Here is a 58,851-nt window from a genome sequence, read left to right as displayed (position 1 = left end):
TTCCTACAGGGCCTGGGATAAAGGGATTGACAAGATTAGTCTGAGACAGGATAGGAAGCCATGCTACCTGGAGATGGGGGAGCTGGGGAGATGCGGGTCTTCCCAGAAGCACTCTGGGCTCCTTTCCCACTCTTGCTGAGGTCTGTGGGAGCTCAGATGCAGGCTGTTCTAGAGAGAACACATGTAGCCCGAGGGTTTTTTTTTTTTTGAGATGGAGTCTCGCTCTGTCCCCCAGGCTGGAGTGCAGTGGCCTGATCTCGGCTCACTGCAAGCTCCACCTCCTGGGTTCACGCCATTCTCCTGCCTCAGCCTCCAGAGTACCTGGGACTACAGGCGCCCGCCATCACACTTGGCTAATTTTTGTATTTTTAGTAGAGACAGGGTTTCATCATGTTAGCCAGGATGGTCTCGATCTCCTGACCTCGTGATCCGCCCACCTTGACAGGCCCATCTTGGAGTCAAGAAATATTGATTTCTTCCTTCAGGCTGGATACTCTCACGTGACAGGAATTCCAGGGACAGTGCAGGCACAAGCTAAAGCGTCTATGTATTGACTTGGGTTTACATGGCTGCTGGAGGCAACTGGCACCGTCCACCTCCTCAGGAGTGGCTGCCACTCCGTATTTGTTATGACTACGGTTTTCCAGCTATTGTCTGCTGTTGACCTCCCAGTGTGACAGCTAACCAATGCAACAAACTAAGTAGGCTAATTAATGGCAGCGAGAGAAGTCTCCCTGCCCCACCTGTGTTATACAACTGCACTGGATGGTGGTGATCTGGTCTTTTCAAAAGCAGCTAGAAATAAAGACCCGTGTGTTCACTTGCCTCCTACCTACAGCAGTGGAACCCAGTGAGGGACAGTACTTTTCTCCCTCACTCCATGAATGACCCTACAATGAATTATTTTTCCCCTAAAGCAAGGGAGAAAGAGTATAGATTTTAAAAGGGTATGTGACCCTTATTTTTCTATCTTAGGAAAACAATAGCCAAACCACCTAGTCACTTGTGTACATATTTACATTTATTTACAAAAGTTTCTGTATCATCAGTAAAAACAATTTACTGACAAAAAAGCAAGCACCTAGTCATATAATAAGTTGATGACAGTCGAAACTAATGCTTGTTCTTTGTTAGTGGATATTTCTTCTTAAAAAAGCAGCTGCTTCAAGTTACATTTCCAACAGTTGTTCAAAAATTGTAGTACTCAAATGAGAAATTAGATGGCTTTTTAGTTTTTAAAATAATTTAGTTATTATGCTGTTGTCTTCATCTTCTGTTACCAATCAATTGGAACTACAAAAAGAAAATCATATTATTAACTTGTAAAATGCAGTAAATCTGGGCTGCAGACCAGGTGTCTTAATTACCCTCCTATTCTAATGTGAATAGCCCTTTTTTTTTTTTTTGAGACAGAGTCTCGCTCTGTCGCCCAGGCTGGAGTGCAGTGGCGCAATCTCGGCTCACTGCAAGCTCCGCCTCCTGGGTTCACGCCATTCTCCTGCCTCAGCCTCTCCGAGTAGCTGGGACTACAGGCGCCCGCCACCACGCCTGGCTAATTTTTTTGTATTTTTAGTAGAGACGGGGTTTCACCATGGTCTCGATCTCCTGACCTGGTGATCCGCCCACCTCGGCCTCCCAAAGTGCTGGGATTACAAGCGTGAGCCACGGCGCCCGGCCTGTGAATAGCCCTTTTGTAATAAACTCATCAAAGCCAAGGGAGCTAGGGAGCAGGGATGAAGGAAGAACTGCCTTGAGGGCTCTTGGGACGGTAGTCTGAGTAACACCTGAAGAACAGCCTTCAGGATGCTGCACTCAATAGCAGTCCCAAGACTCCTCCTGCCGACTCTCTGAGTATAACTCAAAGACTGAACAACAGAGCTGAGACTGTTAGACCCATATGTAAACTGTCACCCATTTGTAACAGCTACTTCCTTCTTCGCTACATGAAACTCCTGGGGATGGTTTTCTTCCTACCTCAAACTTATCTTCCTGTTTAGTCACCTCTGTGGCAATGACAGAACAATCTCTGGCTGTCTTGGAGTGAAACAGCCAAAAAACAAAACCGCATCCTTGAGCAAGCCCTGAAACCGAGTCCATTTCCTGGCCTCCTCCCCCATGATCTACGTATTTCCACTGAGCTCAAAATCAGACCAGGCCAGAGCTCCCCAAACATTTATATCTCATCGGTAACAAGAATTCATGAGAAATTAGTGCTGTGGTCACAGGGGTGAGGTAAAGGACAGCAAACTAGAAGTTTCCCTCCTTGGGAGCCTCACAGAACATGAAATGGGTGCTGTGACTTTTTCAGGGGGATAAAGTGGGAAATATTTGTAAACCAGGTTGGCATGCACAGGATTCTTGTTGGGGCAGCTTTTTGCTGGTCTCTGCTCCCCTGCCCTCTCCCAGCAGTCTGCTCACCCACTACAAGGAATCAAGCCTGCTTCTCCAGCTGGGCTCCTGCCTGAGATGCTACGTGTAAATCTTTCTTCTCGGAGAAATAGGACTCCCTGCTTCCTTTTTAATTTGGCTAACTTTGTGATCTGTTTTCTAGAAACTTACACAAAAAATACCAGGGCACTCGGAAATTGCCTACGTTGAACTGCCTGGGTGAGAAGTGTGGCGTGGCCATTTCCCGTCGGATGTCTGCTATCTACTCATCTGTCCTCTGTTGTTCCTAATTGAGTTTAGTTCTTCCTGGTCCTGCTCTCACACAGCTGAGGAAATATCGCATTTGTTCCTGGTTATGCTTGCCCCTTTCTCATCTCCTCCCCCGATCTCCTCCATCTCCACCATATACAGAACCTTTTAACATTTTAATTTAACTTAATTTTTTTGATGCCCAGGCAGGTCTCTTAACTCCTGGGCTCAAGAAATCCTTCCGCTAACTCCAAAGCTCAAGCGATCCTCCCACCTCAGCCTCCCAAGTAGCTGAGACTACAGGTGTGTGCTACCATACCCAGCTTCATAACCCTTTAGTAACTGAGCTTAGGGAATTCCCCCTGCTGCCACAATGGGTTCTTAAAATTTAAAAATAATTATTAAATAGGCAGTAAACACACATGATGCAGGATTTGAATAGTAAATAAAAATATACCAAGAAAAGTAAGCTCCTCTCTCAATCTCAGCCCCAAATACTCAGGTCTCTCCCTAGAATGTCACCTTAGAGAGGCGTTACCTTTCTAGACTCATCATTCCAAAGCAGTGCTTTTCAAAATGTTTCTGCTCAAGAACCTGTAATGGCTGCCTATTTCCACATCACTCCATTCCAAGGACCTCCTTGCAAATATTCAGTGTCTTTTGCGTCTACTTTAACTCGATGCCAGGCAGATCAATCTTACTATCAAATAAATCACAACAGATTTAATTCCCTCTCATGTATTTGCCCCTGCTGTTTATCCCACCTGAAATACCTTTTCTACTCCACTCTTGTTCTGAAAATGTAGGTCACATCCTACCCCCTCCAAAGCTTTTCTGATTATTCTGGCCTCTCCAATTCCCCTGCATTGGTTGCTCAGCCCTTACCATCGTATCACACATTCTGCCTATCACCTGTGCTTCCTGCCTAAGCCCTTCTAAGAGTTTCTTATGCTCACGTGCATCCATTCTCTCTCCCTGGTGTGGCCACAAGCTTCTTATGGGAGAAGCCCTATTATATGCTTTCTCTGAATCCCACGCAATGTCTAGCCTCGCTGGGTACTCTGACCCCACCCTATCAGCTAGCACGGTGCCTGGTATCGCATAATCTCCATAATGTTTGTTGTGATGAAAGGAACAGATGAAGGGATGAGTTCTGGAATGCCCATCCCCTTTCCCCTGGCCCTGGATGATGCCCCCCTACCCCCATCATTGGTAGTGGTGGCTATGCCTCCCCCATCCACTCAGAGTTCCCCTCCACTGTAACACCACCTAGATCTCAGCAGAGACCTAACTTGGCTCTCGCACTCACCTGGGGCTCACGCATATTGCTCAGATCTGAAATGCCCTCCTCTGACCACAAGCCTGGAGGTCCCTACCTCTCCCACCTCACCTCATCTCCAGCTACTTGGCTCCTCTCTGCCCAGCCTCCCAGCCCATCAACGCCTCATGGCCTTGGGTCCTCCCAGCTTGGGCCTGTGGCCGGCTGAGCTGTTCCTCGGACTCTCTTGCCCCCAGGCCTCCTGCCACAGCTTGTTTCTCCTGCACTGTTCCACCTGGCAGCTGAGGAGAAAGGACACCTTGTGGCCCATCCATCGATCCCACCTCACCTAGGCCCTTGCTGCTGCTTAGCCACCCTCGCTTCATCCCTGCACTGACCACAGCAACTGACTCAACAAAACCAAAGGTCTTAACCCCTCGCCTACCTCCTTGTCTTTGCAGCTTTAACATGTAGCCTCCTCCCTCGAGTCTCTAACCCAGGGCTACCCTGGCTCTGATCCTGGACTTTGCTTCCCCAGTCCTGCCTCCTCTGCCTCTTCCCATCACCCTAGGGCATCTGGCTTTTCTTTCTTAGTGACCTCAGGTGCTCATGGCATCAATTACTGTCCAGATGAAGAGGTGCCCCAATCTGTAACTCTAGCCTGAAGCCCACATCTCCAATTCTGTGCATGGACATAACTACCCAGGTAATATACCAGTACCCCAAAATCAACCCGTGAAAGCAAAAATTCATAATTTTCCTTCCCAACCAAGATTCCTGTGTGACTCCTCTGTAACACTTGGTCCTGTCGCTTTTATTTTTCTTGAAAAATAATAGTAACAATAATCATAATGGCTAACACTTATTTAACACTATTATGAGCCAGCCACTATTGTAAGCATTTTACTTATATTAATATATTTTGACACAGTTATTTCTATGTGATTATCTACGCTATCATTGTCATTTCTATATTATCATTATGCCCATTTTCCACAGAAGACTACCAAAGCACAGAGAGTTTAAGTGACTTGTCCAAGGCCTGTGAGAAATGGAGCTGGCATTTGAATGAGGGAGTTTGGCATCAGAGCCTACACTGCCAGATGAAAGTTTTGCTAACAGGATCTCTGCTGTTTCTCTCAAACCTAGCTCTGTATATTCAGTTCTGCCACCATTACCCTGACTCAGGCCCTCTTCTCTGCTTGGCTGGATTATTTCATTATTCCACTAACCAGTGTCCTCGTCTCATCTCCTATTAATTCGTCCCATGCTTTGCCAGCAGAGTGATCTTACTAAAGCATAGTTCTGCTAGAAAACTCTGCAGTTTTCCCTAAAGAATGACCCAAAGCCTCTCTCAAAGTCTCAGCCTGGCCCAACCTGCCAGCCCAGCCCCATCTTTCTCTAATGCCTCAACACTCTCTGCTCCAAAGAGGACGGCTTGCTACTTCTTGTCCTGCCCTTCACACCCTGGGCCTTAACTCTTCCCCTCATCCCTCAACACCCAGCTCATGCCTCTGCCTCCTGACCACCAGTGGGATCTGCCAGGAGGGGGCCTCTTGGAGCATCCTATGGCAGTTTATTAAACCAACACTGCTGCTAATTGTGTTTGTGTTCTATCTTTTATATGTGACTACAGGCCCAGCTCTGACCCTGGCTCCTGAAGTGAAGCCTATCCCTGATCCAACTTTTCCTGGGATGGGAGGTGGAGGGAGTGTATTGCAGTGGTTAACAGTGTAACTCTTGGAGTCCGAAGACCTAGATTTAAATCCCAGCCCACCACTTACTAGCAATGTGACCTTGACATCTCACTTGACTTCTACAAATCGCATATGCACTTTCTCTAAGCAAGGTATGATACTGCTCCTGCAAGGCTCATTGAGAGGGTTCCAGGAAACGATATGCACAGAGTGGCTAGTGCAGTGCATGGCACACAGTTGGTACTTAATACACTATGGTTAGTATATCTGCTGATGTTACTACTTATTACTGTACAAGGCAACCAACAGATGCGTACAATCTGCCTTCCCAAGTAATGGGCATCTACAGCAGGGCTGCTGTTGTTCTGGCACAGAGTGCACAGCCTGCAGCATACTTACTTGGTTCTGTCTGGTTTTCTGTCACATTTCAGAATACCTAAAAATGAAGAAATTGTCTTCTCATTTAAAGAACTGAAAAGAAAAGCTGAAATGTGGAGTTACTGACTGCCTATTAGAAGCCTAAATATGGAAAACTAAGCCAGAGCCCCATCACCCTGGGATTTCCTGCTATCCTATATGCTTTAAATCAAATTGGCTACAGAGCTGGTCCAAAGAGTTGTTCAAAAATTTGTCAGAACATGATAGATAACCAAATGCAAAAACTGTTGACAAAATGGCTAATTTTACCTTGTGCATAAGGCTGAAGATGCAGGGAAGGCTAGAATGGTTTGGACCAGTGCTGTCCAATAGAAATATAATGCAAGCCACATAAGCAATTTAAAATTTTTGGTATCCACATTACAAAGTAAAAAAAATGTAAATTTTAATATTTTATTTAACACAATGTGTCACAAATATAAAATTATTTCAACATGTACTCAATATAAACATTTTTTAATGAGATATTTTACATTCTTTCACACATGGTCTTAGAAACTTATTATTTTACACTCACAGCACATGATAATTTGGACTCCCACATTTCAAGTGCTCCATGGCCACATGTAGCTCATGGCTACTATTTCAGACATTAAGACAGTGCTCCCACACATGCATGCATCGCTTTCCTGCCCACAGTAGGCATCTGCCCGACCCTAGAACTATGCTAGTGGTTCAGAAGCCTAGTCAATAGGGTTGACTAGAGCTTATAAAGTTGTCTGTCAACTACAACTAGGCAGCTGGAGCTGTTTCCATTCAACTCTTTCCTCTTCTGAAGGTTCCATGCCAAACATCTCACTATTTCCCAATTAATGACTTTAAGGTTGCTTAAAGGTTGAGGTGCTTGCTGAGTTTTTTTGTTTGTTTTCTGAGACAGGGTCTCACTCTATCACCCAGGCTGGAGTGCAGTGGCACAATCTCAGCTCACTGCAACCTCTGCCCCCCTCCCGCCTCAGCCTCCTGAGTAGCTGGGACTACAGGCATGCACCACCATGCATGGCTAATTTTTGTATTTTTTTGTAGAGATAGTGTTTCACCATATTGTCCAGGCTGGTCTCAAACTCCTGGGCTCAAGTGATGAACACACCTTGACCTCTCAATGTGCTGGGATTACAGGCATGAGCCACCATGCCTGGCCTCCAAATTGTTTTTTTTTTTTAAGAACAAATTTTTTCAGATTATCTGGGGCTAACAGTACTGACCATGGGAGTAATTTTCTGTATATTGAATGACCTTTTTTTTTTTTTTTAAGTTAAATCAACCAATTGTTTTGAAGTTCTATGGAAATTCAGTGCCACCTCTCTTTAGTTCAGGTATCCTGGGTTAGTTCTTTAATTGAGATCTACAACAACACTGAGTGGAAAATGATTTTAGTTTCTGAGAACCAACCTGTTCAGGAGATGATTAACTATTATACTGCTATTTGGGGATTAAAATAGATTTTTAAAAAATTTTGAGCTCCCAAAATATTTTATGCATTGGGCAATAGCTGAAAACTTTCTTCAGCTGATTGTTATAATATGGTTTAGTGGAGAGTCAACTGGTTGATAATCTATTACTTAGGGATGGATTTTCATGGTATTTACAACTTATAATATGAAAATGTTATCGCCAGGAAATTATATTTAGCACTGATATCGCAAAATAGTCTAGTTCTGCACTGACCAAGAAAACTTTCTGCAATGATAGGATTATTCCTTATCTGGGCTATCCAGTATGGTAGCCACTAGCCAGATGTAGGTATTGAGCACTTGAAAGGTGGTTAGTGTAACTGAGGAATGAATCTTAAATTTAATGGTATTTCATTTTAAATTATATATTTAAATAATCATATGTGGCTAATTGGCTACTATACTAAACAGTACAGGTCTAAGGAAACTGAAATCTAGTTTATAAACTTGATTCAGGACACAATGGATCCTAGATACTATCACTTGTAGAAAGTTTACTCTTTGGCATTCCCTGTCTGGCATATTTCCTTTTGGTGAAGGCTGATATGGAAACTGCTGTGGCATCAAGAATATCTACTCTTCAGATTTACAGCCTGCTCCCTGTCCTTTGGGATTTGAGAGGGATTACTCACTACCAGGAATGAACAGGCTGGGAACAAATTCTCCAAGTCATCAGTTCTCCAAGCTGTATGACTGCCCAAGATTGCTAGGGGACTCAGAAGGCTCAGGAAGTAATACAAGCACGATTACTTGTATTACGTAAGTCACTTAACCAAAACTCCTTTCCTACCTGGGAGCCCCATTCATGGTATATGACATGAAAATTACAAAGGTGGCAGCCTAAAGAGGTCTTTAGCAAACTCCGACTTGGAGACCAGAAGTTTAACTATATTTTGAAGCAGATCACACGTAAAAGGAGGCTACGCAACAGGTCCAGGCTGTGTTCCCAGGCCTATAAAGCTCTCTGTGGCCCAAGGATTCATTCTACCTTGAGATAATAATGCAGGATCTTTGGAGGAACCTAGCGTGCTCAGCAGTCCCACACAAGTAAAGCAAAAAAGTTTTTGTTTCTTTTCAAATGTCTAAAATTTCAAACTTTATTTTCATCCTTAAACTATTTTCTGACCTTTGGAAAACCAATGCAAGTTTGAAAACTATTTTGTTTTAAAAAGCATACATACCATTCACATACAGCATAACACATGTTATAATTACTGCTAATGGTGCGGGTATAAGTGCATATCTGTGTCTTGAATGACCTATAAAAAAAAAGAAAAGAAATTCAACTAGTTGAACTGATCAGAATGGATCCTCATTATTTGCAGATTCCACCTTGCGATTTGCTTATTTACTGAAATTTATTTGTAATCCACAAATCAATACCCATAGCAGTCATTCTCAGACGTAGAACAGTGATGAAAACTTTGAGTCACCCAATAAGCAGATTCCCAGCAGAGATGGAAAAAGGTAAAGCTCTGCCTTCTTGTTTCAGTTCTTACACTGTTAACAAGTGTCCTATTTGCAGTCTATTTAGTGCCATGATTTTGCATTTTTATGCTTTTTTGTTGGTGATTTCACTATTTTAAATGGTCCCAAAGTATAGTGTTGAAGTGCTGACAAGAGTTCCTAAGTGCAAGAAGGCTGCGATGTGCCTTGCAGAGAAAATAGGTGTATTAGATAAGCTTCACTTAGGCATGAGTTACAGTGCTGTTGACTATAAGTTCAATGTCAATAAATCCACACTATATATTAAGGTTTATTTAAACAGAAATACACATAAAACAAGGTTATAAACGATCATTAACAAAAATGTTATGACTAGAGGCTCACAGGAACCTACCCCTGTATCTCCCCCAGGAACATTACTTCAGTACTTGCTATTTCACTGTTAACTTGACTCTGTAGAACTACTATCAATAGCAAGATTCGACTATTTCTAAACAAACTTATATGCACAAGCTTGATACATTCCAGACCCTGTGTTATTGAATAAAAGAAGCAAATGTTCCACTAGAAGGTTTGTTTCTGACCATCTCATACTGCCAGTGGAAGCAGAACTTGGCATTGTGTTTGGTAGGGCAATTCTGGCAGTTGTATATAATAAGCCTTAAAAATATTTATCATGAAGCATCTAGACATTGCACTAAGTCATGTGCCTATAGTCTCACTAAGTCATTACAATGTTGGCCAAGTGCCTTAACCTCTCAGTGCCTCCATTTTCTCATAGGGTAACTATACTTGAGACTAATAAATATACTTATCTCATAGGGTAGTTGCATTTAAGAACAGCTGTTATATACTGTCATTAACCTATTGAGTAGATGTTATTGGTATCTCCATTAATATCTTGTGACTCTGCAATTCCATTTCTAAGATGTCATCCTGGGGAAACTATCAATGATGTGCCCTTCTTCTCCCCGCAAAAAGGCACAAAGGTATTTACTGCAGCCTTACTTAATATACCATAAGGCAAAAACAACCTAAGTTGTTTTCACAGCAGCTCCTTGCTTTCACAAAAAACTGTGGTATGTTCATGAGGTAAACTCTATCCAGCTATTGAAAATCCAAAATCAGAGTACACAATGCACTGCTAAAGGATTGGGGAGGGGTCACTAAGAACAAACGTGACATGGATATGGGAAAGGAGGGAAAGGAAGGGAGAGGAGGAAGAGAGAAAGAAACTGAATGAATAAATGAGAATAAGGATATGATCATACTTTCCTTTTATGAGTAACACAGGTGTGTTGGAACAAATAGGCAGTCACCTATTGGTCAGATTTGAGAAGACCCTGGCCAGAAACTGCTAGGTGCCCCTGAACATCATTTTCCCTTCTTTAGTAGCAAAATTCAGATTTTCTTTGGCAATAATACTCCCCAAGTAGTGTTTGTATACTTCCTTCAGGTGGTATATGATGCCTGGTTGCTTTTCTTTTCATGATGTCAGTGCCATTGAAGATCATTGTCTAGAGCCATAATTTCATCAAGGGTTTGCAAAGTGGTTTAGTCTATCATTCCTTCTTTACTAACTACAATCTTCACATAAAGATAAACTGCCCCTCATCAACAATGTGGTTACTCTGAGGTTCAATTTATATAGGAAAAGCAGCATTTCATTCTTCTCTTTCTTTATCATTTTTCAAAATAATGAGTTAGCTCCCAAGCATTCTCTAGAGATGACCAATGAGTTTTCAAATTTGTTTTTAATACATTACAAACTCATGAACTGAGCAAAATTGATGTGTTTCAATCTACTGAAGTTGTTATTCTTATTGATGTTCCAATTGTCTTATTTTTGGCCAGAGGGAACCTCTTCAGAGTGGCTCCTGAGTCCTGTTGGTACCATCATGGTAAGTCTTTTTGATAGCTTTCTTGTTATGTGGTAAAATAAGATATTCAAGGCTTATTTTAATGCATTCCATGCCCAAGGTATAGAATCAGCCAACTGTCCCAAAGGCCCTGGTTCATTTTCATGGGAAATGATAATTAGGTACCATAATCTGGGTGAAGGTGGCCAATCATCCCGGTTTTCCTGAAACTGAAGAGTTTCCTGGGATGTGAAATTTGGGTGCTGAAACTGGGAAGTCTGGGCATGCCAGGTAACACTGGTCACCCAAATCTGGGTCCAAGAAGCATGCAAATTGCTACAGGACTGGCTTTTGTTTCTAGAACATTTCAATGGACATAACCAGGAAATACGCAATTTTCTAAGAGACAAAATACATTAATGGGTCATGCTGGCATTATGTTGAACCCTGTTAAGCTGCCAAGATTCAATGGTTTTTGACTACAGAAACAGCAATTTCATATGGTTCAAATTAATACCTTTAAATAAATCCAGGGCTACAGTGTTTACTTAAGCTAATCAATTTACAGCTGAATCTCCTTTCTTTCATGCCAAACATCCCAATATTCACTAATAACAATATAAATATTCATTTGCATTTTCCTGCAATACATACTCAACAGTAACCAAATACCAGCATTACTGCTAACTATATAATTACTTAAAACATTACAATTTTTTTCTTTGTAGTCCTTTTTATCCTTAGAATGCAGTCCCTTGAAATACGCACCCAAATTACTATGTTTTTAACACACTTGGAATGGTTCCTCTATTTGGGGTTATTCCACAAACTTGATTCATGGCTTAGTACATTAGCTTCACTTGGCTTTAAATATTTTTGAGTTTCAGGTTCACAACAAAACTGAGCAGAAGTTACAGAAAGTTTGCATATACATCCTGCCCCTACACATGCATAGCCTCCCCATTATCAATATCCCTCACCAGAGTGGTACATTTTTTAGAATTAATGAAACCACTCTGATACATCATTATCATTAAAAAATCCATACTTTACATTAGCATTCAGTTGTACATTCTGTGGGTTTGGACAAATGTATAATAACATCGTTACAGTATCATACAGAGTATTTTCACTTCCCCCAAACTCCTCTGTGTTCCACCTTTTCATATCCCCTGCCAACCACTAATCTTTTTACAGTCTCCACAGTTTTGCCTTTTCCAGAATGTCATATAGGTAAAATTTACATAGCATGTAGCCTGTTCAGATTGGATTCTTTGACTTAGTAATATGCATTTAAGTTTCCTCCATGTCTTTTCATGGCTTGATAGTTCTTTTCAGTGCTGAATAATATTCTATTGTCTGTATGTACCACAGTTTATTTGTCCATTCACTTACTGAAGGACATCTTGGTTGCTTCCAAGTTTTGACAATTATTAATAAAGATGCTATAACCATCCATGTGAAGGTTTTTATGTCAACATAAGTTTTTAATGCCTTTGGGTAAATAGCAAGAAGCATGACAATTGTGTTGAATGGTAAGAGTATGTACAGTTTTGTAAGAAACTGCCAAACTGTCTTCCAAAGTGGCTGTACCATTTTGCATTCCCACCTGCAATGAATGAGAGTTGCTCCACATCCTCACTGGCATTTGGTGCTGTCAGTGTTCTAGATTTTGGCCAGTGTGATAGGCGTGAAGTGGTATTTCACTGTTGTCTTAGTTTCCATTTCCCTGTTGCCTGTTGACATAGGACATGCCCAGCTAATTTTTGTATTTTTACAAAATAGAAAATAGTAGAAATGGGGTTTCCCCATGTTGGCCAGGCTGGTCTTGAACTCCTGACCTCAGGTGATCCTCCTGCCTCGGCCTCCCAAAGTGCTGGGATTACAGACGTGAGCCACTGCACCCGGCCCAGGAGTATCTTTTTATATCCCTATTTGCCATCTGTATATCTTCTTTGGAGAGGTGTGTGATGAGGTCTTTGACTCATTTTTTAATTGGGTTGTTTGTGTTTTTCTTGTTGAGTTTTAAGAGTTTTTTGTATATTTTGTATAATAGTCTTTTATCAGATGTGTCTTTTGCAAATATTTTCTCCCAGTCTGTGGCTTGGCTTCTCATTCTCTTGAAATTGTCTTTCATAGAGCAATGTTTTTAATTTTAATGAAGAACAGCTTACCAATTCTTTCTTTCATGAATCATGTCTTCGGTGTCGTATCTAAAAAGTCATCATATCCAAAGTTATCTAGGTTTTCTCTTATGTTTTGGGAGTCTTATGGTTTTGCATTTCACATTTAGATCTATGGTCCATTTTGAGTAAAATTTTGTGAAGGGCATAAGGTCTGTGTTTAGATTCATTTTTTTTTGCATGTGGATGTCCAGTTGTTACAGCACTATTTGTTGAAAAGATCATCTTTGCTCCATTGTATTGCCTTTGCTCCTTTGCCAAAGATCAGTTGACCATATTTATGTTGGTTTATTTCTGGGCTCTCTATTCTGATTCACTGATCTATTTGTCTTTTATTTTTCCACCAATACCACACTATGTTGACTACTGTAGCTTTATAGTAAGTCTTGAAGTTGAGTAGTATCAGTCCTCCAATTTTGTTCTCCTTCAATATTTTGCTGGCTATTCTGGTCATTTGCCTGCCCATTTAACCTTAAAATCAGTTTGTTGATATCCACAAATGACTTCTGATATTTTGCTTGGGATTGCACTGAATTTATAGAGCAAATTGGAAATAACTGACATCTTCACAATAAGGAGTCTTCCTATCTATGAACATAGAATATCTCTCCATTTATGTAGTTCTTCTTTGATTTTGTTCATCAGTTTTGTTGATTTTCTCATATAAATCTGGTACATATTTTGTTATTGTACCTAAGTATTGCATTTTTGGGGTGCTAAGGTAAATGCTGTTGTGTTTTAAACTTCAGATTCCACTTGTTCATTGCTGTTATAGAAAAGTGATTGACTTTTGTATATTAACTTTGTATCCTACAACTGTGCTATAGTTTTTTATTAGTTCCAGGAGGTTTTTGGTCAATTTGTTTGGATTGTATACATAGATATTCATGTCATCTGAGAACTAAAACAATTTTCTTTCTTTCTTCTCATCTGTATAACTTTTATTTCCTTTTCTTGTCTTATGGCATTAGTTAGTGCTTATAGTACAATATTGAAAAGGAGTGGTGAGAAGAACATTCTTTCCTTGTTCCTAGTCTTAGTGGGAAAGCTTCAAGTTTCTCACCATTACAGATGATGTTAGCTGCAGGGTTTTTTGTAGGCATTTGTTAAGAAGTTGAAAAAGTTTCCCCTCTATTCCTAGTTTATTGAGAGTTTTTATCATAAATTGATATTGGATTTTGTCAAATGCTTTTTCTGTACCTATTGGTATGATCATGTGATTTTTCTTTCATAGTCTGTCAATGTGATGGATTACATTAATTGATTTTCATATGTTGAACCTGCCTTGCACACCTGAGATAAATACCATTTAGTCATGATGTATAATTCTTTCTATATGCTGTTGGATCCAATTTGCTAACACTTTGTTTAAGGTTTCTACATGTATGTTCATGAGAAATATTTGTCTTAATTTTCTTTTCTTGTATTGTTCTTTGGTTTTAGCACAAGAATAATGCTGGCCTCATAAAATGAGTTGGAAAGTATGCCCTCTGCTCCTATCTTCTAAAAGAGATTGTAAAGAATTAGTATTTCTTCCTTAAATATCTGGTAGAATTCACCAATGAACCCATCTGAACCTGGTGCTTTCTGTTTTGGAAGATTATTAATTATTGATTTGATTTATTTAAACTGCCAGGCTGAAGTGATCCTCCCACCTCAGTCTCCCAAGTAGCTAGGACTACAGACACATGCCACAACACCTCAGTAACCTTTTAATTTTTAGTAGAGATAGGGTCTCCCTATGTTGCCCAGGCTGGTCTTGAACTCTCAGCCTCAAGCAATCCTCTTGTCTTGGCCTCACAAAGTGTTGGGACTACAGGCATAAGCCACTGCACGCAGCCTTCTTTCTCAATTTTTCAAAGCAGAGTGCACATTCTTAATCACTATTCCTCCCAGTGGAAAGTTATAAAAGTCACAAGAGACCAACTTAAATCAGTCCCAAAATTCTCCTACTTCTGTTTCTGCCTGTTACATTTCATCTGGTTCAAACTTTGTTCAAATATTCTTAACATTCTTCATCTCAGTCTACATAATATTATTTCCTATGTTGCATTTCTTTCCTTCTTCTCCTTTTTCCTACTTGCACATATTTTTGTGTTTCTATGATGAATTTTTCCAATTTCTCCCATTTTTCTTAGGAGTAAGATCAAAGGATCTTCTTTTGAGGCTCTACCTTCAGAGTCCTTCAGTGACTTACTCCCTGCAGGTAACATAATGTCCACCCCAGCTATGAAAGAAAGATCATCTAGTTGAACTCAGAACAATGTTTGTTCTACATAACTTCAGGTCGGAGCTGAACAATGTTTCTTTTATGTTCTTGGTCCATAAATGTGGACAACAGTTGGAAACTGGTACTCTAAAGAATATCCTCTTGCCCACCCCTTCAAAAAATGTGCACTTTCCCTAGGCTCCCATTCAGAGTTCTGTGTCAATGTGGAGGGTGTTACAATCACCCTACTTCTTCCCAGCAGTTATCTAAAAGAGAATGGTGAAGTCCACTGGGTTTCTTTACCTGGAAATAACCTTTGACTCTCAAAGGTACTCAGATTTTATTCTCCTCTTTCACAGCCAAATATATAACTGGCCTATTGGACTACCCCTCTTCTTACTTAAAGCCCAGGAATCTGGTTCCTACCCTCATCTATTCACAAGGTCTGTCAACAATGACCTCCTAAGTGCCAAATCCACAACCTCTTCTACATTGTCCTCCTTAAACCATTGGCTGTATATAATGTTATACCAAATGTCCTCTCTTGAAACTCTTCCTGTATCCTGAATAACAACTAGCAGTTTTATAGTGACTGACTAACCATCAATACTCTTTCCCACATGCTATTTTATTTAATTTCCTCAGCCCTTGTAAAGTAAGTATTATTATCCCCCACATTCACACTGCCAGTAAGCAATGAAATCAGGTCTAGGACCCAGATTTTCTCGCTCCGAATCCCATGTTCTCTTCTATCCAGAATTTTCTCCTGCCCTCAACATCTCAATGTTCTAATCTGCATAAGTCTATCTATATTCACGGGCTGCCATAAACCAGCTTTCTGACCTTGAGGTCTCTGAACATCTGTAGCACAGGCATAAAACCTCCATGCTATGTACTCTGACCGCAAATAAGGAGATAAGGAGGAGCAAACTGTAGGAGCATGACACAAAGCCAAGAAATAATTGCTCACTAGCTTTCTTTCCATCTCCCAATGCCTTGGAGCTGCAATTTTCAAATGGTTTACCAATGGAAGTAAATTCCAAATTCCAGATTATAATTCTCCATCTCTGAGTCATCTTCTTACTTTCACTTCCCAATACAGTGGGGAAGACACAGTGCTTTGAGTTCAGATGGAGTTGGATGTCAAATCCTGGCTTTGCTCTTAATAAATGTGTATATTTGGTCAAGTTATTTAACCTCACTGTGCCTCAGATTCCTCCTTTATAAATACCCACACCACTGGGTTGTTGTGTGGATTAAATGTGACACATTTATGTAAATCATTTACAGGAGTTTGTTGTGGAGCAGGCCTTCAGTAAGTATTAGTTCCTTCCCCCAATACAATATGAGGTGGACAAGAACTCTGTCCTCAATCTTAACTGTCTCTAAAATTCTCCTTTAAATTGTGTTTAACTAGTTAGTAACCCCATCACCCCATTTCTGGGCTGCAGTGATGGTATGACAGTAGATGTCATGACTAAAATGACCACACACCACAAAAAGGTCCTACTAGACAAAATGTTACAAGAAACATGAGATAATGAGGCAAAAAATTAAGTTACATTTGACCAATATCAACTATGTATATCTATATGGTATGGGTTTCTCTAGCTCATTCCTATGAATAAATCAAAGAAAACTAAAATTTGATTTATTTTGAAACGTATAGAAAGTCAGGATGGTATTATACAAAAACACTCTGGAATTCAAAGACCTAAATTTTAATTCTATCTCCAATACTTAAGTGACCTTGGGCAAGTCACCCCACCTGGTTGACCCTGTCTCCTCATTCTTTTTTTTTTTTTTTTTAGACGGAGTCTCACTCTGTCACCCAGGCTGGAGTGCAGTGGCACGGTCTCGGCTCACTGCCAGCTCCGCCTCCCGGGTTCACGCCATTCTCCTGCCTCAGCCTCCTGAGTAGCTGGGACTACAGGTGCCCGCCAACACGCCCAACTAATTTTTTGTATTTTTAGTAGAGATGGGGTTTCACCGTGTTAGCCAGGATGGTCTCAATCTCCTGACCTTGTGATCCGCCCGCCTCAGCCTCCCAAAGTGTTGGGATTACAGGCGTGAGCTACCGCACCCAGCTACCTGTCTCCTCATTCTTAAAAGGTAAGTAACAACTGTCTGGCCAATCTAAAATAATAGTGGTGAGGAGCAAATGAGGCATTTATTTGAAGGGTTTGCTAAAGGAGAGCAGGCTAGTCAATGTGAGTTAGTTTGCTTCACTGATAAAGCATTGGAAAGTTTAGATGAGAAATCAAAACCTGAAAAAGTAAGATCTAGTATTTAACTGTTACACTTGCATGGATTTGTATCTATTATGATGCATGTGGTTCCACACAAAAGCATTCAAAAATCATCTCAGAAAAAAAAAAAAAAGATCTTAGACTGTTACTGTTCAAAAGAACCATTAAGATCATTAAGTTCAGCTCCTGGTTTGCATTTTAAAAGGAGAAGGTCCTCCAATATTTGGTTAACAGAAACCAGGGCCAGAAGCCCAGATGTATGTCTCAGATGTCAACACTACTCCAGGATTTAAACCTAAGACCTATCAAGCAACATTCCTCAAACTTTCAAAATCTATTGTATATATGTGAACTATCAATTTGGAAGAAAATGTAAAAGAAGGATAAATCACCATTATTTAATAATTAAAAGAATTTTTTCAAATTAATAGTACTTACTTCAAATCAATAAGAGGAATATTATTCCTCTTATGATCTTTTACCAGACTGTCTACAGGGAAAGTAATCTTACTTTCAGTAAAAGTCTTCAAATTCTAATGGCAAACATAAAGTTAAAACTGGTGCAAGGGCAAAACCTTTAAAAATCCCCTAAAATATTCCATGTAATTCTATAGAGGGATCTTACTCAGCAATTATTTCCTTCAAGTATTTTGTCTCTTGGAACACTTAAAACTTTTCAAGATTTCAACTTGCTTGCTCTGTCTATATGTGGTCATCTTCTTCCTCCTTGTCAGTTAGATGCAGCACACATATACCAAAAGGCAAAAGCACACTGGTTTTATTTTTTGTTGTTCCCGTTATAAAGCAACTATCTGCTTTTACAACAAATTGCATTTCCATATCGTATGCCTTGGGTATTATGTAACACTCAAAAGGTGGAATTAATGAAGGAATGTTTGCTCCAAGCTTAACTATTATAACTTTGCAGCTTGTTTTAAAAACTTCTTGCAATTGTGTGACTTGTACAAACAGTGCTCCTTTGAGTGACACCTCTGTGGGTTTGATCTTTTCTCTGTCTTCAAAAATCAAATCTATCAGTTATAAATTGGGACTCATTTGCACTTTTTCTTTTTTTCTCCATGTTTCATGACTTTAATAGAATATTCTAACTATTATGTACAAATTGAAAACACTGTATTCAGTTATAAATGTGTTCTAAGGTTAGGCTGAGCACTCCCTACAGGCCTGGTCAGTGCGGACACGGCCATCCCCGGCTGCCAGAGAGTGCTGTCACCCACTTGGAAACCCCACTCGCCAGCCACCAACCCGTCACACCAACCAGGACCTTCAGACAGGATGAATGGTGGGGCCCAGCAATGGGACTACTGAGAAAGCAGGACTTGACGCTCATATGCTCAAATGAAACACAGGACTTCCCAGCCCAGCCCCTCACTGGAGAAGACCGCTGGATCCCGACTCCGGCAGCAGCGCGGTGCCTGTGTCACGAGGACAGGCTCGCGTCTTCAGCCCTGGTGGCAGGAAGCAGTGTTTCTTCTGCACAGCCCTTGCTCCTACTAGGAAGTGGCACATCTTCGTGCTCAGGTCACCAGGGTGGTTCAGAAATGGCAAGGACGAGCGACAGCAAAAGGCCGCAGTCCTCATAGGCAAGAAGGGATAAATAAATATGAGGTGACCCGTGGCAGCTCTCTGAGCTGGTGTCCCACAACCCTGACCCAACCCTAAAAAAAGAAAATCAAAAAGCAACATCCTAAGGAGAACATGGCCCTACTCTACACAGCCCTTCTGAGATGATTAGCATACAGCAGGTGATGCAGGCTGCACACTCAGCAGATTAAGCAGCTGAAAACAGCGAATGGGTTTCTTCAAATGAAAGGAAAGAATTCAGTCCAAATGCAGGAGTGGTAGGAGAGGTTCTAGATCCCTGGAACCTCATCACCAGACCTCGGCCCTTTTAGCCAAGTGATCCCCACCCCAACCCACCCCACCCCAATGGGGTCTATGGGGCCCTCCCACAGGGAAAGGCCCAGGCAAGTCCAGAGCTACAGGCACCAAGGCTGCAGAGGGTACTGGACAAAACCTCCTATTTCTGAAATGCATTTCAGTTGCCACTGTACACGTTAAGCAAAATAATAAGGAAAAAGGAAAAGTGAAAGTGAAAATCATGCACTTGAAAACAATTAGACGGAGTAAGCGCTGTCGACGGTATTGTGCCGCATGCGGCAAAGACTGAGGCCTCCCCCCACAGGCCCGGAGTCGCGACAGCCGGTCTGCCAGGCGCCTACCTCCACTTCCTGCTGCTGCTTGCATTCCGCCGGCTGGCTGGGTTCCTTGTTGGGATTAATTTCTACCTCATCCTCATCTTCTCCCTCCTCGTTACCTTCTAATTCGCCCTCTTCTTCATCTTCGTCAAAATTGTCGTCATCCTCTAAGGCCTCTCCAGTGAAGTACAGCACAGCCTGCGGGACTATCCGCTCACAGAAAAAGTGTCCAATTTCAAAATCAGAGGCTAATACGAATTCAGAATCTTTATCCAGTGATTCTCTATCCCCAGATGCTTTCAGTGGATTGAAGAAGTTGAAAAATGACTCATTGGATACTTGTTTGGTAATTGTTCTAACAGTGCCTGGACCCTTACGCTTCTGCTTTTTCTTGATGGTTTTGACAATAACATTCTTTCCTTTCTTCCAGTCAATAGTATACCCGTCGCAGTCCATGATCTCAGGACCTGCAAATAAAAAGGGATCAGCCTTATCTGGTTCTGATTTCATCTTGCAGGTTTTTCTCAGGACTGAGTTGGCAAAGTAGTCGTTGGGTTCAAAGTGAAACTCTTAATATAAAAGACATAGGCTGTCCAGGGTCAGAAAACTTCACTTTAATATCCTGCAGGTGTTTCAAGATTGGTTCATCATATTCCTGGACCAATTCACTTAGCATATCTACATTTCTAAATATGGTAAACCAGAACTCTGGAATTCCTTTGGGATTTGGCTATTCAGCTGTTGCTGCTGCTTTTTCTGTTATGACTACTTTATTTTTCATGTCTCCAGCCAATTTCTCCTCCTCTTCATTTTCACTGTGCCATTCTGATTCCATATCAGATGTTGGTTCAACATCACCGGTGATAAATTCTCTTCTCTTGTCAAAGAGAGGCTGGTATAATGCTGCATATTTTCTTTCCAAGTCATGAACTTCTTCAAATAACTTGGCTCCTATATGAGCGCATCTCACCTGAATTGGTTTCAATGCATTAATTCTTCTTTTTAGCTTTAGGTAAAGTTTCGATGTAGCTGGAAGGGGTTGTCAAGTCGCTGGCATTGTCAAGTCGCTCCTGTAAAGCTGCCAAAACTCCAGGATTCTGCATCACCTGATCCATGAGCTTTTCCATCTTACTTGCATTTTTAGCAGCTTCCACGAAATCTGAAGGAACCCCATCTGAAAAACTGTATTCTGCCGTCTGAATGTTTTTATCCCCTTGTCTGGTAAACCAAGTCCCATGAGTAACTAGGCTAAGGCACTCAGGCCAGTCCTCGGGGAGCGAGCACACGCCGCCCATCTCGCTTGCACCGCACAGCTCCCAACAACTAAGATGCAATGCCAAGGACTTTCTTCCCCATCAGACATGCCCTCGTCCACACGAAACTTACAATCAAAACCCCAGTTAGCCCAGCCTGACCCCATAGATGCTCACGATGACCATCGCCCTATGGAAAAACTCAAATTCCTAAACATCTAATAAAGAGGTCCTGGACGTCTCCACCTTAAAAACGGGAAGCCTGAACGCTCCTCCGGGTGCGCCGCGGCCCTCGGGGTACGCGGGGCTGGCTGGTCTAGCGGGAGATTTGAGCTGCCGGCCCCCACTCGCCGCCCTCTATGCCTCCTCCGTCGGGCCACCGCCGAGGAAGCCGCGCAGAACAAAGCGACTTGACCTTCAGGGCAGTGGGAGGCCGGGCAGGGGCGCGCCAGGTGCTGTGAGGGGCCACCCGCCAGCGCCCCAGGCCGAAGCTCCAGGCCCCAAGCCCCAGGCCCGCCGCTGCCCACCCTGACGAGGACGCTTACTTTTTCTTGAAAAATGTCTTTCCTTTCCCAAAAGTTACTCTGCTTTGTCTGAAAATAATATAACTTTAATGGCTTTAAGTTATTGTTTGAAAGGGTTCAGAAAAGACAATAAATGGGAGACTTAGAATGGCTCACCAGTTAAAATCCAAGTTTCTTATATTTCTTCTATTTGCTAATTTCCCTTATCTGTTTCAGCTGCTTGTTCAGAAAAATTTCATTCATAGACTCACCTTATCCCAGCCCTAGAGACTCATATTCTCTATTTGCCCTGGAATCCTGTTCACTATTTACAATTATATTATTCTGAAAAATAGTATTTACTATTTTCATCTCTTCTTTTATATTTTAATAAACCACTTTCAAGTCACTGAACTTTTTGTTTGTTAAACTGGGGATATAATGTAAAAAAACAGATAATAAAAATTGCAAATGTAAATAATACTAAAACAACATTAGAAAATCATAGCCAAGACAGATTGTCATGATATTAACTTAGTGTTAGGCCTAAGGAAACATATCAAATGCATGTTCCTGTAGTAGATATGTAACCCTTGAGAACATAATGATTATTAACAATATTATAAAGCAGCATTTTGAATAGTTAAAACCATGGGCTCTAGAGCCAGATAGCCTCTACTCAAAGCCAGGTTCTGCCACTTACTAGCTGTTACCTTGGGCAAACAACTTACACTCTCTCTCTGTTGGTTTCTCACCAGGAAATAGGGATAAATACTAGTACACAACTTATAGGTTGTATGAGGACTGATGTGAAGATTGAATTAATTAACATATGTATTAGAATGGTGGTCAACACAGAAAGTGCTAAATAATGTTAGCTTTGTATCTATAATGGGGTTTCTGTTAAAAATTGTAACTTGTTTTACATTTCAAAATTGTGAACCTTATGTTAGTCACCACATCTGTGGTTTGAAAGCCTCCATGACACATTTAGTTATTTACTCACCACTGCATGGGATACAGGTTGTCAAACTGATTAATGATGTTCTTTTAAATAATGGATTGCTAGCAGTACACTGTATTTCTTGTGGACGATCATTTTCCATCTTAAAATATATCTTGGTTGAGTTATGTTTACATTGCTCCATAGGACAATCCCATGAGTACATTGTAAGTTCTCGATGGCTGTTATAATCCTTCGGTATCGTGCATTGGACTTCAATGCTTCCATTAGTCAATGCACAAGTTAGTGTAGGAGATGGAAGAGGCTCTGGAAAAAAAAGTGTAATATTTAGTACAGAAAATAGTAATATTTAGACTTATCATCTGCAAATTTATGAAGAGCTCGCAACTTCCTTATGACCTTGAAAGGATAAGCAGACAAACTCCTTGAGCATCAAGGAGTGAGAAGTCTTTCTTTTGCTGGGTCAGATGTACCTGTTCAAATTTAACAGAATAAATTCAGACCCTGATATGGTTTGGCTCTGGGTCCCCACCCAAATCTCATCTTGAATTGTAATCCCCATGTGTCGAGGGAGGGACCTGGTGGGAGGTGATTGTACCATGGGGGATGGTTTCCCCATGCTATTCTCGTGATAGAGAGCAAGTTCTCATGACATCTGTTGGTTTAAAAGTGTGTGGCAGTTCTCTCTCTCTCCTGCTGCCTTGTGAAAAAAGTGCTTGCTTCTCCTTCGCCTTCTGCCATGATTTTAAGTTTCCCGAGGCCTCCCCAGCCATGTGAAACTGTGAGTCATTAAACCTCTTTTCTTTATAAATTACCCAGTTTCAGGTAGTTCTTTATAGCAATGTGAAAACAGACCAGTACAGGCCCCAAATCCCTTATCCTCAAGTCTTAAATCAAAAAATCTCTGAAGCCAAAAGAGTCTTCACAAATTGGTAGCAAAATCATTTAGCTGCAAATCCTGACCTGACCTGAATTAACACAAGGATTTGAGTCTTTATTTTCTCACTTACTTCAAATATTCATTATCGTTTCACCACAAAAATATTTCTGTGCTTGGCAGGACACAGTGGCTCATGGCTATACTCCCAGCACTTTGGGAGGCAGGGGCAGGAGGATGGCTTGAGGCCAGGAGTTCAAGACCAGCCTGAGCAACATAGCAAGACCCTGTCTTTATAAAAAGTTTAAAGATTAGCCAGCCATGATGGCTCCTGCCTATAGTCTCAGCTACTTGGAACTACTTGAACCAAGGAATCTGAAGCTACAGTGAGTTATGATTGTGCCAGGGCACTCTAGCTCACTGCACACAGTGGGCTATGATTGCATCAGACTGAGACCTTGTCTCTAAATATATAGGAATGAAGTAAATGCTTGTTCCTATGCTTGACCCATAGGGTGCTCCCCATAATTAAGTGAGGTGCTTAATATGCAGAGGAAATACCTTGTATTACCTTTCCAAAATGTAAAAAAATAATTTTAATTCCATAACACATCTGACTCAACACATTTTGTGAAAGGTGGAGCTACACAGAGCCTTGTCGGGCCCTGCCTATTGGTTGGGCTGGACCTGTTAATAGGCAGTGCAGGGTGCAGCATGTGTCACAGATCTGCCTGTCCAGAGGCCTCACTCCCACCCTTCCTCTAGGAAGCGCCTCCTATTGGCTAAGGCCACGTGGACCTACAAGGATGAGTTAAGACACTAACATGTCACATTCTGCCATTGTTGCCCCTTAAAAGACTCAAGGCTAATTACTTTGTCCTATTAGTCATTTATTTGTTAATTCATATGCCTTCTTGCATCTCAGCTACCCTCCAGCAATTAATCGTAAGAGGCTTGAGGAAACATGCAAAAACATATGTAATATACAACAATGGTCATGGTAGCACTGGGATAATAAAGTATTGATACATTATAAACGTCTACTAAAAAGAGCATTTAAGTAAATTTAGGTTCGCCAAGATAATGGAATACTATGTTGTCATTTAAAATGATGTTTTCTAAGACAAGTTAATGCTTATGCTCCAATTATAATCTGAAAAATAAAAGTGTTTAATGGTTCCCCCATCTTCTCCTCCTGAATTCCCTCTCGCTCAGTTAAATAATGTACCCAGCCTGCCTTGGTAGAAACCAGAGTCACACACTGACTTCCCTTTCTACTTGGGGCTTCCTAGTTTTTAAGTTTAATCTAGCTCACACAAGTCCTTACATACTTCCTTAAGATTTTCTTTAATTAAAAAGACTTTTAATCATCTTTTAAGCAGTGGAATTTCTCTGAATTAAATCTTCAGTGGCAATCCAGTCCAATGGATAAGAAGTTGCTCTAGTTGACTCAAAATTGAAAGCCTAGAGCCCTGCCCCCCTAACTTCCTCTGGTCCCTTTTGCCCACCCCACCCCATAGCAGCCCTCAGGGGACTTCCAAGGAACATGCATCCCCAAAATAGTTCAAAAATGCCTGTTCTCAGTATTTCATATACTTATGCCTGCCTCTGTAACTAGGCTGGGCATTTCTCAGGTGCAGAAAACCAAGCTTTCTACTTCCTGAGAAATGGTCCTTTAAATCATTTCTCAAATTTTAAGGTGCCTAAGAATAACCAAGGGTGCTTGTTAAAAATACAGATTCCTGAGCCCCACCATCCCAGGTGCTTCTGATGTATGTGGCCTGTTTGTTCTGTTACAGATTCTAATGTATTGATCGAGCTCTGTCAATGTCTAGTCTTTCACCCAGCACTTTCTGAACTGAACAGAGGTGCATCATCAGCCCCAGAGACTGTGCATCTTTGGAGGGCAAAGACTAGGTATGACTCACCTTTCAACCACAGCACGTGACATAATGCAAGGCACAAAGATGGCTCCTCACAAGCAGTACTGGACAGATGGGGAGACAGATGGATAGAAGGATAGATTCAGAGAGACAGTCTTCAAATAAAATGTAAATTCTTCTGCCAGGTATCTCCAAAGAGGTACAGTATGGTGTTTAGCATGGACTCAGAAGCCCAACTGCCTGAGTTCATATCCCAGCTTCATGACTAAGAGCCATTTGACATTGGGCAAGTTACTTAAGTCACCTTGTGTCTAGGTTTCCTCCTCTCTACAAAAAGGACACAAATAGTACTTCCTCTATCAGACTGTAATGAGATTAAATGAGTTAATACAGATAATAATCAATATATGAATTAACATGTAGTGCCTGCACAGAATAAGTGCTTAACAAATGCTAGCTGTAACAGAGCACACAGCCATTGGCTGTGAGTTTCCAACTCCAGGAAGCCAAGGCTCCCCAGAGGGTATGTGATACGATGAGAAGAGTCACTGAGTAGGAGTTGGGAGGTTTGATCAAGCCTTAGCCTTGGCCTGCTGTGTGACCTGGGGCCACAGTCCTTTTAGGAGCTGGAAGAGTTTTAAGAAAGCATCCATCCAGGTCTCTTGTTCTACATACAGAGAAACGGACTCCTAAACTGTCTTATTTTCATCTGTGAAAGGGAATGCTGTATCAGGTCATTGTAAAGGTCAAACAGAATATGACTGAATGCCACATGCAGAGTTTGTAAAAAAAGAAAAGAAAAGAAAAGAAAAGAAAACAGAATATGAAAGTAACTTGAGGGGAAACATGAAGAAGAGTTAGTATTATCTTCTAAGTTGCTAGAACTCCCTTGACTATATAGAGGCTCTTTCTGACTATCTCATTGCACAACAGTTGCCAGATGGCAAATGTAGAAGTGCCTATCCAACTCATCTAAAAGTGTGCAAGCCTTTATGCAGCAGCTAGATCACAGTTTCTACACCTCAGATCTTTTCCTTCTATAAATCTTTCACATTTTCTTGCTGCCCGTGGGACTAACCACAGCTGTATCTAACAAATATTGGTTATACCTCTACTTTAAGCAGCATTAAACTGGCAAGAAATGTGCCTACTTCCTCCTTAAGACAATTAGTCAATTTATAATTAATGAATTGAGTTCACTGCTGTGTAAAAAATGAGAACTTCTTACACATATCTGATGACATTTTATAGAAATATGTGTATATTTTCACGAATTTTAGTAAAGGTCAAGTATCAATCCAGCCCAGTTAAGGACAGGGCAGTTAATTCTACTTACATAAAAATCATCATCTGAGATGTGATGAAGGTCCATAAAAAGATGGGAAAGGACTAATAAACCTCAGAAGTAGAAATTTTAAGGGGACTTTTGGGTATAGAAGAAAGCCAGATCTCAATGTACACACAGAAGGAAGTAGATGCCCTGAATTTAGGAAGTGCCAGGAAATCCCCCTGTCCAAAATATACTCGCTGGAAGTCTCCTATTAGGTCTGGTGTCTCTAGAAGATTACCAGTTTACTAAAACAAGTGTTAACATTACCTCAAGGAAGTATGACTTCCTCATTTCTTAAAAAAAAAAATAGTATGACCAATCATTTTATCATGCAGATATGAAACCTAGAGTCATCTTATGTCTTTTTACAACCAAAACCTACATCTTGCGGACTCTTTCTTGGACCCTCTATCTACCTGGATGATAGTAGCTTCTAACTTGACATCTCTTCTCTTTAATCCATCATAAGTATGCACCATCACATTAATCTTCCAAAAATGTATTTTATCAAGTCACTTCCTTGCTCCAGTATAGGATACAATGGGTCCCCACTGCTACAAGCTGATGTCCAGACTCTCAAACCAGGACTTTAAGTCCCATACTCAATATTATCAATATCACTGCCTCCTGATCAAAACTCACCTCCCCTGTACTTTACTCCTCTGCAGGCTTCCTAAGGTCTATCCAGTTGGTCTGACTACCAAAACCATACCTTTGCTGAGGTGCCATAGAAGATTTTATTTAATTAATTTATTTAGCTAGTTATTTTGAGGCAGGGTCTTGGTCTGTCACCCAGACTGGAGTGCAGAGGCGCAATCATGGCTCACTGCAGCCTCAGCCTCCTGGGCTCAAGGGATCCTCCTACCTCAGCCTCTTGAGTAGCTGGGACTACAGGCATGCACCACCATGCCTGGTTAATTATTTTATTTTTGTAGAGATGGAGTCTTGCTATGTTGCCTAGGCTGGTCTTGAACTACTGGGCTTAAGCAACACTCCCTCCTCAGCCTCACAAAGTGCTGGGATTATAGCCTTAAGCCACAATGCCCAGCCTAGAATATTTTAAATTAAATTATTTTAAAACATTTCATCAAGTTTAAGAGGAGAAATTTATTCAAATGTTTTGAACTTAGTTTTACAAACTCTATAAAAAGGGCTCTTAAAATGTGTGATCTAAATTCTGACTCAATCTTCTTGTTTGTTGGCCCTATCTATAAATTATCAGATCCCCAATGTCCATGTTTCAAAGGTTCTACTTTTTCAAGGAAATCTTCTAAGAGGATGCTTTGACATCTTAGCAAGCTGTATTTGTCTAAATAGAGTCCACAGGGGTCAGACCTCACATAGCCTTGCAGGTCACTTTACACATTTTAGTTTTAACAGAGTTAGATGGGGCCATTAGAAAGTTCCACACAGATGAGTGACATGATCTGACTTCTGTTTTAAAAAGATCATTCTGGTAGAACCAATACAACTTCCTGGTGGAGTGAATGTGGTATTCAAGAAAAAGAGAGGTATCAAGGATGACATCCAGGTTTCAGACTGACCAACTGAAAGGATGGAGCTGCCATTAACCAAAAGGGAAAAGATTTGGGGAGGAGCAGGTTTTAAGGGGAAGACAATGAGCTTACTTTTGGACATGTGATATTTGAAAGGCCAATTAGATATCTGACTGGAGAGGTACAGTGGGCAGTCAGGTATACACATAAGGAGCTCGGCGGGATACTCTGGGCTAGAGCTCTAGATCTGTGCATTATTAGCATTGAGACGATATTTAAAGCCCTGACATGGGATGAGCTCATCCACTGGCTATGAATGCAGACAGAAAAGGAAAGAGACCCAAGGCTTAAGCCCTGATGTTTCCAGTGTTAATAGGTTGGGGAAACAAGGAAACTAGCAAAAGAAGCTGAAAAGGAATAGTCAGTGTGTTAGAAAGAAATGTGATGCCAGGCACAGTGGCTCACACCTGTAATCCCAACACTTTGGGAGGCCGAGTTAGGTGGATCACCTGAGGTCAGGAGTTTGAGACCAGCCTGACCAACATGGTGAAACCCCATCTCTACTAAAAATACAAAATTAGCCAGGCATGGTGGTGCATGCCTGTAATCTCAACTGTTCAGGAGGCTGAGGCAGAAGAATCGCTTGAACCCGGGAGGCATAGGTTGCAGTGAGCCAAGATCATGCCATTGCACTCCAGCCTGGGCAACAAGGGCGAAACCCCCTCTCAATAATAAAAAAAAAGAAACATGAATAGGGTGGTATCCTGGGTGTCAAGTGAAGACAGTACTTGGAGGAGGGAGTGATCAGCTATGTCAAAAGCTGCTGAGAAGTCAAGAATGACATGGATTGAGAATGAACCACTGGATTTATTAACAAGGAGGTCTAGGGGAGCTTTGGCATAGCAGTGCAGATGAAAACCTATTTGGAGTGGGTTAAAAGTGAATATAAGGGATCAGAATAAGTGAATATGGATGACTTCTTCAAGGAGATTTTCTACAAAGTGAAGACAGCGGTGGTGGTTGCTGGAGAGGTACAGGGATCATGAGAAAGTTTTAATGACAGTATATATGGATGCCGCTTAAAATGAACCATCAACTTATGGGGGAAATTCTCATCAGGAGAGAGTGGGTAGAAGCACTAAGGTGATATTCCCAAGGATGGCGAGAGGAGATGGGATCCAGGGCACGTGTGGAAAGTTTAACTTCAGGTGAGAACTCAGAAAGTCCATTCATATCAGGAGAGAAAGCAGGGCCTACAGGCAAAGGTACGGGGAGGAAGGTAGGCAGGTGTGAGAGCTTGTGGAAATTGCCCTCTGATTGCTTATTCGCCTTAGTGAAATAAGAAGCAAAGCCTTCAGCTGAAGAGTGAGTCTAGAGAAGGAAGTATTCAAGATTTGAGGAGAGAAAAAGTAACTGCTAGGAGAGTGGGTAAGTGAACAGGCTAGGAAATACCAGTCTTAATTGAGGTAAGTGATTAGAAATTAAAAGTGCAGGACTTTGTAGGGTGGTGTATTTTTCTGCAACCACGTGGGTGTGAGCACAGAATAGGCAAAGCACCAGACGTAATCTAGCTGTAATCTGGCCATGTGAGTATGACAAGCCAACAAAGGAGCAAGGAAGCTAAATGTGTCTGCAACGGACTGAGTCTAGTGAGTGACAACAGCACTCAGGCTGATTAGGGAGGGCAGCAGGGACATCAGGTGTGTGAAGGACTGTGCATCAGCATCATCAAGGACAGGGCATGGTGGTCAGAATGAGACACCTGACATTGAGGTAATGATGAGTTCTCGATTACATCCATGGGTAGTGGGTAACGTAGAGGACAAGATCCTTACAGGAGAGGCGATCAAGGACAATATTGAAAGAATTTTAATTTAAGTATTGCAACCACCAAGACACCAGAAATGCTAGAAACAATAAAAATGAGGCAGGCCTTAGAATGGCCAAGAAACACTGGCATGTGAGGCAGGGGCCTATACAAGACTGCAACACAAGAGGGGCTTTAGAGACCAGGGAGGAGTGTCAGTGAGAAGCAGGGAGAAATGTGTCCCCTCTCTCTAGTTTCAGTTTAAAATGGTGCAGGAGCCGGATGTGGTGGCTCATGCCTGTAATCCCAGCACTTTGGGAGGCTGAGGTGGGTGGATCACCTGAGCTCAGGAGTTTGAGACCAGCCTGGCCAACACAGTGAAACACCGTCTCTACTAAAATACAAAAATTAGCCAGGCATGGTGGTGCGGGCCTGTAGTCCCAGCTACTTGGGAGGCTGAGACAGTAAAATCACTTGAACCTGGGAGGCGGAGGTTGCAGTCAGCCAAGATCGTGCCACTGCACTCTGGCCTTGGTAACAGAGTAAGACTCCTTCTCAAAATAAATAAATAAATTAAATTAAATGGTGCAGGAGGAAAAACAATCTCCCCGCTGTGTGGGGAAGCAGGAACTTTATAGAGTAACATCTATCAGTGGAGCCCAAAGAGTTCTAAGCTAACTGCTGTCACTACATCTCTTTCCAGAACATTCCTAGTATGACAACTGATACTGTTCTCCCCACCTTGGTTAGATTCTCTCCTCACCCGGAGGAATGACAAAGGAATTGAAAGTAGCTAGCTCCTCTATACCAGAAAAGGAGAAAACCCTGACAACAGGTAGCATCTAATTCTTTTCTCATAGACGGTTAATTTGTGTTAGTCTCTGAAAACAGACTAAAAAAATGGAAATTTGCCATTTAAAACAAATCAACTTATGGAATACTCACCAAGCACATAAAGAAAGAACTTCAGAGTATCAGTAATATTTGGCGATTCCACTTCATACTCATCTTCATCTGATGATGTTAAGTTGTAGATAGTGAGGTTACCTGACACAGTGTCTAAATAAACCCTATTTTTAAAAGATGAGAAAGCTCTGAATTCAGAATTTTCCAGTTCTGCAACTTTATCCTTTTGTTTTTTCCACAGGACCTCTTTTAAAGGCATATTGCTTGGTACATGGAAAGTTACATTCTCATACACAACGCCATATATTGGTTGGGGAAAACAGCTGATGAAACCTAGGAGAGAAAAAAAAATTGGTTAGAAAAAACAACATGACTTTAGTGGCAGAAATTATTCATCAGGTACTTTTTGTGCTAAGCTGACAAACTGCCGACACAAAGTACAGGAAGTAAGAACATGTTTGACCATGTAGAGCTTACTCTTTAATAGAAAACTGGGACCTGCATAAATCCAAGAAATGGACTCAACATTCAGGGAGCACCAACCATCTGCCAGGTACTACGGGCTGTGCTGGGAATATGGGGTTGTTCCAGGCCCTACAGGAGCCTCACGTGTGGAGAAGACAGGGAGCAGGCTCTACATCAGGGGCTGCATGAGGGGAACTGCCTGGTCTAGGGCCTCCCCAAGGAAGTCATGCCGAAACTGACATGTGCAAATCACTGAAGGATAAAAGGCAGTTAGGCCGCAGGGCTGGGTAGGTGAGTGGGTGGGGAGAGGAAGAAGAGATGATCATACAGATACAGGAAGGCCCTGAATAGAGAAAGAGCATGGTGTGCTTGAGGATACACACATGGAGGCAAGACAGCTAGAATGAGGAGGGCAAGGGGTGGCTGGTGGGGAACAAGACAGACAAAGGGCAGCCCACAGCCTATGTGTGGTAAAGTAAGGAACGCTAAGGGTTTGGACTGATCCTAATGGAGAGGAAGCCACAGAAAGGTTTTTAACAAGACTGGCCTAACATAATTGAAGTGTCAGCAGGCTGACTGTCTTTACAGTAGAGAGCAGCTGACAGGGGCCAGCACAGAGGCAGGGAAATTATAATGAAAGTCAGTGCTGTAGCAATGAAGTCCATGGACAGGACAGACCAGACCAGGGTGTTTGTGGTGGGGACAGACAAGGGGACAGACTAAGGAGACACTGGAGAGAGAAGTCAACAGGATTCAGTGATGAGGGTGGGGGAAGTGGATGGGACTGTCAGGTCTCCTTGGCTGACTGAGAGGTATCATTAACTGAGATCAGAAACAATGGCTGGGAAGCAAGTCAAGGGTATGATGAAGATTAAGAACTCAGGGATTGGGTACAGTGGTGGGTTGAAGCCAGGTCCACCTGCCCTCATGAGCCAATTGTTAGCATCTCTGCCCAGCCCTATTAGGGGACATCTAGTAACAGCACAGAAACTGACTAATGCTTCACATCAGAACCTCCACACCAATCTAGTTGTTAAACATTTATTAGAACCACAAGATTGGGATATTTTTGATACCCCAAAGTGGGTTTAAATGCATCTTGCTCTAAGACTTGTCTCTTGTTAAGAGAGAACAGCAGCTGGGCACTGTGGTTCATGCCTGTAATTCCAGCATTTTGGGAGGCCAAGGTGGTTGGATTGCTTGAGTTCAGGAGTTCAAGACCAACCTGGGTAAAATGGCAAAACCCCATCTTTACGAAAAGTACAAAAAATTAGCTGGGCATGGCACACACCTGTGGTCCCAGCTACTTGGGAGGCTGAAGAGGATTACTTGAAGCCATGAGGCAGAGATTGCAGTCAGCCATGATTGTGCCACTGCACTCCAGCCTGGGTGACAGAGCGAGACCTGTCTCAACAAACAAACAAAAAACTGCAGCTATTTTAAGTTAACATTAAAGAGCAATTAAAACTTGACTGAAGTTTTTGCCTAGTAGCAGTTAGGGTAATTGAAATAATACAGGGGAAATCAAGAAGACTGAATGACTAGTTGTAGACAACTGTGTTGGTAATTTCAGATAAGAAGCAAATATCACCCATTTGTTTATCTACAAGGACATTTTAGAACCCATCTCCCTTAATTAAGGGGGACTGCCCTCAAAAACACACCAGCATCTTTCCATTGCTTTGCTGATTATGCATTATTTCTTCCACTCAACAGAGTATGTGGGAAGGCACAAGAAAAAGAACAGAATTCAAGGGGTGAGAGTCTACCACACACAATAGTGGAAACTCAAAAATGTCTTATAAATGTAAATGAATCAATGAGTGATAGAGGGCAGGGTGGTGGTGAAAGAGTAGGTATGAGATAAACTGCCATACCCTGGCAGCATGAAGATGTCTTTTGTCTTTCCCAGGGAGAGCTGATGTATCCTGGGCTTGAGAACAGTAGAAGAAAGTAGTCAGGAATGGAGCTAGTAGTGGAGGGAAGTGAGGGTAGAGAAAGGGGAGACTGCAGCTCAGAAGAAATCCTTACACCTTATACAAAAATTAATTCAAGATGGATTAAAGACTTAAATGTTAGACCTAAAACCATTAAAACCCTACAAGAAAACCTAGGCAATACCATTCAGGACATAGGCGTGGGCAAGGACTTCATGTCTAAAACACCAAAAGCAATGGCAACAAAAGCCAAAATTGACAAATGGGATCTAATTAAACTAAAGAGCTTCTGCACAGCAAAAGAAACTACCATCAGAGTGAACAGGCAACCTACAGAATGGGAGAAAATTTTTGCAACCTACTCATCTGACAAAGGGCTAATATCCAGAATCTACAATGAACTCAAACAAATTTACAAGAAAAAAACAAATAACCCCATCAAAAAGTGGGCGAAGGACATGAACAGACACTTCTCCAAAGAAGACATTTATGCAGCCAAAAAACACATGAAAAAATGCTCATCATCACTGGCCATCAGAGAAATGCAAATCAAGACCACAATGAGATACCATCTCACACCAGTTAGAATGGCCATCATTAAAAAGTCAGGAAACAACAGGTGCTGGAGAGGATGTGGAGAAATAGGAACACTTTTACACTGTTGGTGGGACTGTAAACTAGTTCAACCATTGTGGAAGTCAGTGTGGCGATTCCTCAGGGATCTAGAACTAGAAATACCATTTGACCCAGCCATCCCATTACTGGGTATCTACCCAAAGGATTATAAATCATGCTGCTATAAAGACACATGCACACGTATGTTCACTGTGGCACTATTCACAATAGCAAAGAGCTGGAACCAACCCAAATGTCCAACAACGATAGACTGGATTAAGAGAATGTGGCACATATACACCATGGAATACTATGCAGCCATTAAAAATGATGAGTTCATGTCCTTTGTAGGGACATGGATGAAACTGGAAAACATCATTCTCAGTAAACTATCTCAAGGACAAAAAACCAAACACCGCATATTCTCACTCATAGGTGGGAATTGAACAATGAGAACTCATGGACACAGGAAGGGGAACATCACACTCCGGGGACTGTTGTGGGTTTGGGGGAGGGGGGAGGGACAGCATTAGGAGATATACCTAATGCTAAATGACGAGTTAATGGGTGCAGCAAAACAACATGGCACATGGATACATATGTAACAAACCTGCACATTGTGCACATGTACCCTAAAACCTAAAGTATAATAATAATAAAAAAAAAATCAAAATACAGTTAACCCTTGAACAACATGGGTTTGGGCTGTGTGGGTCCACTTACATGTGGATTTTCTTCTGCCTGTGCCATCCCTGAAATAGCAAGACCAACCCCTCCTCCCCCTTAGCCTACTTTAACGTGAAGATAATGAGGATGAAGACCTTTGATGATCCACTTTCACTTAGTAAGTATATTTTCTTCCTTATGCTTTTTTTTCTTTTTTAAATTTTTTTTATTGCTATTATCTCAATAGTTTTGGGGGAACAGGTGATGTTTGGTTACATGGATAAGATTTTTTTTTGATAAGTTCTTTGGGTGTGATTTCTGAGATTCTGGTGCACCCATCACCTAAAAGCAGTGTACACTGTACCCAATGTGTAGTCTTTTATCCGTCATCCCCATCCCACCCTTCTCCACAAGTCCCCAAAGTTCATTGTATCATTCTTATATAGCTTAGCTCCCACTTGTAAGTGAGAACATATGTTTGGTTTTCCTTCCATTCCTGAGTTACTTCACTTAGAATAATGGTCTCCAATTCCATCCAGGTTGCTGTGAATGCCATTATTTTGTTCCTTTTTTTTTTTTTTTTTTTTTTTTTTGAGACAGAGTCTCGCTCTGTCCTCAGGCTGGAGTGCAGTGGCATCATCTCGGCTCACTGCAAGTTTCACCTCCCGGGCTCACGCCATTCTCCTGCCTCAGCCTCCCGAGTAGCTGGGACTACAGGCGCCCACCACCACGCCCGGCTAATTTTTTTGTATTTTTAGTAGAGACAGGGTTTCATCATGTTAGCCAGGATGGTCTCGATCTCCTGACCTCCTCGTGATCTGCCCGCCTCGGCCTCCCAAAGTGCTGGGATTACAGGCGTGAGCCACCGTGCCTGGCCTATTATGTTCCTTTTTATGGCATATTCATATATATATCCCACATTTGCCTAAGCCAAAGTCTAGAAGAGCTTTTCTGATGTTATCTTCTAGAACTTTTATGGCTTCAGGTCTTAGATTTAAGTCTTTGATCCACCTTGAGTTGATTTTTGTATAAGGTGAAAGATGAGGATTCAGTTTCATTCTTCTACACCTTATGCTTTTCTTAATAAGTTCTTTTCTCTAGCTTAATTTAGTGTAAGAATACAACATATAATACATATAACATAGAAAATATGTGTTGTTTATGTTATTGGTAAGGCTTCTGGTAGGCTATTAGCATTTAAGTTTTTGGGAGTCAAGAGTTATACATTAATTTTTGACTGCTCAAGGGGTTGGTGCCCCTAACTGCCATGTTGTTCAAGGGTCAACTATAATTTTGAACTGGAAGAAACTCTAAAAATTATTTAGTCAAATTACTCCCATTTCACTGGTGAAGTGACAAGACACCAAGAAAAATAAAAGGCAATTTTATTGAATGCTTACTCTCTGCTGGTTATACATTCACATCATCTTGTATCCCTTTTTATCCCTCTCCATGTCTACATGCAGTAGGTGTTACTAACCCCATTTTACAGGTAGGAAAGCAGGCTCCAAGAGGCATATCACCTTGCTCCATGTCTCTCAGCAAGTTTATGGTGGCACAATGACCAGAACACACATTGTCTGACTCCTTGGTCAGTGCCCTTTCAGAACAGCATGGTCCCACATTCAGGATGGGATTCATTTATTCATTCACTCAGGAAATATTCATTGGGCATCTATTCTATATAAGATCCTTGAGAACAAGACAGACACCGTCCCTTCCTTCTTAGAGTTGACATTCTATTAGGGGAGGCAGAATTTATACAAATAATTAGACAACGCCCAACTGCAACTGTGATAATTGCTGCTAAGTAAAAGCATCAGGTGTCCTTAAATAAGAACATTTACTTAGGGAACTAACAAGGGGTTAGGGAAGGCAGTTCCCTTCCCTAAAAGAAGTTCTGAGGCACAAGCAGCAGTTAACTATGCCCAGGAGGGCAGGCCAGGTCCCCATTAAGAGAACAATTATGAAGACCTTGAAGCAGGAGCAATGGCATGAGAAAAGTAGCATAAGCTGAGCTGCATACACAAGCACAGCCAGCCCTTGCGGGGCATCAGACAAACACAATTCTAGTATTGAAGTAAAGAAAGCCATAGAAGAGTTTCAAACAGGATGGTGACAAAACAAGAGTAACTCTTCCTTTAAAAAAATGTATTTTAAAACATAAATTATACATAGACACATACATACAACTTTACACTAATGAAAAACGATCGTATAAGTATTTTTTCAGTCCTCTTACCTGGGTGCCTTACCCACTCTCTTAACCCCAAACAATCTCCAGTTCTATAATCTACATTAACAAATGAGAATACATCTTTCAATATTTTTCTCTCATATAGTCAAATAGATACAAACGTGTATCACATGTAATGGATACACACAGGTATAGCTTGAAGATACTGTGGGTTTGGTTCCAGACAACAGCAATCATGTAGATATCAGAGTAAAGTGTGTCACACAAATTTTCTGGTTTCCCAGGGCATATAAATGTTATGTTTACACTATACTGTAGTCTATTAAAGTGTTCAATAGCATTATGTCTAAAAACACAATGTACATATCTTAATTAAAAAATACTTTATTGCTAAAAAAAAAAACACGCTAACAATCATTTGAGCCTTCAGCAAGTCCTAATATTTTGCTGGTGAAAGGTCTTGCCTCAATGTTGATGGCGGCTGACTGATCAGGGTGTTGGTTGCTAAAGGCTGCGATGGCTGTGGCAATTTCTTAAAAGAAGACAATGATGAGGTTTGCTGCATCAATGGACCCTTCCTTTCACAAAATATTTCTCAGAGGCATCCAATGCTGTTTGATAGCATTTTACTCACAGTAAAACTTCTTTCAAAATTAGAGTAAATCTCCTCAAATCCTGCTGCTGCTTTACCAACTAAATTTATATAATACTCTTAATCCCTTGTTGTCATTTAAACAATGTTCACAGCATCTTCACCAGGAGTATAGATACCATCTGAAGAAGCCACTTTCTTTGCTCACCCATAAGAAGCAACTCCTCATTGGCTCAATTTTCATCATGAGATTGAGGCAACTGAGTCACATATTCAGGCTCCACTTCTATTTTTCTTGCTATTTCCACCCTTCAAAGCCATCCATGAGGATCGGAATCAAATTCTTCCAAACTCTTGTTAATATTGATATTTTGACCTGAGGATTGGAATCAAATTCTTCCAAACTCCGGTTAATGTTGATATTTTGACCTCCTCGCATGAACCACAAATGTTCTTAATGACATCTAGAATGGTGAATCCTTTCAGAAGGTTGTCAATTTATTTTGCCCAGATTCATCAGAAGAATAATTATCTATGGCAGCTATAGCCTTACCAAATGTATTCTTACATAATAAGACTTGAAAGATAAAATTACTCCTTGATCCATGGGCTGCAGAACGGATGTTGTATTAGCAAGCATGAAAACAACACTCATCTCCTTGTACATCTCCATCAGAGCTCTTGGGTGTTTAGGTGCATTGTCAATAAGCAATAATATACTGAAATGAATCTTTTTTTTCTAAGCAGTAGGTATTAACAGTGGGCTTACAATATTTGGTAAACCATGCTGTAAACAGATGTGCTGTCATCCAGCCTGTTGTTCCATTTTATAGAGCACAAGCAGAACAGATTTAGCCTAATTCTTAAGGGCCCTAGGATTTTCAGAGTGGTAAATGAGCACTGGCTTCAACTTAAAAGTCATCAGCTGCATTAGCCCACACAACAAGAGAGTCAGCTGTCCTTTCAAGCCTGAAGTTGACTTCTCCTGTCTAGCTATGGAAGTCCTAGATGGCATCTTCTTCCAATAGAAGGTTGTTTTGTCTATATTGAAAATCTGTTGTTTCATGTATCCTGCACCAGTAATCTTAGATCTTCTGGATAATTTGTTGCAGCTTCTACATCAACACTTGCTGCTTTACTTTACAGTTTTATGTTATGGAGACGGCTTTCTTCCTAAGATCTCATGAACCAACTTCTGATAGCTTCAAACTTTTCTCCTGCAGCTTTCTCACCTCTCTCAGCCTTCATAGAACTAAAGAGAGTTAGGGTCTTGCTCTGGATTAGGCTTTGGATTAAGGGAATGTTGTATTCTGCTTGATCTTCTATGCAGACTACTCGAACTTTCTCCATGTCTGCAATAATGCTGTTTCACTTTCTTATTTATGTGTTCACTGGAGTAGCACTTTTAATTTCCTTCAAGAACTTTTCCTTTGAATTCACAACTTCACTAACTCTTTGGCATAAAAGGCCTAGTTTTCAGCCCATCGTGGCTTTTTTTTTTTTTTTTTTTTTTTTTTGAGACAGAGTTTCATTCTTGTAGCCCAGACTGGAGTGCAATAGTGCCATCTTGGCTCACTGCAACATCCGCTTTTCAGGTTCAAGCGATTCTCCTGCCTCAACCTCCCAACCAGCTGGGATTACAGGTGCCCACCACCACGCTCACCTAATTTTTGTATTTTTAGTAGAGACAGGGTTTCACCATGTTGGCCAGGTTGGTCTCAAACTTCTGACCTCAGGTGATTCACCCACCTTGGCCTCCCAAAGTGCTGGGATTACAGGTGTGAGCCACTACGCCTGGCCACCTGTCGTGGCTTTTCACATGCCTTCCTCACTAAGCTTAATCATTTCTAGTTTTTAATTTAAAGTGAGAGGCAGTGCAACTCTTCTTTTCACTTGAGCACTTAGAAGCCATTGCAGGGTTATTAAATTGGCCTAATTTCAGTATCATTGTCTCAGGTGACAAGGGAGGCCAGAGGAGAAGGAGAAAGATGGGGAGAACAGCCAGTCAGTGGAGCAGTCAGAACACACATAGCATTTATCAATTAAGTTCACCGTCTTATATGCATGGTTCTTGGCATCCCAAAACAATGACAACAGTAACATCAAAGATCACTGATCACAGATCACCATAACAGATATGATAACGAAAAAGCTTTAAATATTGTGGGAATTACTAAAATGTAACAGAGAGACAAAACATAAAGTTAGGCACTAATAGACTTGCTTAAAGCTGGGTTGTCACAAACCTTCAATTTGTAAAAAGCACATTATCTGTGAAGTGCAATAAAGTGAAATGCAATAAAATGAGGTGTGCCTGAGGGATTTACCATTCTTTAATAAAAATGGTCTTATGCACACTTCTCTACATCCTGCCTTTCTCGTTAATATCTCATAAAAGCTCCTTGAAATCAACTGGTATAGCTATACTTTATTCTTTTTATTCCAGAGCATGAGGGAACCATAATTAATCTGCTGTCCACCACTGATGAACACTCCTTTTGTGCCTAGCTTTGTCTATTGCAGTTACACCGCAATAACTATCCTGTACATATGTCCTGATGTATTTATAGTTTCATATTTATGTGGCAGTGGAGTGGAGCTGGGAGTTGCTACATCAAAAGGTAAATAGATTTTTTTTATTTTAATAGAAGTTGCTGCATTGTTTACAAAAAAGACTTTGGCAATTTACATCTTCATCAGTAATGCCTGAGTTGCCCTTTCCTTGAACTCCTGACAGCATTAGGTAATTTTTTTTTTTATGTTTAACTTTTGGGCAAATAGTGACATTTCATTGATATTTGAATTTGCATTTTCCCGACCTTTAAAAATTTAAGCATTTCTTCTGTTTGTTGATTTGGATTTCTTTTTCTGAGAAATGTCTTTTCACATCCTTTTTTTTTTTTTTTTTGTATTAGATGGCTTGTCTTTTTCTTCTCAAAGTTTAAAGGCTCCTTATATGTTATAAATTTTTTATCTGTACTACAGTTTTTTTTTCAAATACAGCCTTTGCCTATTGAATTTACTAAATGAATATCTTCCATACAAAGTTTCTAAATTTTTACATAATGAAAGTGTTTATCTTTTCTGGCTGTGGTGTGGAAGACTGATGGGAGGGGTAAGACTAGATAGCAAGAGATACATCAGACAGCAATTTCAGACTGGTAAAGAGGCAGCATTGTGCTAGGGAAAGTGGTTCAACAGACATTAGGGAGGTAAAACTGGGAAACTAGATGATTGACAGCATATGAGGTAAAGGAGGAGGAGAGGAAGTGCCAGGAGTGCCAGGATGAATCAGAGCTCTTACTTCCTCCTAGGTGGGTTGTGGTGTCTTTCCCTAAGAAAGGAAACACAGCAGGAAGACTAAGACTGGCCTAGAACATCATGCTTTCAGTCTGACACTGCTAAGTGTGAGGGGTCTGTGAGACATCCAAGCAAAGATACCTAGTAGCTGCTAAGTACACAGGTCTGGGACTCACAGGAAAGGACACAGATTTGGGAATCATCACATTTCTAGTGGCTCCAATGGAGGCCATTAGGACCATCACCTAGGGAGAGCATATGAAGTGGGAAAAGGCAGCTTGGACCTGTGTTTTAAAGCTTGGCTAGAGGGGAACACACTGGCTAAGGAGATTGAGAGAGACCTGGGAAGTAGAAGAAAGGCCAGGAGGGGGATGGCATCATAACTCCAAGACAAGAGTCAACATGTGGAGACTTGACTGAATAAAAGGCACTAGTGATATTACTCAAATAGTAGGAAAAAGACGCAAGAAAATTCAAATGTAAGCAGAATTAAACACACATACAAAAACACATGCATACAATTTATTTTTGCTTATGCTCTAAAAGAACCTGTAGTTTCACTGAATACTGGGATCTGGGTGATATTTATTCAGGATGTAACAAATAAAACAATAGTATAACCTACATGAAGAGATATGCATAATGATATTCATTTTAAAGTTATCTATACTAGTAAAAAATAATCTAGTGTAACAGTTAAACAATTTAGTATTATGCCATGGCTTACTATGTGGCTATTTTAAAAAACGAAAAAGGATAGATTTATTTTCCTTTTATTATTGGGAATTTGGAAAATTTCTTAATATTAAAAATAAAAAGTTATAGAAATATATATGCAGAATATTCCTCTTTTTAAAAACAATAAAGAGGCCAGATGTGGTGGCTCATGCCTACAATTCTAGCACTTTGGGAGGCCAAAGTGGAAGGATCACTTGAGCCCAGGAGTTTGATACCAGCCTGGGCAATGTAGTGAGACTCTATCTCTACCAAAAAATATATATATTTTTTAACTATAAAAAGACGTGAATATATGTGTACATGCATTCTCACTTGCTCTTTTTTTTAGACTGGAAAGAGACACCCTAAATGATTAACAGTGGTTGTTTTTAAAGTAACCACTGTAACTTTAGAAATTGTGGTGATGGTGAGATTTCAATTTATTACTTATTACTTAATACAGGTCACATTGAAAAATATGTTACTTTTGAAGACAAATCTCCTATTACTATTATAATATTAAAACTATGCAAATTTTTTTAAATAGAATTATTCAACCAAGAGGAGGTGTTGTTAAGAACCGTCTCTAAAGCTAATATCTACCTCTACTTTGTGTGCATGGGTATATCTATTATTTCCTTCCTACAGTAAAGTCTTTTCTGTTGCACTTCCAAGGCTAACACTAAAGTAAGTTGCTAAGATAATTTCTAATGAACAAAAGAACAATAGAAGAAAGGGGAGTGAGTTTTTTCTCAAAGGTCACAAACCATGAATGAATGAATGAATGAATGAATGAATGAATACACAAATAGGAGCAAAGGAATGGAGTCAACAGTGAGTTTGTTGCTTTGCTGATACCACTGAGTGGTCAGAAAAGGGACTGTAGGGACGCTAATAACCATGCCAGGGTGCAGAACAGAGAGTACCCAGATTTTGAAGCCAGCAAGGCCCAGGATGAACTCCCAAAGGCCTCCTCACACTAGGTCTCCTCAGCTGTAAAGTAGAAATCATAATGCCTACCATAAAAGATTGTTTTGAGGTTTGAATAAAATTGAGAGTCTTTTTACACTGGTTGACATGGAATAGGCTTTCAAAGGTTTTCTCTCTTTTTCTTTTAATGAGTTAGGTCAACATCAAGGTATTCACACTGTCTGAATTAACTGGGTGAGAACTGGGCATGGGGTGAGTTTTTGCTGTTTAAAAGCAAAGAGAGATGGAGGGAGGGAAAAAAATTTATCAGTGATCACCTAAAAAGATTTTCTATGCTAGCTAGATAATTTTTTAAGGTTTTTTTGTTTTGAAGAATTTTGAATTTTTTTTAAATAAAGATATGAGGGTACCTAATACCTAATCAGCACTACATGTATAGAGTGATCATATATCTAAAAACAGGTCTGATCTCAAATATTCTGTTGCAGTGTTTCTACAAAACATCAACACTTCAATTTTAATAGTTCTTTTTGTATGGCCTGAAGTTGTAACTGGAACCCAAGTTTTACAGATGAAGTATCCTGATTTCTTATTTAGAAAATTTGGTCACTGTTAACTATAGGTTAATGAAAAGGAACTCTCAACCCCCAGCACAAATTCCTCTGCAAATTATTACTCAGGTCCTGAGATTCAGATTGACTGGTACTTTTTTTTTTTACTTAAATTAACACTTGTATGGCCCTGGCTCTGTGCCAGGCACTGTTGCAAGAGCTCTATAAATAGGTACTCACCACTGGGAGCAATGGCTCATGCCTGTAATCCCAGCACTTTGGGAGGTCAAGGCAGGTGGATCACTTGAGGTCAGGAGTTCGAGACCAGCCTGGCCAACATGGTGAAACCCCGTCTCTACTAAAAATACAAAATTGGCTGGCACTCGCCTGTAATCCCAGTTACACGGGAGGCTGAGGCAGGAGAATCGCTTGAACCTGGGAGGTGGAGGTTGCAGTGAGCCAAGACTGTGCCACTGCACTCCAGCCTGGGTGACAGAGCAAGACTCCATCTCAGAAAAAAAAAAAAAAAAAATCGGTACTCACTGAATCCTAAAAACATATTAAGCAGGTTTTATTTCTAACCCTATTTTGCAGGTGAGGAAACTGAGGCACAACAATGTTAAGTGACTTGCTAGTTACGCAATGAAGCCAGATTTGAACCTGGACAATCTGACTGCAGGATCAGTGCTCTTAACCACTGTTTCTTATTTAGCTTGCTACATGGCATAAGGCTCTTAAAGATAGTGACATGATGCAGGGTTTCTCAGGATACAATCTATAGACAGCATTGGAACAGCAGATGTTGCAAATGAGAAAGTCAAACTGAGTTAAGCACACCTCCAAACCTACAGGTGAGGCACTAAGCTCTGTGGTTTCCAAATCATTGAATGCTAGAGCTGAAGAGGGCCTCAGAGAGCAAGAGTCCAGTCAAGGAAGAAAAAGTCAGACCAGAAACAATAAAAAGAAAATGAGCAAACAAAGGAGTCACAAAGAAACAGAACTGTGGCAAATGACGCATTAGACGAAGACCAGCAATTCCACCCAGAGAGGAGATACCAGCGGGCCAAGTGTGACTCAGAAGGGGCTGGTGAGGACTTGTATAGGGGGGGCCTGCCATGTGGAAACAGGAGCTGTGCCTCAGCTCCTGCCATGTGGAAACAGGGGCCCACCATTGCCAGGTCTCCTAATTTTTCAAGAAAAGCCAGATATTCACATTTTGTGTGAAAATTCCTGTTCTTGAAAGTTGGCAACTAATTCAAATCTGAGCTTAGGGGTAACCCCCAGCCAGGCTAGCCCCATCAGGACAAGGACAAAGCTGTTCCTGTTTTTAGCTGTATCCCCATATGTCTGGCATATGGACATTCAATAAATATCTGTTGAATGAATTAACTAAAATGATTAAAATATAACTTAAATGTAGTTCAAAAGATAAGGCTTCCTGACAGAATAGCAAAATTCGACAGTCACCCCAAACCCTGGGCTTTGTGAAATCCCAAATTGCTGTGGAACCTGGCTGAAGAAGCAGGACTTTGTAAGGAGAGATGGAGAAAGAAGTTTAACTGGAGCTTAAAAATAAAATGGCTCGGGAGCCCTCATGCACAACCAAAACAGACTCAGTTTTTCAGCCCCGCTTTCTGCCTCATCACCAAAGCAAATGGGAGGACCCGCGGGCTCCCCCTTCCCAACTCCACAGCTGTCCCTTTTGAGATGTTCCCTCTCAAGTTTAAGTAGATTTTACCAACTCAGTGTTATAGGATCCAGGGCACCACACCAGATAAACTTGTACCCACTCATGGATGTCAGCCCCAATCAAACTTAACAGCCTCTCTACGGTTTGAGGAGGTTCATTGATGTCATTTCTTTCTTTTCTTTCTTTTTATTTTTCTCTTTCTTTCCCTCTCTCTCTCCCTCCTTCCCTCCCCTTCCTTCCTTCCTTTTTCTTTTTTGAGATAGGGTCTCATTCTGTCACCCAGGTTGGTGTGCGGTGGTGCAATCATGACTCACCGTAGCTTCAACCTCCTGGGCTCAAGTGATCCTCCTGCCTCAGCCTCCCAAGTAGCTGGAACTACAGTTGCAGGCCACCATGCCCAGCTAATTTTTATATTTTTTGCAGAAACAAGGTCTCACTGTTGCTCAGGCTGATCTCAAACTTGTGGGCTTAAGTGATTCTCCTGCCTGGGTCTCCTGAAGTGCTGGGATTATAGGCATGAGCCACCATGCCCAGCCAATGCCATACCTTAGAGACAAGCTAATCACTCTTCTGGGATTTGGAGGAAAGGGTTTTCTTGAGTTTGTTCTTAGAAACAAACAATGTAATTTTAAGATACTTCTCTCTCTCTCTCTAAAATATTTTAAGGCTCACATTGCCTGCAGATTTTAGCAGGTAAAGTAAAAATTCATTTGACCAAAAAAAAAAAGAAAAAAGAAAAATTCCCTTAAAAGTTTCAGTACCTGAATATATGAATATTGGTATTTCCCTCTGAATATAAGACACCATAATGGTGATTCATTTAAAGCCTCATGCAAGCCCAGAGATAGCAGGGTCTTGGGGCATTTTTGTTCCCAAGTAAGCAGATGGGTTATCTGGATGTGGGTCACTGAGCCTTGTCCCTCTCACTTCTCTGCGTTTCATCTTCACATCACAGCACACTTTCAGTTGATGCCTACTTGTAGTATCAGGATGTGTGGCAATCTGGGAAGCAACATCTCTATCTACACACCCATATATGCATTTATAGTGTTGAGGAGCGGCCAATCTCCTAAAATGTCTAGGCTAGTAATTGTATCAAATAACCTGTCCTATTAAGGCCATAAATATTCTTACATTAGTCAGTCCCAATTTTGGGGGTAGGAAATGTGCTTACCAGGCATGGAGACAATAAAGAGGAGTAGCACTGTTTGTTTTAACTCAAGCAAGTTTCATACAGTTGGGTCTCTTGCCTAGCTCTTAGCAAGTCCAATCCAAGAAGCCCTAGGCCAGCTCAGCCTCAGTAATAATATTTAACAGTAGCAGCAGCACGAAGATTCACTGCAGGCTTACTATGTGACAAGCACTTGTTCCAAGAGTTGTTTGTATATTAACTCATTTAATCCTCAACTCTGAGGTAGTTCTTATTATTCATTTATTTGTTCATCAAATGTTCATGGAGTCCTGCCTATGTGCCAAACACTGAAATAAGCAGGCAGGATATAGCAATGAACAAAACAGACAAAATCCCAGCCCTCCTGGAGTCTATTTTTCAGTGGAGGGAAGAACATAATAAATGCAAGGCATTGAAAGTTATCTTCAAAGAGGAACTGCTAAAGGTTTTCCCGTCCTTTTCTAGGGACAGTCTCTGTATCTTATAGTCACACTTTATATTCAAACCTGAACTTATCTGAGAAAAGGGAAACGGCTGCATCCTGGTTTCACTTACAACCCTGAGATGGAAGGTAAGATTTGTCATTGCAGATTCTGGATATTAGCCCTTTGTGAGATGAGTAGGTTGTGAAAATTTTCTCCCATTTTGTAGGTTGCCTGTTTACTCTGATGGTAGTTTCTTTTGCTGTGCAGAAGCTCTTTAGTTTAATTAGATCCCATTCGTCAATTTTGGCTTTTGTTGCCATTGCTTTTGATGTTTTAGACATGAAGTCCTTGCCCATGCCTATGTCCTGAATGGTATTGCCTAGGTTTTCTTCTAGGGTTTTTATGGTTTTAGGTCTAACATGTAAGTCTTTAATCCATCTTGAATTAATTTTTGTATAAGGTGTAAGAAAGGGATCCAGTTTCAGCTTTCTACATATGGCTAGCCAGTTTTCCCAGCACCACTTATTAAATAGGGAATCCTTTCCCCATTGCTTGTTTTTGTCAGGTTTGTCAAAGATCAGATAGTTGTAGATATGTGGCATTATTTCTGAGAGCTCTGTTCTGTTCCACTGATCTATGTCTCTGTTTTGGTACCAGTACCATGCTGTTTTGGTTACTGTAGCCTTGTAGTATAGTTTGAAGTCAGGTAGCGTGATGCCTCCAGCTTTGTTCTTTTGGCTTAGGATTGACTTGGCGATGCGGGCTCTTTTTTGGTTCCATATGAACTTTAAAGTAGTTTTTTCCAATTCTGTGAAGAAAGTCTTCGGTAGCTTGATGGGGATGGCATTGAATCTATAAATTACCTTGGGCAGTATGGCCATTTTCACGATATTGATTCTTCCTACCCATGAGCATGGAATGTTCTTCCATTTGTTTGTATCCTCTTTTATTTCATTGAGCAGTGGTTTGTAGTTCTCCTTGAAGAGGTCCTTCACATCCCTTGTAAGTTGGATTCCTAGGTATTTTATTCTCTTTGAAGCAATTGTGAATGGGAGTTCACTCATGATTTGGCTGTTTGTCTGTTATTAGTGTACAAGAAATCTACAATGAACTCAAACAAATTTACAAGAAAAAAACAAACAACCCCATCAAAAAGTGGGCAAAGGACATGAACAGACACTTCTCAAAAGAAGACATTTATGCAGCCAAAAAACACATGAAAAAATGCTCATCATCACTGGCCATCAGAGAAATGCAAATCAAAACCACAATGAGATACCATCTCACACCAGTTAGAATGGCCATCATTAAAAAGTCAGGAAACAACAGGTGCTGGAGAGGATGTGGAGAAATAGGAACACTTTTACACTGTTGGTGGGACTGTAAACTAGTTCAACCATTGTGGAAGTCAGTGTGGTGATTCCTCAGGGATCTAGAACTAGAAATACCATTTGACCCAGCCATCCCATTACTGGGTATATACCCAAAGGACTATAAATCATGCTGCTATGAAGACACATGCACACGTATGTTTATTGCGGCACTATTCACAATAGCAAAGAGTTGGAACCAACCCAAATGTCCAACAACGATAGACTGGATTAAGAAAATGTGGCACATGGCCGGGCGCGGTGGCTCAAGCCTGTAATCCCAGCACTTTGGGAGGCCGAGGCAGGCAGATCACGAGGTCAGGAGATCAAGACCATCCTGGCTAACACGGTGAAACCCCATCTCTACTAAAAATACAAAAAAAAAAAAAAAATTAGCCGGGCGTGTTGGCAGGCGCCTGTAGTCCCAGCTACTCGGGAGGCTGAGGCAGGAGAATGGCGTGAACCCAGGAGGCGGAGCTTGCAGTGAGCCGAGATCGCGCCACTGCACTCCAGCCTGGGGGACAGAGCAAGACTCTGTCTCAAAATAAAAAAAAAAAAAAAAGAAAATGTGGCACATATACACCATGGAATACTATGCAGCCATAAAAAATGATGAGTTCATGTCCTCGGTAGGGACATGGATGAAACTGGAAACCATCATTCTCAGTAAACTATCGCAAGGACAAAAAACCAAACACCACATGTTCTCACTCATAGGTGGGAACTGAACAATGAGAACACATGGACACAGGAAGGGGAACATCACACTCCAGGGACTGTTGTGGGGTGGGGGGATGGGGGAGGGATAGCATTAGGAGATATACCTAATGCTAAATGACGAGTTAATGGGTGCAGCACACCAACATGGCACATGGATACATATGTAACAAACCTGCACATTATGCACATGTACCCTAAAACTTAAAGTATAGTAATAATAAAAAAAAAGAAAAAAAAAAGAAAATGAGAAAACTCAAAAAAAAAAAAAAAAAGACTTGTCATTGCAGAATTTAAGGGTCTGTGTCCTTAAGTAAAAGCTTCTGGTCACCCCTCAAGTAATGCTTCAAAAAAGCTTAGGCACTTGTGCAGAAACAGCATGAGAAGAAACCAAAAGGCAGAAAACTTACACATATAAGGGCTGATTTATGCAAAGTTTCTACTTTTAAACAGAGAAACCAATACCTACCCTCAAAGCCTGTATTTACTAAAGAAATGTTAGAGTGACAAGGAGGTCAATAAAATAAATTATTCAAATCTGGTTCTTAAAAAGAGGTTCTAAGACTATTTTAAAACTTCTGAAAGACGCCCATCAAAATTAAAACAAAAACATAGCAACAAATACAATGAGTGAAACTTGATTAGATCCGGGTTTTTTAACAAAAGACACTCTTGTGACAATTGGGGAAATCTGAATACAGGTAAAAGTTAGGTGATATTACAGGATTAGTGTTAATTTTTATAGATGTTATGATGTTATTGGGATTATGCAAAAGTGTCTAGGAGTGAAATGCGGGTACCTAGAGAATGTAAATGTAATAATGTTAATAATAAATATGTCAATAAATTGCCATTGTAAATTCTATGTCCCAAAGAAGCACCCCTCACCATTACAAATTATGATATTAAATACAATTTTGCATGACTGGTAATTGTGCTGACCTATATTTCATATGTTTTAGCAGAATTTCATTGGACAATGTATACATGTTGGATATAAGAAATCAGTAGTACTCATCTTCAAAAAGTTGCTTAGTGGATCTCAGGCTGGGGATACAACAGAGCATATAAGGGAAAAGGTTTTGATTCAGAGAGAATCAAAGTTCAAGTTCACTCTGCCACTTATTTGCTGTGTGAACTTGGACACATTACTGAACCTACCTAAGCTTTGTTCTCCTATTAAATGTTCCCTATGTAATAAAATTAGTACGACAATTAAATAAAAACATCTCAAATCTGAAGCATAGCTCCTGGCACACAGCAGGTGCTTACCTCCTAGCGGCTATCATTATTTACACTCTGTTATAATACTGCGCCTAGTTTTCCTATAGGAACACGCACCACTATTTTAACTTGGATTATCTTTGCTAAATAAAAAAACACAGACTGTCTAAGTCTCAACTCCAGCAAAGCACATGAACAAGTCTCACATCATAATGTGAGATAATTTCAAATGGAGAAATGCTGGACAAATACATTGTCATCTAATGTCCAGATTCAACAACCTGTACTATTAAAAAAAAACAGATCAATGTAAGGAAAATTTAAAAAAATAATACATGACTTGACTTCTGCATACAAGGAACTTAAAATCTAGTTATGCAGACAGTTGGCAATAAAGGATCTGTAAAATGTCAACAACAGCAGAATAAGACAGACTCTGTTAATAATAAAATAGTTCCTACCTTTTTTATTTTTTATTTTTTTGCTCTGTTACCCAGGCTGGAGTGCAGTTGTGTCATCATGGCTCACTGCAGCCTCAAATCCCCAGACTCAAGCAATTGCCAGGCTCATCTCAGCCTCCTGAGTAGCTGGGACTACAGGCGTGCACCACCACACCTGGCTAACTTTTTGTAGAGATGGGGTGTATTAGTCCATTCTCGCACTGCTAATAATGACATACCTGAGACTGGGTAATTTATCAAGGAAAGAGGCTCAATGGACTCACAGTTCCACATGGCCAGGGAAACCTCACAGTCATGGCGGAAGGCAAAGGAGAAGCAAAGTCATGTCTTAATGGTGGCAGGCAAGAGAGAGCATGTGCAGGGGAACTCCCCTTTATAAAACCATCAGATCTTGTGAGACTTATTCACTATCACAAGAACAGTATAGAGGAAACTGCCCTCATGATTCAATTATCTCCACCTGGCCCTGCCCTTGACATACGGGGATTATTACAATTCAAGGTGAGATTTGGGTGGAGACACAGCCAAACCATATCATTCCACCCCGGCCCCTCCCAAATCTCATGTCCTCACATTTCAAAACACAATAATGCCCTTCCAACAGTCCCTCAAAATCTTAACTTATTCCAGCATTAATCCAAAAGTCTAAATCCAAAGTCTCATTGGAGATAAGGCAAGTACCTTCCACCTATGAGCCTGTAAAATCCAAAGCAAGTTAGTTACTTCCTAGATACAATGGGGGTACAGGTGCTGAGTAAATACATCCATTCCAAATGGGAGAAATTGTCCAAAACAAAAGGGCTACAGGCCCCATGCAAGTCCTAAATCCAATAGGGCAGTCATTAAACCTTAAAGTTCCAAAATGATCTCCTTTGACTCCATGCCTCACATCCAGGTGATGCAAGAGGTGCGCTCCCACAACCTTGGGCAGCTCTTCCCCTATGGCTTTGCAGGGTACAGCCATCCTCCTGGCGGCTTTCATGGGCTGGCATTAACTGTCTGTGGCTTTTCCAGGTACATGGTGCAAGCTCTCAGTGGATCTACCATTCTGGGGTCTGGTGGATGATGGCCCTCTTCTCACAGCTCCACTAGGTGGTGCCCCAGTGGGGACTCTATGTGGGGCCTCCAACTCCACATTTCCCTTCCACATTGCCCTAGCAGAGGTTCTCCATGAGGGCCCCACTCCTGCAGCAAACTTCTGCCTGGACATCCATGCATTTCCATACATCCTCTGAAATCTAGGCAGAGGTTCTCAAACCTCAATTCTCGACTTCTGTGCATTCACAGGCCCAACACCGCGTGTAAGCCACCAAGGCTTGAGGCTTGCACCCTCTGAAGCAACAGCCTGAGTGGTATGTTGGCCCCTTTTAGCCATGGCTGGAGCTAAAACAGCTGGGATGCAGGGCACCATGTTTGGAGGCTGTACAGAGCAGGGGGGCCCTGGGTCCAGCCCATGAAACAATTTTTCCCTCCAAGGCCTCCAGGCCTGTGATAGGAGGGGCTGCCATGAAGGTTTCTGATATGCCGTGGAGACATTTTCCCCATTGTCTTTGTGATTAACATTTGGCTCCTCATTACTTAATGCAAATTTCTGCAGCTGGCTTGAATTTTCCTCAGAAAATGGGTTTTTCTTTTCTATTGCATCATCGGGCTGCAAATTTTCTGAACTTTTATGCCCTGCTTCCCTTTTAAACTAAGTTCCAATTCCAAACCACATCTTTGTGAACACATAAAACTGAATGCTTTTAACAGCAACCAAGCCACCTCTTGAATGCTTTGCTGCTTAGAAATTTCTTCCACCAGATGCCTTAAATCATTTCTCTCAAGTTCAAAGTTCCACGTATCTTTAGGGCACAGGCAAAATGCTGCCAGTCTCTTTGCTAAAACACAGTAAGAGTCACCTTTATTCCAGTTCCCAACAATGTTCCTCATCTCCATCTGAGATTAGCAGCATTTGGTCAAAGCCATTCAACAAGTCTCTAGGAAGTTCCAAACTTTCCCACATCTTCCTGTCTTCTTCTGAGTCCTCCAAACTATTCCAATCCCTGCCTGTTACCCAGTTCCAAAGTTGCTTCCACATTTTCAGGTATCTTTGCAGCTGTGCCCCACTACCCAGTACCAATTTACTATATTAGTCCATTCTCATGCTGCTAATAAAGACATACCCAAGACTGGGTAATTTATAAAGGAAAGAGGTTCAATGAACTCATAGTTCCACATGGCCAGGGAGGCCCCACAATCATGGCAGAAGGCAAAGGAGAAACAAGGCACATCTTACATGGCAGTAGGCAAGAGAGAGCTTGTGCATTTATAAAACCATCAAATATTGTGAGACTTATTCACTATCTGAGAACAGTATGGGGGAAACTGCCCTCATGATTCAATTATCTCCACCTAGCCCTGCCCTTGACACATGGGGATTATTACAATTCAAGGTGAGATTTGGGTGGGAACACAGAGCCAAACCATATCATGGGGTTTCAGCATGTTGCTTAGGATGGTCTCGAACTCCTGGGCTCAAGAGATCTGCCCGCCTCAGCCTCTCAGTGCTAGGATTACAGGCATGAGCCACCACGCTCAGCCCAGTTAATACTTTTGAGTTCTTGCTACTTGCCCAGCACTATCCAGGCCCTATCCACATGTCATTCCACTAATGCAAGCCCACACCAAATCCTGCCAGCTCCACCTTCAAAACACATCCAGATATCTCTCACCCCCAGTAATTCCTTTCCTGCATTGCCCCTGCAGCCTAACCAAACTCCCTGCTCTTCCTTTTCTCTCCTCTACAGACTATTCATCCAGCAGCCAGAATAATTCTTTTAAACACCCAAGTCATCATAATTTCACTCCTGTTCAAAATCCTTCAAAACTTTCCAGTCACTGAAAGCAAAAAGGCCAAAATATTTAAAAGGCCCTAAAAACTTTATCTACAGGATCCAACCCTGACTACTTTTATAACTTCATTTTCTACCACTCTCTGCCACAATGGTATCCTTGAAGTTTCTTAAACGCTTGAAGCCTATCTCAGGGTCCTGAGTAGTAGACCTGGAATATCACCCCCCCAGATAGCCTTGTGGCCTATCTCTCACTTCCTTAAGTGTATGATCAACTGTCACCCTATTAAAGAGACCCTCCCTGACCTCACTATGTAATACTAACCAGCAGAGGGTAGCTGAATTAACTACCATATAACCACCCTATGGGGGACTGTACAGCTGTGAAAAAGAATGAGGATGATCTCTATGAAGTGACAGGGAATGATTTTCCAGATGTATGGTTAAGTGACAAAAATGAGATACAAAAAAATACACAGAGTGTTACCTTGTTTAAGAAGGGTAGTTAGAAAAAAAAAAAAAGAATCCAAATAACTTTCTTTTTTTTTTTTTTTTTTTTTTGAGACAGAGTCTCACTCTGTTGCCCAGGCTGGAGTGCAGTGTTGTAATCTCGGCTCACTGCAGCCTCTGCCTCCTGGTTCAGGCCATTCTCCTGCCTCAGCCTCCTAGGTAGCTGGAATTACAGGCGCGTGCCACCATGCCCAGCTAATTTTTTGTTTTAGTAGAGACAGGGTTTCACTGCATTAGCCAGGATGGTCTCAATCTCCTGACCTCGTGATCCGCCCGCCTTGGCCTCCCAAAGTGCTGGGATTACAGTCATGAGTCACTGCACCCGGCCAGAATGCAAGTAACTTTTGAATATAGTATTGCATATTCACTGGGATATACAGATATTCCTTATTATGGAGTTATATCTTGAAAAACTCATTGTAGAGTTGAAAAATCTTAAGTCGAACCATTGCTAAGTTGGAGACTCTCTGTAATGAAAAATAAAAGGAACTGTAAAGAAATCTTTAACTGTATTTAGTAAGTTTGTAGTTGGTAGTAGATTGGTATAGCAACTGTAAAATGATTTGGGGTTTAATGTAGATTAGGGAAATATACTGATGCTACTAAGAACAGAGTTCTCACTGTGGGAGTAAGGAGATGCAAATATGGAAGAGCAGAAGAGGCAGAAGAACTAAGCAGCAAGATTATTAGTGTTAGAAGTATCAGGGTGAACTCCTGACTTTGTAAAAACTCTATTTCTTAACTTTGAAAACTGACAAGGCTGAGAAGCAATGACTCTGGTACCTGTGGGCACAACTAGCACCCAGAACTTGATTTCTAAATACCATGTCTCACTAAAAGAAACCAGGGAACCTAATGATTCGAAGGCTGAGGCAGGAACACTACAAAATGAGTCCAGAACATCTTTCTGTGCCAGAAAGTAAGGAAGTGTTTAAAATCAAACAGGAACAGAGCAAAAGGACTCTGAAGCTTGAAGGGGTTCCCACTTGTCAAATGTGGGGTTGCTGAGCATCAAAATGGATGACAGGAATGCCATATTTAAAAAAGAATCCATGAGTCCACACAACCTTCTAAAAGAAAAGAAAAAAAAGGAGGATGTATGTTCAAAAGCTATTCATTACTGAACAATGTAAACTAATAAATATATATATAGAAAAACAGAATAGATAATCGCTGGGTGGCTCATGCCTATAATCCCGACACTTTGGGAAACTGACTTGGGAGGATTGCTTGAGCCCAGGAGTTCAAGACCAGCCTGGGCAACGTGGCAAAACCCCATCTCTATAAAAAATACAAAAAAATTAGCTGGACATGAAGGCATGTCCCTGTAGTCCCAGCTACTTGGAAACTGAGGTGGGAGGATTGCTTGAGTCTGGGAGATCAAGGCTGCAGTGAGCTGTAATTGTGTCACTATACTCTAGCCTAGGCAACAGAGTGAGACTGTGTCTCAAAAGAAAAAAGGAAATGAAACAAAGAAGGAAAGAAGGGAAGGGAAAGGAAGGGAAGGGAAGGGAAGGGAAGGGAAGGGAAGGGAAGGGAACGGAAGGGACAGGAAGGGAGGGGGAAGGGAGGAGAGGGGAGGGGAGACAGGAAGGATGGAAGGAAGGGAGGGAGGGAGAAGAAAGGGACGGTGCGGGGGGGGAAGAAAATTACCATTTGAAAATATTTTAGTGGCTGGATGTGGTGGCTCACGCCTGTAATCCCAACACTTTGGTAGGCCAAGGAAGGAGGATCACTTGAGCCCAGGAGTTTAAGACCAGTCTGGGCAACATAGGGAAACCCTGTTTCTACAAAAAAATTTAAAAAAATTAGCCACGCATGGTGGCATACACCTGTAGCCCTGGCTACTCCGAAGGCTGAGGTGGCAGAATTGCTCGAGCCTCAGAGGTCGAGGCTGGAGTTAGCTGTGATAGCACCCCTGTACTCCAGCCTGGGTGGCACAGTGAGACCCTGTCTCAAAAAATAAAATATTTTAGTGATAATGGATTCTGGGAAGAATCACCATAGGGATACTAAAACCACTGAATGAACAATGGCTGGAGAACAGGATATTCACTCAACCTCAAAACATCACATAACATATCATTTATTACTTACAAAGGTAAAATGGTGCCTCTACAATGGAGAAATCTGGTAAACTTCACTTTAACCAAATGTCAAAGTTAACATCTCCAATAATATGACAAACAGACCACCTCTTCCTGATGTGACACACTGAGAAGGACCCAACACAACTATGAAGTATTCCTGCTACAAAGAGTTACAACCAGAATCTGATCATGAGGAAACGAGCAGGCGATCCACATCCAAAGGGACATTCGGCATTCGGTAAAGCAACCAGCCCAGACACTTCAAAAATGATGCTGTCTTAAAGTACTAAAAAAAAAAAAAAAAAAAAGCAACAGTTTTAGGTTAAAGGGGGTTAAAAAGGCATGATTATCAAATGAAGTATGTGGTGCAGGACTGGCTTCTGGGTTCTCTACCAGGAAACAGTATTGTATCAATGCCACATTTCCAGATTATGATGATTCTGTGACTTGTTGGAGAATGCTCTTGTTCTTATGAGACATATGCTGAAGAATTACAGGTGAGGTGTCATGAGGTCTGAAACTCTCAAATGGTTTGGCAAAAATAATAGATGTGTGTGTACAAAGAAAACTAATGTGACAGTTGACTGGTGATTCAAGGAGAAAGTATGCAAATGTTCACTGTACTAATTTTGCAACTGTCCTAAAGATTTTAATTGTTCTAAAATTTCAAAAAAACCCTCTAAATTGAAATATTAACGACTTCCATCACCCCTTTCTTTGCTTTACTCATCTCTATACTAGTAAATGTTTACTTTATCACCATCCAGCATCCATGTTTTTACTCATTTACTTACTGTCTCTCTCCCTCACTATAAGGTGAGCTTCACAAAGGCAGGGAACTGTGCATACCTTGCTTTATCCCCCGTCCATTGTGCAGTGCTTAACATGTAATTGACACTCAGTAAATATTTATTAAATGACTGATGTTCCCAGTAATTCTATGAAGTGGGTTTATTATTCTCCTTTCCTTCATGTGAGTGGTGCTCTCTTCAAAAGTGAAGGTACTGAAGTAAACAGAAGTTAGGTAACTCACACAAGTTCATGACTCAGGTGAGGAGTAGTGGGGCCAGGATCCAAAGCTAGGCATCTGACCCCAGAGCTGATGCTGTTAATCCCTGCATTTGCAGCTTCCCTAGTGAGGCAGGCTTGGGTCCCCAAAAGGGGATATACCCATTCAGTCTTGTCTTTAGTTTAAGGCCTATGGAGAGCAGTTTATAAATACATGTTTGCTGAATCAAATGACTTCTGAATGAATGCATTAATTAGGTGAGAGAGACCACCAGGAAGGGACAGTTCAAATAATCTTCTGTTGGAGGTAGAGCTTAGGCAAACTGGGTTTGCAGTGGAAGGGAGAACACAGGTACAGGCAGCAGTGACCCAAGGTGCCAGGGAATGAGGGACCAGCTTGCCTGGAGGAGAGTTACCCCATCCATTTAATTAATCCCTGTGTGTATCTCTTCTTTTCCCCAGCCAGCCGCACATGAACTCTCCAGAGCTATTTGGGCCCTGTGATGGTAGTTCACCCTGGCCCTCTGGCCTCCCTGCCTCCAGTTCCTCCTGACTGCAGCCTTCCTCTTTGTTGCTAACAGATTCTTCTTCCCAGGCGCATGGTCCTGATCCTGTAAGGCCCAGGAGCAGCTCTCTCAGCTCAGAGAATCCAGACTCCCTAAGGGGACACTCAGCAATCTTTTCCCACATTATCACATGTCCACACATCACCAGTCCTTGAAGGCTGGGCTCAAATATCCTCCCTCCCATGAAGACTGCTTCACAAAAGACACTTGATTTCACAAAAGAGACTGCCTTCTTCTTCCCTCTGTACCCCCACAGCTCACTTTTTTTTTTTTTTTTTTTTTTGAGACAGGGTCATATTCTGTCACCCAGGCTGGAGTTCAGTGGCACAATCACAGCTCACTGCATCCTCTGCCTCCGGGACTCGGGTGATTCTTCCACCTCAGCCTTCCGAGTAGCTGGGACTATAGGTATGCGCCACCACGCTCAGCTAATTTTTGTATTTTTTGTAGAGCCGATCTTTCACCGTGTTGGCCCTGCTGGACTCCGATTCCTGGCCTCAAGTGATCCACCTGCCTCAGCCTCCCAAAGTGCTAGGATGACAGGTGTAAGCCACCACGCCCAGCCCAGGCCTCTCTTACAACACTGACTTCTTTATCTGATCGTGCAGGTACTTTTGAGTCTATCTCAACCCCTCCCCCTTGGCTGTCTTCCATAGATGCACGCGCGCACCTCCCGGGCAGGCAGTGGACGCTGAGCAAACGGACGGACGGGCTGGAAGGCTGGCAGTGGGGTGCAGGAGCCAGCCATGAGAAACCCTCAAGTACAGGTGAACTCGCTGGGAGGTTACTGCTGTACTCCCGGGGTTTGGCTATGGCCTGACTGGGGCCAGTGTGTGGAGGGTGAAGGAGGATGGTGAGGCAAAATGGGGAGAAAGGGACCTATTTCCTGGCGTTGTTGTGACGACTTGGCTGACAACACACGAAGAGGATGGAACCAGTTCTGATAATAGTTTTTAGGATTTGAGGGGAGGAAAAAGGAGCAGGAGTCGCACCACTTAGGAATCCCAACGTGAGGCCGCTGCCGACTGGGCTTCCTAGTTGCCTCCCCGCTCCTCGCTGTGGGGCGATTCTGAAAAGTCCTCTCTGCTGATACGGCGGACGCGGCGCGGGCGGGGACGGCACGGCTAGGGGAGGACAGCGGGCGTCGCCCTCGAGCAGGTGGCATCCGCGCCCGCACCCCGTCCCGGGCGCGTTCACGGCCGGGAAGAAGTTTTGCAGTCCGCTGAAGCGCTCAGCGACGTTACTGGGGAGGCTCAGGAAGGAACTTGGTCACTGGAGCTCGCGGGGGGGGGGGGGGGGCGGCAGGGGGGCGCAGGCCCCGCAGGAGAGGTGAGCGGGCCGGAGCCCGTCCTTCCCTAAGGCCACAGTTCCTTGCTGACTCCATGAGGGACACTGGCAATGAAATAACAACTTTCTCTTCCTGAAAAGGCTCCCACGGCTGAGTTGTTCCCGGCCCACAGCGACCCGTCCCCACCCATCTCTGATCGGCAGCCGCCTCGAGCCCGGCGCGTCCACCCAGCCTGGGCGCTGCCCAGTACCCGCCGGCCGGCGCGGGGACCCTGGGGCAGGCTTCACTCACCAAAGCAGTGCAGCAGGCAGACCACGCCGAAGACCCCCAGGGCCCGCCCCGCGTCGCTCCCAGCAACCATGGCTTGTCGGGCCGGCCTCTGCGCAAGTGCCCAGCCACAAGGAGCTCTAAGTTCAAGCACCGCCTACGCGGGAGGCCAGAAGTAGGACTCCGCCCCGGCCGCCCAGGCCCTTCCTCCCCCACCCTCCGCGGCGCCGCGTTTGTCTTCGCGCTTCCACTCCCCGGGCGCGCTCTTGGGCTCGGCTCTGCGCGCCTCCTTCCTGTGTCCCCGGGGCGCCGTCCAGTCCCCCAGCTCGGTCCCTCCCGTCATTCCGCCGCCATTTCATACGCTATTTTTAAGTAAGAAATTCTTTCCTTGAAAGTGGCTTGCGTTTTAAAAACTAGGTTTCTTTGCCTTCCTCCCTCACCTCCCGCGCTTCCCCTTAGCGTTTGGGGCGTGCTGAAGGCCCTTCCGTGGCTGGACGGGGCTGTCGCTCCCAGAGAGCCACCGGAGGAGGCAGGGGGACGGGCGGGAGCACCCGGGGCCCCTCATCCCTTCAGCGCTGTGCGATCCCGCATCAGA

General features: G+C 41.9%; 1 protein-coding gene and 1 pseudogene across 3 annotated transcripts; both read right to left on the bottom strand.

The window, feature by feature from the left end:
* Positions 1-999: 999 nt before the first annotated feature.
* On the bottom strand, positions 1,000-58,447 carry CD58 (CD58 molecule). 2 transcript variants are annotated; one of them, XM_003268037.4, is made up of 6 exons: positions 58,281-58,447; positions 30,705-30,998; positions 22,409-22,672; positions 8,663-8,740; positions 5,992-6,028; positions 1,000-1,293 (listed from the first exon to the last, which is right to left on the bottom strand). In XM_003268037.4, exons 1-6 carry the CDS (start codon positions 58,348-58,350, stop codon positions 1,284-1,286), a joined length of 753 nt encoding a protein of 250 aa, XP_003268085.2. In that variant the 5' UTR covers positions 58,351-58,447; the 3' UTR covers positions 1,000-1,283. The 2 variants fall into 2 exon arrangements, with proteins under 2 accessions (XP_003268085.2, XP_030680635.1); XM_030824775.1 differs by lacking the exon at positions 58,281-58,447 and adding an exon at positions 55,938-56,019.
* LOC105738405 lies at positions 19,566-20,941 on the bottom strand (annotated as a pseudogene). Its single transcript, XR_001114211.2, has one exon. The product of XR_001114211.2 is annotated as a nucleosome assembly protein 1-like 4 pseudogene (transcript).
* Positions 58,448-58,851: the final 404 nt, after the last annotated feature.

The sequence above is a fragment of the Nomascus leucogenys genome, chromosome 12, assembly GCF_006542625.1.
Source record: "Nomascus leucogenys isolate Asia chromosome 12, Asia_NLE_v1, whole genome shotgun sequence".
Taxonomy (NCBI): domain Eukaryota; kingdom Metazoa; phylum Chordata; class Mammalia; order Primates; family Hylobatidae; genus Nomascus; species Nomascus leucogenys.
This window is presented reverse-complemented; position numbering and strand designations above follow the sequence as displayed.

Bases quoted from the DNA above. Each gene is read 5' to 3' on its own strand.
- CD58 (XM_003268037.4), bottom strand. From the start codon at position 58,350: ATGGTTGCTGGGAGCGACGCGGGGCGGGCCCTGGGGGTCTTCGGCGTG. The intron at 30,999-58,280 runs GTGAGTGAAGCC...TTTCTCTCCTAG, and splicing joins CTGCCTGCTGCACTGCTTTG to GTTTCATCAGCTGTTTTCCC. The intron at 8,741-22,408 runs GTGAGTAAATAA...TTTTTTTTATAG, and splicing joins AACCTGTATCCCATGCAGTG to GTCATTCAAGACACAGATAT.